Genomic DNA, 72,089 nt, shown 5'->3' with positions numbered 1-72,089 from the left:
CCCTTCCCAGCTGCCCTGCAACCAGGAAGAGGAGGCGGGACCCGAGAGCGCGCTGCAGGCGCTTAAATTCGACGAGCCCCACCCGCGTCGCGGGTGCCCCGGGCGAAGCCCGGGCAAAGGGCGGGCCCTCTACGGCCCTCCAAGGCCAGACAAGGCTGGGCTGGGCCACGTTATTAACAACTGCTGGACTGTATAAATACGCCACTTACAAGGTACAGTCGGGTCCTTGTGGGAGGCTTTGGAACGTTTGTCTATACTTTATCCTACCCAGCCCTAATATCAAGAATTATAACTAGACGTATAGCATAAAGAGGCCGTCAAGTGAAACATGAGGAGAGGCTCCAAATTGTCCAAAATAAGCAAAATGCCCACCCTAAGATCAAATACCAGACAGAAAGGTGATAACTCACAGTCGCAGCCACTACCAACTTTAACAGCGATTGACAAAATGCTGCAACAAACAATTGGGGTAGTGGCCACAGCCATTGAGAACACGGAAAGGCGACTTTCGCTCCCACCCACTGTAGCTGTTCACAACACAGAGGAGGGTCAGTTGATTTCTTTAATAGATATCCCAGACGCTAGTCTTTCCCTAACCTCCTCGTATGTTGATCTTCCCTGTGCCCAACCAACTCCAAACATTCCGAAAAATAAGCGCAGAGCAACAGATTCTATAAATATAGAGCAGTCACCCACAGTAACAACGCAATTGAGCAATGTAGGGAAGCCTGCTCAAAAGTCTAGGAAAAAGAGTGCTAGCAAACCTTATAACAAAAATAAGGGTAAAGAGAATTCTAAGGCCAATCATAACCTGACAACTCCGATGGCTAGCTCCACACTTGGCATCCCCTGCTGGGTGGCTAATATGGTGGCAGACCTCAAGGCAGAATTAGAAGAGTCCATTCGGACTCCGCTTAAACCTCTAATGGCCAAACTGGACAGGGTAACATCCGTCATAAACAACAAGGTGGCAGGACCAACCAGACAGGCGCCCCAAATATCATCTATAGCCTCAGATAATGCTAATAAAATGGGAGTGGGGGCTAAAGAGAACATAAGCAAGGGTATATCATCCATTTCCTCAAATATTGGCAAATCAACAAATAATACAGTCCCACAAAATGATATGCCGGCTAAAACAAATCCATGCCCAACGACTAACGCAAAGAGTATAGCGCCACAGGAAGATAAAAATCAGGGGAAAAGTACTACATCAGTAGCCAAAGTAAGTCAGAGGCAAGATAACGTTGGTAATATCACCCAACCCAAAACTAACAACTCTTTGGGTACTCCCAGAGAAACAACGGGAGGGCGGTTCCACGCTATCAATTTACCACCAGAAGCACTACCGTACGTAGTGGTCCTAACAGGCGTTCCCCCCCTAAAGGAGGGTAAAAGAGAACAGGAAGGGGACTTAAGGAATAAATGCATTCAATGGCTGAGGTCCAATAAACCTTTGCCCCTACATATGTCTGGGGAAATTCTATCTGTTAGAAGGGGCCAGTGGATTGGAAAGGGCGCAAAAACAATAGCAGGGGATGTAATTGCAATTAATTTTAGAGATACTTCGGCAGTTACCCATATATGCAATTCCCCCTCGATGTCATTACAAACCAACATATTTCCCCTACCTCTATCATATTTCTATCCCTTGCATGGTAATCATGGAATCCCATACATGCACACAAACAGGGCACGAGTAAATATGGCCCCACCCCCCATGCAGCATCATAGGGTAGAAAACTGGCAGGCAAACTGGCAGGCACCTCGGCACGCACCATCGTTCTACGACCCAATAGCTCAAATGCATGCACATTGGAATAGGTTCTCTACTCTGGAAGATGTCGATTGACTCCAACAAAAAAGGGAACTTAACTCAAGCATAGGGAATGACAGTCCCATGGAAAGCAGGCAAAAATCAGCCTAACTGCCCTCAACCATTACAACAGATCTAGATAGTGTACCTATCGTATATATGGGTGAACATCCATTAGGGAAGAGTAATGACTATATAAATCCCGGTCAGATGACCGTGCATGGGGAAGATTCTGCACCAAATGAAACGGGCACCACAGTGATATTGGGAGAGATTCCAGTCAGCAAATCCATGATAGACAGCAACCAAAAAGAGGAGGCTGAGCAAGGCATAAAAATCCTATCATGGAACGTAGCGGGGATAGCATCCAAATATAACGTGAAGGAGTGGAGAGAGTTCATAACCAATTTCCACATCATCTATCTACAGGAAACCTGGACTGTTGACCACAGTCAATTTCCACTAGATGGGTTTAAAAGTTTCGGAGTCCCTGCAACAAATGCATCATCTGGGAGAGCTATGGGTGGATTGCTCATATATGTGGACCTTCACATCCAGGGGCACTGGTCAGATCTAAAATGTGCCTCTAGAAACATACAAGCAATTGGCTTTTCACATAAAGGTCTAAAAATCACCCTGATAAACTGGTATAACTCGGTGGGCTCACAGAATAAAAATAAAGCTCTGAAAGAATTGGATGAATACTTTAAAAATCTATCTTCATCTAATCCTGCTAAGGGTGTACCATATACGATTCTAGCAGGGGACTTTAACTGTCACCTTTGTGAAAAACTAAGACCCATAAACAAGGATTGGTCAAGGTGCACGGAGGAAAAGGGGCCTCATTTTGCCCACACTGTTGAAGGAAAGGAGATGGAAAACTTCACCAAGAGGTATGATCTAGTGCCCACAATGGACCTGATTAAGATAGATAACAAGAAGGAACCCAATCCAACATTTAAAGGAAGAGGTTGTCACTCCTATATAGACTTCATTTTGGTGTCCCCAACTCTCAAAAAATGGATTACAAATTGTGACATCATTTGGAGTCCCTTCAGCGACCATAATCCACTGAAGTTGAACACTACATGTATGAATCTCAGTCTAAGAGTGGGTGGACCGGAAGCCCTGGAACAGGTAACCGCACAGGGGAGAAGGCTCAAATGGGCAAAGATAGATGGGGATAAATTCTATCGTGATCTAGTGAGGAAGGGACAAGCACATTTAAAGATTTGTCTTGATGAAAATGTGACAGGCCCAACTGTAGTAAGTGCATTCGAAGAAATTGCCAAACTTATAAACAATCTATTGAAAACCTCACCACGAACAGGACCTAAACAGCCGCTAATGCCACGCTGGTTTGACCATGACTGCACCAAGGCACTAAAAGAGCTAAAAAAAAGCCTTACGGAACAACCAAAAGACAAAGCCAAGATCGCAGGGAAGAGAGCTATTTATAAAAAAGCCCTGAAAACTCGTAAAAACTCTCTACAATATCGAGCATGGGAGGATTTAAGGGAAGCGGCAGAGCGTAGAGATATATCGGCTTTCTGGAAAATTATTAATGAACCTTGCTTTAAAGACCCAAGAGGGCCGGACATAATAAATACCATACTTCCAGAACAATGGCGGAATCATTTCTGTGGTCTTTACAACCACATGGGGGCCACACTACAAGAAAAAGGGTCAAAACCACCAACAGCTACATGTTTATCGTTCACACTAAAAGAAATAAAATCAGCCATTCAAGGGCTTTCCAAGAATAAAGCCCCTGGTCCCGATGGCATTCCCCCTGACCTCTACCTGAGCAACTTAGAGTTGTGGGCTCCCGTCCTTACCAGGGTATTGAACGAGGCAGTTGTGGCAGGACTGCCCCGCTCATGGTCCTCTGCAACCATTGTCCCCATCTATAAAAAAGGCAGTCGGGATGACCCCCAATGTTATCGTCCCATTTCATTGATAGACGTTATGGCAAAAATCATGGGACGCGCCATTTTAAATCGTCTGCAAGTTTGGGCAGAGGATCATCACATTTTAACTGATGTACAGTATGGATTCAGGGAAGGGAGATCCACAACAGACCAATGCTTAAATCTATATTTACTTACCGCTAAATATACCATTGCAGCCAACGGAACCATATATTTGGGTTTTATGGATCTCTCAGCTGCCTTCGATCGTGTAAATAGACAGAAATTATGGGCCCTGATGATCTTGATGGGGGTGGAATATGAAATGGTAGACATTTTAAAGGCTCTGCACTGGGAGACCACGGCTACAGTCCGTTACAGTAACGAAGGGATGAAGACTGAACCGTTCCCTTGTACAAGTGGAGTGCGGCAGGGCTGCATTTTAGCGCCGTTTTTATTTTCTTTATACATAAACAACCTGGACAAAAGCCTCATGGAACTAGAAGTGGATTGCCCCAAGATCGGCCAGCGCTCAGTACCAGTCCTCCTTTATGCGGACGACGCTGTGTTGCTAGCCCGAACGCCACTGGGACTCCAAAAACTTATTAATGGGTTCGTAAATTTTATGAATTCTTTGGACCTTTCAGCCAATCTGGATAAATCTTTCATTATGACCACAGGCCGGAATCCAAAAAATAACTTCTCGTACAGTATAGGTAGTCATAAGATGGGAGTAGTTAAGACATTTTCCTACCTTGGCGTCCTCTTCGATGAGAAACTAGAATTTAAAAATCTGGCCGAAAAGCATGCATCCAAATTGGTGGCCTCTACGGGTGCTATAATGGCATATGGAAGGAGGCTTGGTAGGTGGTCACCGGAGCAGATACTAAATTTATACAAAGCTGTATCCTGCGCAAAAGTGTTATATGGAGCAGAAGTGTGGGGCTGCAAAATTAATCACATACAACAAATACAATCGAAGGAAAATAAATTCTTCAAAAGACTACTTAAACTCCCTCAGAGTACCCCGGCACATATAACCCATCTGGAACTGGGAGAACCCTACATCGAGGATAAAATCAAGATTCGACCTCTTATGGCCTGGATCAGGATATGGACAAACCCAGAGGCCAGCTTTAGTAGACAGATAATCATGGACTGTCTAAACCAGGACAAATGGGAACAAATCACGTGGTTAAAATACGTTAGGGATACCCTGGTCCACATTGGCTGTAAAAACATGTTCACTGACCCAGAGCAGCTGACCACACAGAATAAAACATTGCTTAAAAATTCATTTGAAGCATGGTCAACTGATAGGAGGGCGCTCACTGAAAACAAAAAACCCTCGGTAGCGGCTTATGGGCCAGTGGTATCCACAAATTTTAAAATGGAACCATACTTGGCTGTACTGTATAATGCGCAGGAAAGATTTTACATGACCAGGTTTCGTTTGAATTTATTACATCATTTATTGGCAAGTCCTGCTGGTTACACATCTACGGTAGAGGCAAAGGGCACCTGCGGCTGCGACTCTAGGTCTCCGCAGGACACCCTTCACTTTGTTTTATTATGCCCTCGCTTTTCAGAACCTAGAAAGAAGTTTTTAGTAAGGATTTTGAAAAACCGAAAATTTAAGCACGCCAAAGATGCCATTTTATTTTTGCAAAAGGCACATGATCCTCATACTTTGTTAAGTGTTATTAGCTTTATTAATCTGCTATAAAATTGAGGAACATGAGGGAAATAACTGTAGACCCCACTTGAACGCAGACTGAAACCCCCATTACCTGAAAATGACAAACTGTACTTTTTTTAATTATATTTATGAAATTTTTAATAATTTTCATATTAACTGTTTTTATATAAATTGTATGTATGTATTTGTTATGCACTTTAATGGTATCTTTTTAAGTACCGAATAAAGGAATTTGACTAGTTATTATTAATTTAATATATATAATTATTTTTAAATGTGTATGTAATTTTTTATATTACATTTATAATATATAATTGTTAACTTTTTAAAATAATTCTATGTTTTAATTAATTATATATGTTATTTAATTAATTTTAAAAATATTTTTAAAAAATGATATTTTAAACAGCGATATTTTAAACTATATTTTGGTTACGATATTTTTGTACGGACCTTAGTGGAGATAGGATGTTGATATTCTGTCCATCTATATTCTGTACTCTATATTCTTGTTGGTCGATATTCGGTACAATGATCACCAACCCATTTCCAATTATCGGTAGCCTCACCCAAATTGACAAAGGCAAGTAAACAGATCAACTATGTGTGGGTGGGAAGGGGGAACCCAGCAACTATCGCAGGTCAGCAAGATATCAAGATCTAACACCCATCAACAAATACACCAAGTCCAATCCTAAGGGTCAATACATTGCAAAAAAACTTTAATCTTCAACAAAGAGGTTGAAAACCAAACCTCTCCTCATAGAACAAGTATCTCATGCTATAGGGAAGGACACCAACATGAGAACCAGTACTGTACAGGGGGTGGGGCCTATTTTGAGATCTGAATATCAGCCTGGAGATGACAGAGGACTGATGCTGTTGCTCAGTTGATTAGAAATCCGAACTGAATAATCCGAACTGAATGTTTCACATGGGTGGATGTGCAGCAGACAGTTTTCCCCAGTCACAACTCTATGACCCAATTTAGACAATAAAAACTGTGCAAGGAGAGGAGCATATGTAATAACTTGTGGGGGTGGGGGATTGTCACCCTAGAAGGGAGGCATTCATTTTCCCACAGCTTCACACTTCTACAGCTATTTAGGAATCATGAGAACATTCAAAAAAGCTTTAGACGTTGCTAAACTAAATAAAAATGTGAACTTTAATTCATACGAAAATGCCATTATGATGTACAGCTAGAACCAATGGGCATCCTTTCCAAAGTCTAATATTTCAGAGATTTCCTCCAGAAGCGGTGGCAACCATACTTCAATACCAATGGTCAAACTGGAGACTGAAAATAGTGAAAAGGTTAGTAATGAACTCTAAAAAGGACCGGCGGGTACATAACGAGGCGTCTACCAGTAGGATGAGTAAATCGTTAAATAAGCCAAACTTCCTGGGTGATTCACCGCCACTTGATTTCAAATCGGCAGGGGTGGATGGCTCGGCACCTGCATTGGGACTTGGACCCACCCGATCCCTATGATTGGGACTTGAATCGAGTACCTGCATCAACAGTGGGAAAATAACAGAAATCCCCATTGTATGTGTCAAAGGGTGTGGATCCCGACAGGGGGATTCCATATTTAAACGAAGAGACAAGACCAGTAAAGCAGAACTTACCATGAAATGATGCTTTTCATGCAATATTACAATAAAAGGCGTGGTATGTCCCTTTTATGGTTGATCGTCAATGAATTACCTATGCACTAGCCAATACTGGGTCTCGCCCTACATTAAAGTCAGAGTCAAACTTTCATGAGTTAAATGAAAACTAGTAAGATTCTTATCAAGCCCACATTCTGCCCATGAATGGAACTATTACATTTTGATGACAATGAAATGGAGGCCAGGCGTGGTAGATCTGGAACTGAAACAGGAGACTACAAATGGTACCACCAAGGTACAACATTATTGTGGGAGCTTGATTGTATTTGAAGGTTGTCCCCATTGAGTGACTGTGCCAACAATACTCTGTGGAATCAAGACTGCCTTCCTAATAAACACGCCGAGACAATAAATAATGTTATCCATGATGGGACTGCACACATCATTCAGAGCTCCAATAACTGGATAGGAACATATTTTTAGAACAATCAAGCTCCTGTTTCTTCAGAGGAGAACCTTCATCCCACTGTTCCTACAATAAGCAGGCACTCATCTTACTCCAAGAGGTTGATGAGTGAAGATCCAATTTAAATGTAAATGTAAATGTGTGTGTCTTGTAAAGCGCACTGCTACCCAGAGGCGTCCTGGCGCTATAGACCGCTGGGGAACCCATCCTGGCTTTCCCTGTGAGATGTTCCCTCCTGGGTATCTCCAAGGTGAAACCAGGCATCCCCGGCATTTGTGGGGGGGCTGTTGTGGAGATGAGGCAAGCTAATGCCCAGAGTTGCCGAGTGTGATCCCTGGTTAGAGTAGGCACCGAGGCGAGAATTATCGAGTCCGCTGACCCTGGCTCACGACCGTGCCGCGTCGGGAATTAAACCCTGGTCCCGGGCCGTCCTCTGCTTCCGGGTCTGCCGCCTTTAACCAGTGAGCCACACCACTCCACAATGTACAAGTGATATTTTAAGGTTCTTTCTGAAAATGGATCTATTTATGACAATACCATCACCATCGAGTAAGGCGTCTATTGAAGCTTCAATAGTGTTTCATATTAGGGAGAATCAGAAGCAATTTTTCGTCCCAGTTCAAATAAATGATGATCAAGATATGTTTGATGCTAAACTGATGATGATTAAAGAAACATTTTGTATGTGAGTGTTCTATTCTTGCACTTATGTAACGATAGGAGGCTCCTTTTCTTGTCCTAAACAGTAATTGACTTGGAGTCTCTGGAATTCTCTTGTAGGTTGGTGCACTTTACTAGTTATGATGAGTGGCAAATCTATTTATCATAATGTTTGAGTTTGTAAAGAGTCTGTCCATGATGTAGATTTATAGCTCATGAAGCTTTACTTCAATTACCTGTGAAAGGGGACCTGGACAATCTCAATTCATGGACTTGTTGATGTGAGAATCCCATGGACTTCCCAGACTGGAAGTAAGCGCTTAGATTTGAATAGATATTTCCTTAAGTACTGTGGAAGAGCAACTGAAGAGAAAGCACACCATTCCTGACACTATCGGACAGTTTTCGCTGTTATTGCACCTCAGGGTGGGCACCGGAGTAAAAAGCATTGGCAAAGCCAATGCGGCTCAGCAATCCGAGAGCTATAGGCATTGTCAATGGTAATGGTATATTAGTACAGTATGTTTCCACTATATATTTCTTGTTCCATTAAGTGAAAGATTAATAAAAGGTATATAAAGGAGATGTATGTTGGTAAATAGAATATAGTCACTGTTTTCATGCGATAATTACCTTAATTTGATGGATGTGGCGATTGGAAATCAAGCGCACAGGCATGACAAAATAATAGGCCAAGGAGAGATGGAAATCTAAACCTGCACTTCTCTGTATTTCATAGATTTATGGGAGTGCATGTCTGAAGCCTAAAACAGATGTAAAGTTTTTTTTTGTAAGCGAGTATTTTGAAAGTATATAAGAATTAAAAGTAATGTTGCACTGGCGAATCATTGCATTTATTTTTCCCCCTGGTTTGCTGGTGTAACATTTTTAATTGTGATTGCACCCAAAATACACACAAACCAGGCTTCTCCCAGTGCAATGGAAAGTGTTTATTTAGGTATGTATTTACAAAGAAAATTATGCGATTAAAAACTTTCGCTTAAGCGTATGTTTTGAAATTAAATCAGATGCACTCAGAATTAAAAGTAATTTTGCACCAGCAAATCAAAATAAAGAAACGCTGTAGGAAAGTGCCCTTTTCGACATGGTCACGCCCACCATATTATCACCATTGCACGAGGAGCATCCTGGAGGCATAGGACGAAAAGAAGGATGAGAGTCATTCTGGTGGCCCGGCAGGGGTGTCTGTATAGAGGAAGTTGTGAAGAATTGTCATGCACGTGCCAATAGTGCGAAGACAAAAATTGCAAGACAACCTCCGATGGAGTGTACTAACTTCACTGAGAGACCATGGGAAAGATTAGCTATCGATTTTCTTGCTCCTATTGCAAGACTAGGGCAAATAAATAAGTATGTTTTGGTACTTGTTGTTTACAATAGGAAATGGTTCATAGTGAGAATGATGGCACAGTTCAACACTGGAAGTCTGAGTTTCTGGAAGAGGTTTTTGTAGAAGAATTACCAAAGATGGAGTTTCTGACAATGGAGTGGAGTTTACTTCCAAAGAAATGATGAACTTACCAGAATAGGAATTGTTCATGAGAAAGTAGCCCAGTTTATACCCAAGTCAACGGGTTGGTAGAGAGAGTGATTCACCCCTTAATGGAAAACACTCTGCTCTTGTTAGCTAATAGACTTCCTTGGCAAAGAGAACTAAGAAAAATGAAATGGGCACAGAGGACAACTCTTCATTCCATAACAGTATTGTCGCCATTTGCATCCTCGAAAGGAATGTCCTCTGTAGTTGTGTGGCAGGAAGAGTGTTTAGGTTGATCAGTAGGAGTTATAGAAGAGAGTCAGTGGAGTGCAGATGTAAGCTAAAGAGTACTACAACAAAAATAGGAATCTGAAGAAACTCTGGGTGGAGCGGAGAATGAGTGGTCATAAGAAATGGAGGAATAGTTCCCGAGGGTGATAGAAAATATTCCTGTTCATATAAAGTCAAAAAGGTTACACGCGTCGTAGTTGTCAAGTTATAGAACTACTTAGAGTTTGGGTAATGTCTGCATAATCAACAAACTACAAGTAGTTGATGTGTGAATGTGTTCAGGTATGGTGTGAGTAAGTAGAGTTAAATTCCATTGTTTAAGGGTTGTTGGAAGTAAAATTTTCAAAAATTTATATATTATGGTTTATGATGTTTTGGGTAAATGTGTTTTCTGCATTTATAGTTTAGATGCATTTGTACTTATGTTGTGTTTTGATTTGATTTTTTGTTTGTGGTTATTAATGGGGGAGATGGTGTAGAGTTGTGAAGGTGATGATACTAGGGAATAGAACTGTAGAAACATAACAGTGACCATCTTGGAATGTGGGGAGATTGTTGGTTGGAAAACTGGTGGAGGAGGTACAAAGAATGCTGAACTGGACATTTAATAGTTATTTAGAAACGTATTTTACGAAGAAACGGAGTTCAGCTTATTTTTACAGGGCCCCCTTCCTAAAAACCAACGATAGGGTTAGTGACATTGTTTAATTCAAGGACAATATAGACATATATGTATCCACAGTCCCTTGCACCTCACATCCCAAACATATTTCCTTTCACTTTGATCCTGTCCACAATCCCAAGATGCCCCTTCCTCACCTAACTCATGTTAAAGACGCCAAGCACTAAAGGCGCCATCCTTCGCAAAGTGGGTGTTGATTATCCGTCATTTTAGGTACATTGTCAGATATGTTCCTTAGGCTCTCACAAACGAAATCTATGTGTAAATTCAGAATAATATGGTCTGTAATAAACTGTGTCAAATGCAAACAGATAGTCTCATTTCTGTTTGTACAACAATGATTAAATTAAATGAAACAAAAAGCCACGCTCAATTCCATTCCAGGGATAATTCTTCAACCTACCACTTTACAAACCTACCAACATTAGCCAGCTTGAATTTCTTTCCAACGTTTACGTTTCTTGACTTCAGGCACCCGTTAAGAAAGATGAACTTGAGAAGGGGGAATCCATCAGGCCTTTCAGAAGAAATCCCCTGGATGGCTATTCCTTACTATCCACCGCCCCAAAACATGCCACTTAAATGGAATTGCTGAGACTATCTCTGTTGCTGGGTCTCTCATGCTGAGTGACTCGCAGGTAGGCGAGAGCCTGCATGGTATAGAGATAGGCAAAAGGATTTCTAGCGCCTTGAAGCGGTCTACTGGTAGTAGGATGGGTGGTATGGTTTCATGAGTACTCCGATTAAGAATGATGTATAATTCAACAACAAGAAAACAGATTCATAGTTACATTTCTTCACCAAAATCCCAATGCTAAGCCTTTTTTCATCTTTTAAAACACAGGCCTTAATGCAAGCTAAGCCATGGTCAGGTTCTAAAGGCCTCATGTACAATATTTTGAAGCACGGCAGCGCTGCACGCCTTCCTGCTGCGCTGCCGAGCATCAAAAGAAAAGGTCAGGAAGGAGCCATATCTACAAGATACAGCGCATTCTGCCATTTCCCCCTGAGCTGGCGCACAATCCTGAGAGGCTTTTTCCTCTTTCTATTTGTGATGCTGAATGAAGCCCACATAGAAAAAGGGAAAACAAGGAGAAGTAAAGGTATTTCTCTTCGTTACACCTTCCTTACGCCTCGGGGGAGAAGTAGGAATCTGACGCATTTCCAGGTTTACGAAACCTTCATCTGGGACGGCATCAGGTTCCATGGATGTTTTCTGGGAACGAATGTATGACGTTACAACGCATACATTCACAATGCATACCATACCAACGCAAGATCCATTACAACGCAAGATCCATTACAACGCATGGCATTACAATGCATGCCATTACAACGCAGATGATATTACAAGGCATGCCATTACAACGTAAGTATAGGTAAGTATATAATTTTATTAATATTAATTTCATTTTAATTTAATTACAATTTTTTAAAATAATTTATTTAAATTAATTTGTATTTTTATTTAATAAAATTTAATTTACTATTCTAAAACCAGGGGGGTGTAGAAGTAGGGTAAGTGCTGGATAGTGTAGGGGTTAAAATTACTATTCTAACTCCAGGGGGGTGTAATAGTAGGGTAACTGTTGGACCGTGTAGGGGTAAAAATTACTATTATAACTCCAGGGGGGGGGGGGGGGGGGTAATAGTAGGGTAAGTGCTGGATAGTGTAGGGGAAAAAATACTATTCTAACTCCAGGGGGGTGTAATAGTAGGGTAAGTGCTGGATAGTGTAGGGTTAAAATTACTATTCTAACTCCAGGGGGGTGTAAAAGTAGGGTAAGTGCTGGATAGCGTAGGGTTAAAATTACTATTCTAACTCCAGGGGGGTGTAAAAGTAGGGTAAGTGTTGGATAGAGTAGGGGTTAAAATTACTATTCTAACTCCAGGGGGTTTAATTAAAATACATTTAATTTTAATTATTTAATTTAAATAAAATTACATTAAAATATTCAAATGTATTATAATAAATTAAATTATAATTATTTTACGAAAATTAATTTAAAAATAAATTAATATTATTTTAATTAAATACTTAACCATACTAACGTTGTAATGGCATGCGTTGTAATAGCATCTGCGTTGTAATGGCATGCGTTGTAATGGATCTTTCATTGTAAAAGTTGCGTTTTGATGGTAGTGCGTTGTAAAAGTTGCGTCGTGATGGTTGTTTCCCATGGGAACACCCACACAGCCACCCATGGAATGCCCCTTTCAGCAGAGGGATGCGTCACAGGAGGACATTATTTCTATGCCATGAAAAGCCACACAGGTTGAATTTATGTGGCCATGTAAATATGGGCAGGCACACTGTGCCGCCGGCACGTCAATACGTGATGCACCGGCGGCGCAACAGGTTTGCAAAAAGACCCTATTTTGGTAAAATAATGTGACTGAATATGTACTGAGATGCAGGCAGAGGTCTGATAAAAAATGTAGATCAACTGGTATTTTTCCAGATTTCCCATGGCAAAGTATTGATTGTATCTGTGTAATTTAACTTGTAAATCACGCATCAATTAATAGGAAAAGACATAGCCCCCCAAAAAACAGCGTACAATAGTCCAGCTACAGGGTCTTGCATGGTAGTGTGCAAACCTGCAGGAATATTTCATAGAAATTCAATGAAGGTGAGGTTAAAAGTGCCCCATCTTTTAAATGTATCTCAATGTGCAATTAGATAATGAGAACTACAAAGGGCAACCAGGATGAAAGTATATTGAGAGGCAAGGCAGCATATCTCCGTCGCCTCAAAAAATATGAATTAAAATATATTCTGCCATAAAAACAGTATATGGATGTGCGCACACTCGTGGGCTCCCATCACAGCGCTGTCCGACTCCCTAGGATATTTAGATTCCAAGATATTAATACCTGCTAATAGGAGTGTGAGGAATAGGAATACTAGGTAATGATGCACATATGAAATTACATTATGAAGAAAAAAAATAAGATACTAAGAAGTTTAAACCGCTTCCAAAAAAGCGAATTACTAGTCATGGTGACAGAAGACACTTGGAGAGCCCTGGTAAGAGGCACTTAGAGAAAATCATCCTCTTTTTTACAAACCGAGTGCCATGGCTGAGGTCAATATTCATGTTTTAATAGCCTTAGCATCCAATGTGAGAGCCCCCGAGCTGGAAGAGACTATTGGTATCAATAATTCAGGGTAAGATACTCCACTGCACGAGTGGAATTAATGAATTCTCCCCACCCACTCTTCAAAGGTTTGAATAGCCTTCTGACAGCTCAATCATGAGTGGACCCTGCTTCCATTTAATTTGAGGCTTCCATATATGATTGGGGGAGTTGGAATTTGAGATTTGAGGTTTAAATACAACATATTAATTAATTAATTGATTGAATCGTGGGGAGAAATACTACAACACAAATAAACTTTTTAGCCTGAGGAAGGTGGAGAGTATCATATGCCACCGAACCGCGTCGCTTTTGCTTTAATTATTTTCATAGCTTTATCTGCACTGGATTGTTTTTAGATTTGTTCTTTATGCTATTTAGATTCAATAGGGAAATTCATTTGTTAGTATATTGTGTATTTTTTGTGTTCATTAATTTTATTATTGTGCGGTTTTCCCTTGCATATTGTTTTTTTATTATTGGATAAAACTATATGTGTACCCATGTATGCTATAAGATTCTAAATGTATTTATGTGGGTCTGCAGTCAAAAAAACCCGACTTTTTTTTAGAAAAAAATAAAAAAAAGTAATGATATGATACTAATAAAATAGTTGATCTTTTATCGTTTTTCTTTTACACTTGTCCTTTTGAATTACATGAAGTGACTGAAGTGGATGTGAATGCTGAACGACTGATAGATGTGATTGTTGAGCTGTATGCACGTAAAGAGAACACTAGGGGATTTCTTGTTTTAAGCCTTTGTACCTAGCGTCCTTTCCCCTTGGTGCTTTTGGATTCTCTCTTCTATTTGTGGTGTGACACTTCAAACAGATATACTAAGTGTCTGTAGTTGTTCAGTCCATAGGAGTTCATTTGGAAGACCCACCTGGATGTAGTTTAAAATGAAAATAAAAAAGTTACTAGGACAAGTAAAAGTGGGGCCCACACTGATGCAACTGATAGAGATGCTTAATTCCCAAGTGATGTGGAAGTAAGGTTGATTATTCCAATGCAAGATACATACAGTAAGCACTGATGAGGTCTACCCAGAGGTGATAAAGTGTAAATCTACAGAATTTATTTTGTGAGGTTCACCAAGACGCAATTTCATAGCAAGTTATACAGTTTCTATGACACCTGTGGGGTGTACTCAAAGGTGAATCACAAGGCACATGGGAAGGTAAACAGATCTTAGGAATATATGTTTGAGGTGCATACAGAAACCACTTCTCAGGAATGTGCAGTTACCAGGATTAATAATGAAAAAGTAGTTTACCAATCCAGTTTCTTTAACTGGCTATTGAAGTTATGAAATGAGCATAGAACCAGAAAGTAATGGTTGGCTGTACTTAAGTAGTTCCATTTTAGACAATGTATATTACTTTTAAGTCATGTAAACACAGTACTAGATCATGAAGTGGTTTCTTCATGTTTTCATCGCTAACCTTAGGGAGGGTGTAAGATGTGGGCTGTTCCAAACAGGTGGCAGCTGTTCGTTTGGCATCTTATGGGTAGGCCTATAAGGAGTATTTGCAAGTTAAGGCATCTGTGCCAGGGCCCTCCAAGCCCTACCAGGCCCACTCAGGGTAGCAGTCACAGGGAGTGAAAAATGTATCTCAGACAAGCAGGTTATGGAATGTCACATGGAATGGAAAAACCTCTGCCCTGGGTCATGTGACCAAATCAAAAGTGCTTTTCTGTCTAATTCAGATGACCCCAATGGCACCAGCTGGTAGCTTGAGCCACCACTGCCCAGTCAGAGACCAGGAAACTGCTTTGTGGGGCCAAAAGTGACAGGTTACCAGCGTGAGAGGGGACTTAATATGGGTAGCAACTAGTACACGATGGAAAAGAGAAAGATGTAGGAAAATAATCTTGCAGGTCCGCAGTTATTCAGAAGGGAAAATTAAATCCAAATACACAAGAGAATAAGTGTAGCAACAAATATTGTCAACCCACCAGACAAACCCGGGTCTCTCCTTGAAGAACTGGAAGCAGGCGAGGGAAACAAAACACATTGGGGAGCAGGGTGAGGGAGTAGGCGAGTACATACACAGGATTTTAAACCTAAACAACAGTGAGACCCAGAACTAATTTGGTGCTTTTTCAACTTTAGAGCCAGGCAAAGGCTGTCACACAAGTAAACAGCTGCATGAAGTCACATGGTGCCACTGGAAAGGCACAGCCACACTGCCCAAGTCCACAAACCATGTAGCTTTAATTTTGTAGCTTCAAACCCCACATTTAATCCTACAACAGGCCTGCAGTAACCACGGGTAACCCCACCTTACCATATGCACCAGAATGGGTGAGGTTTCACATCTTGTAGCGTATATTCATTCATTGAGCGTGGGTCACACGACCTGGAGAAGCCTCACTCATTGGGTTTGAGATTTACTTCTTGAAGCAGTCGATCTTTATTGGCAAGCCTCACTCGGGGACCAGGACTTGGCCTCATCCGTATCAGTGCATCCAAACCGAATCAGAAATGCACAGGACCACGCGAGACCAGAAGCCACTAGCCCAGTTCATAGCCCAAAAGTGGACAGTGAAGCAGCAACAGAGAGGATGCAAAAGATACAGGTGGGAAGCAGAGCCGTACCATGAAAAAACAAAAAAAGACCGCCAACACACCATGACGGCTGAAGTAGGCAGGATGTAGTACAGATGGTGCGGTGGCAGGGGACAGAGGAGGAGAGGCTCGTGCACCCGCGACCTAGGGCACAGGAAGAAACAATCCTTGCAGAGGCCAACGTGTGAAGCAAGAAAAAGAACCAAGATACGCAGGGGGTACAGGGAGGTGGGGCTCCCATGCAAAAAAAAAAAAAACACTGAAAAAAATATGACCACCAATACAACAATTAACTCGTCAGGGTAAAAGAAAGCATGACAGAAAAAGGTGAGAAGAGGGAAATGGACTACGGCAAGAGCATTGCGGTGGTGAAACTGAACCCTGGAGTGCACCAGTGAAGATGTAGAAGCGGGTAGGAGGCGCTTGCCAGGGCCAATACATGTGTGCACTCTGCTGCACTGGGCTTATCCCTGATCTAGAAAATAGAACAACATTTTTTACATTTCTTTATAATTGATTTGTGGGATCCAAGATGGCGGAGTGAGGATCTGCACCTAGCAGCTCGCCCATGGGCTCCTCTCCCTGCCTGCCTTTACGGAGTTATGTGGTGTGACTACAATGGCGCAGCTTGCTTTACCAAGACCTCACTGAAAATCAATTAAACCTTGCATTAGAAGGGGTCGGACACTTTCCCTTGGGAAGAAATTGCTTCAAAGTCGCCATCCAGAAAAACTCACTTATTAGACGCGGTATACGCGATACATGCTATTGATGCTGCCGACGCTCATGATCTCTGCTACTGCTACAGCTGAATTTCTCCAGCAGACGATTCACGGTCTGCTTAGAGAATCTAGGATTGACTGGTTTGGTCTGACTTACCGAATCCCGCACACCTGGTGGTCGAGGAGGCCGTGGAGTTCGAGAAGGATGTCGCCGAAAAATCCTACCCGAACCACCCGGAACAGCCAGCAGCCAGCGGGAGCTGCAGGAGCCGTAGACTCTCTCCCTTCTTTGGTCACACAAGCTTCAGCATCGCGGAACAAGATACAAGATACCGCCGTAAGCTTGCACTTACGGCGGTAGCAAGCGCACCTCTAGCTCTGACGGCTACAGCCATCCTGCACACGCTTCACAGGAGAACACTTCTGCCAATCGTAAGGAAGGAAGGGGGAAGAAAAAGGAGAAAGCAAAAAAAAAAACCCGTCTTTCCTGGTAATTCCACAATGAATATGGAACACTCAGGAACTACAACTGCTTTAAACACACAGAGAGGCCAGCAAGATCAGAGACAGAAGAACGGGGGCACGAATGGTGATGTCGAAGAACAGGTACAAAGACCTTCTGATTTCCCTCCTAATGTACTTTTAAAAAAAACTGGCCAGTGTGCTACCAAGACAACAGCCAAAACTAACTCTATGGCTGCTAGTAGGGGGTGTCTGGGGGTTGCCCACCAAACATAAACCAAATGACAAAGATAGGGGAAACAAATACTGTAACTACAACTGGGGAGGATGATGGCAATACCTCTATGACCTCACGAAGCCTGCGACCTCACCAGGGTCTATTAATAGCCTTGAACAATTAGCGGCAAAGGGATTATCCGCCCCAAAAGAAGTTGAAGCATCAGACAAACTCTGTTCTACTCTGGGCTCAGATAGACAGATCCTATCTACTGATAATATAGGCTTATCCCCCCTATCAAACTTGAAGGAACTAACTTAGAAGCAGAGGCAGTAGTTGATGGGCTAATGATGGAATATACGGTCTTGACTGAACAAGGTTCCTTCGAAGACCTTGAAGCCGAGACAGAGGATGAATTGGATGAACAGGGGGAGAAGGGGGGAAAGGATGAATGTACCAGTCATACAACAAAAATACGAGCTAAAAGATGGCGCAAACAGAAGAGCAAATCTAGGACAAAGAAAGGCAAAAAAATTAGCACCCTACTGAATAGATCTATCGCAAATAATAGCCAAACATTGCCAAAGGCCCTACAGGACAAAAGTCCGTTAAGAAGATGGATTGAAGCGAAAGGTCTGGTTAAAAATATGACTCAGAGACCATCAGGGGCGTGCCTCACCGAGCCAATTTCTAATAAGGAAATCTTAGACAACACTGCCAGCTCTACCAACCCAGAAAGCTGCCCCTTAATTATCTTACCCAGTCTATCACCTAACACTTCTACTGATAGACCACCGGACCAAGCATCACTATCTTCAGTGGAGCCACTTATGATAGAAGCTGATAAGTCGCAACCTTGCTCACCTTCCACTGCCACAACATCAGCGACAACCACTATCACCCCCCCTCCCCTCGGAGGCCCTTCTTCTGAACCTCCACTCTCTTACATTAGAATGGAGACAAATAAACAAACCAATGCATCCAAAGAAAAACTAAATCAAAGACAAGAGACAGATGACTCTTCTCCATTAAATGCAATATTGCAACTACTGGGCAACCAACGAGCAGAAGCACAGGAGCATTATTTACAAGTAAGGCAGGACAATTGCAAAGTACAACTATCCTTACAAGAACTTACTACTAAATTTGGGGGGATTTCACAAGACATTGAGGAACTTCAACAACGGGTGGTTACGCTGGAGGAAGCAAGCACAAAAACAGCATCGGCAGCCGATAAACAGGAGACTCAACTTGAGATACTCCAGCAAAAGGTTGAAGACTTGGAGAATCGGCAGAGACGCTCAAATCTAAAACTTTTTGGTATTCCGGAGGGAACAGAAGGATCTAATCCAAGGGCCTATTTAGTGGGTCTGTGTCAGAAAGCTTTTCCCGATCTAGCCGATTGGGATTGGGACTCACAAATACAACGAGCTCACCGTCTTCCATTGATACAAAGAAACAGAGAGAATCAATTTCCACGTCCCTTCCTAATCTTTCTTGGAAATGTTTTACTTCGACAAGCTATATGGCAGAGAGCACGTCCCAACACCCCTGTAACTATTGGAGATATCTCAATATTTGCTCGCTCGGACCTTAGTAAAGAGACAATGGACAGACGATGGATGCTAGGCAAACTAATAGACCCGATTAAAACTAATGGAGGTCAAGCGTTTCTTCAAGAACCAGCACGTCTTAAAGTAATCAAAGATGGACGTACACACTTTTTTACAGATATAAAGGAAGCAGAAGCTTTTCTAGCTGATATTGGCGCAAAAAAGAACAAGTGCAAGACTAAGACTTAACACAACTCAGAAACTGGCTCTTCTGGAGGAACATCTCTAATCAGAATTCTTTATATATCAAAAACATTTGCTATAGCGGGACTTACTTAATCTTGCTTTAGTCTAACACTACATGTAGCAATCTGCACCAACTATTCTTAGCTCACTTAATTGCAATCACTTATAAATTGCTTTGATGATAAGTAAGGTGAGGGTGGGGGGGCCCTTTCCACAGGCTGCCCTTCCAGCAGCAGCAGATGGAGAGGGCGGGCTCTTCCCCGGCCGGGGTAAGAGCTAGGGGGGAGGGGTGGGGGAGGGGAGGATTCTCCGCACATTGGGAGGGGTTAAAGGGGGGGGGAGGGAAAATAAAAAAAAACGTTTTACAGGCTGAGGAGATAAACTCTCAAAATGACTTCAGAATATTTTTGATTATCAATGACAATAGAAGCTGGCAATATATGAGGATAAGTGTCAATAGACAACATTTTGGACAATCTGAGCCAAGTTTAAAATTTAAGGCCTATGCTTTTGCGTTTCTCACCTTACCTTCTAGATGTATGAAATAAAATGCTTAGCCTGGAACGTAGCAGGGCTTAATAGCAAAAACAAAAGATGTTTGATAAAAGAAGAATTGAAAATGCATAACCCCCATGTCACCCTTTTAACTGAGACACATATCGCAGGGAAAGATAAACTACTCAACCAGCTGGGATACGACATTATATCTTGTTCTGCCTTTGGACAATCTATAAGAGGCGTTGCTATTTTAAAGGATAGGCGATTTAGGGCTGAAACTTTACAAATTTCTTGTGGCAAGGACGGTAGATGGGCAATAGCACAGATTAGCTTTGAGAATACTAAGTATGTTCTATGTGTGGTTTATGGATGCAACACTGACGATCCCACCCTTTTCGACCTACTGAATATCAAACTTCTGGATTGGGAGGGAGAACTCATTATCATGGGGGATTTCAATTGCATTATGGATTACAAAATAGATACAACAAGAGCTAGCAGCCACCAAAGGACGCATAAAACTAGGTCATCTATCCTGGACCTATGCCGTATACATAACATTAAAGATGCCTGGCGCCATTTGTATGCAAACAAACCAGGTTATACTTACTTTTCCGCACCCCACAAGCTTTGCTCAAGGTTAGACATGGCACTAATACGCAACAACCTATTGAAAAATAGCTCCATGGTTTTATGTCCTAGAATTTCATCCGACCATAATGCCATAATACTGATTTTTAAAACTACCAACACCAGAGCTACCCCTCGGCCATTCTCTTTTCCCAGACATCTGATTTCAGATACGTGCTATATGACGCAACTTAAGTCACATCTATCCGAATTTATAGATATAAATATAAAATCAGCCTCACCCGCTATAGTATGGGATGCTTGCAAGGCAAGTATTTGGGGCTTTACCCAGACTTACGGGATCGGACAAAATCTAGAACTTAAAAAAAATAAGGACATACTGCTGTCAAAAATAATTATTCAAGAAGAACTGCTATCATCTGCGCTTAGATCTAATCTATCAACAAGCACAGAAATTGGCCTTAAACTCGGCTCGCTTAAAAATGAAACCAAGACCAAATTTATACTCAAAAGTACAAACAGTTTACATAAACTTAAGATAAAACAGTATGAGGGGGGGGATAAAATTGGGAAAATACTAGCTTATAAAACCGCTGAAGACAGGGCAAAATCCATAATTACTAAGATAAGGGGGGCAGGCAATAAAATCTATACCCAACCACAAGACATCTTAGAACAATTTGCCGACTTTTATAGAAACCTATATACTCCAGAAATGGTGCCTAATTTAGATAACATACAGAAATATCTTGAAGATCATGCCAAAGATACACAACATAGACAAGAGATAGATTTACTATCCGCTGACATAACAATGTCTGAACTACACCAAGCTATTGCCTCATTACCAGGAGGAAAAGCAGCAGGGGAAGACACTATACCCTTAGAAATATACAAATTATGCCTAAACGAACTTGAACAACTACTATTAAAAGTTATGCAGTCTGTAGGCTTAGACGGAAAGACACCTAAAGAGGGTCATATCGCCCCATTTCTCTAATAAATACAGACGCAAAAATATTTGCAAAAATGTTAGCATTAAGACTTGCTCCTATCATGCCTCAGATCATCAACCCACAACAACATGGCTTTATAACTGGGAGAGATACCACCACACACGTTAATATGGCCATTACTGCATTTGACGTAGCAGAGACCGTATCCACCCATCTCGGTATGATTCTATTAGACGCTGAAAAAGCTTTTGACCGAGTGGGGTGGGACTTTCTCTGGTGCGTTCTGTCCAAAATTGGGTTCGGGGGTCAATTTTTGAGGTGCATACAGGCACTGTATGACAACCCAACCGCATACACCAGCTATGGGGGGTTGATATCCTCAGATTTTTTGATCCAGCGAGGAACCCGCCAGGGCTGCTCTCTATCTCCTCTTTTATTTGCTCTTTCACTAGAACCTTTTTTGTTTGCCCTTCAATCACAAACTCAGATTACACCATTTAGATCAGGACTACAAGAGATAGTGGAGGCACTAAAGGGAATAGTATCAGAGGCTGAGAAATATGGGAAAGTGGCGGAATATAAACTCAATCTACAAAAAACACAAATAATAGCCAATTATATTCCAACTGTGATTGTACCTGAGATTTGCCATACTGCCACATATCTTGGGGTTAAAATAACGGCTAAATTACAAGAAATCAATAATATAAACTATAATGAACTAACTAAATCTACTAGCCTACTGCTAAAAAATGGCACAGACTACCTTTAAACTTGATCGGCAGAATTAATCTGATTAAGATGAAGGTATTGCCAAAATATGTGTATCTTTTTAGATCTATACCACTCGCGCTAAATAACCAATTATTTAAGAAACTTGATGGCATATTGAGTAGCTTTATATGGGGATACAAGAAAGCAAGAAGATCATTGAAATATATGAAAAATAATACGAATTAAGGAGGGCTCAACTTTCCAGACTTCAAATTATACTTTTGGTCCGCTTTTTTTTTATTCGCCTTCGCTCTTTACTTAATGAAGAAGGGATTTTGTTTTTTCACTGTTTTATGTTAAAATCTGATTCGAATATGTTTCTGTTTAGAACTAATGACCCTAATTACTACAAAAGGGTCAAATTTAAGACCGCTAGAGACATAATAAAGATATGGGGCAATATACTTTCATTTTTGCAATACTAGTTTTTTTCACTCGAAACTTCCACTATGGGGCAACCCCGGACTTCCAAGCGTATTTAACGATAACACTGCACGCGGCTAGCTTAGACTTGGTGTAGTTGTTTTGGGAGACCTATATGGTACACAAGGATTTCTGGAATTAACACTCTGAAAATACTATACGAAATGCCTGAAAATATGAGATACAAATATATACAAATACATGATTATTTGATTAATAAAAAACAAATCATGGAGGCTACTGAATCTGACATATGGACTAGTCTATATTCATTAAAAATAAATCTGTAATAAGTGAAGCATATAGATCTCTTAACAACTATAAATCAAACGACTGCATCACACTGGCCGGCAAATAGGGAAGAATACTGGGCACAACCATAACATCTAAACAGATAGAGAGTTCACTGACAAATATCAACCAACGAGTGCGATCATCTAGCTTAAGACTTCAACAGTTTAGAACAACCTGTATGCTATATTATACTCCGGAAAGAATCTCTAAATGGTCATCTAACAACATTCACAGCGACCGCACAAAATGCCCTAAATGTCTTACAGAAGCAGCTGACTTGGTTCATATGCTATTCTCGTGCCCCAATCTTAGGACCTTTTAGTGTGAAATTGAAAATGTTCTAAAAATGAAACAGATCCAGATACCCATGTTAACGGCCACTTCGGTTCTATTAGACACTTTTTTTTTTATGTGTTCTTTTATAGCGCTCGAATTACCCTGGGGCATCTCGGCGCTTGCATTGGGAACCCGTCCTGGCTTTTCCCTGTGAGATAACCCGTACTGAGCATCCCCAAGGTGAAAGCCATGCATCCCGCCGCGGGGGGCCGTTGTGGAGATTAAGCAAGCTTAATGCCCAGAGTTGCAGAGTGTGAACCCATGATTAGAGTGGGCACCGAAGCGAGAATTATCGAGTCTGTGGACATTTGGGCTCAAGACCCTGCCGCGTCTGGAATTGAACCCTGGTCCTGGGTCTGACCTCTGCTTCAGGGTATGCCTCCTCTAACCAGTGAGCAAAACTTCTCCACCCTTACCTCCTCCACTTACCCTGTCTCCTTTCCACAGGCCGCTCTGGTCACAATACTTATATCTTGCGCTAAGCTAACTTTGGCTAGAGCTTGGACCAGCCCAGAAACACCTAAGGTTTGGGACTGGTGGGCATAGGTAACCGAGATACATTCTATGGAATTAGCTCTAGCAAATATTAGAGGTATTCGTTCTTTGAGAAAATATGAAAAAAACTGGGGAACGTTTATAGAGCGATAATGATATATTGTGATCTCTCTCCGGACCCATCGGAAATATTACCATGAACTGATGTTGGATAAAACTCTGTATCACTGTTAAAAAGAAACTGCTATAACTTTCTTTATTCTTTCAGTTGGTGCAGTCTCCCTTCTTCTTTCCTTCTTTTTTTTTTTTTCCTTTTTATAAATAACTTTAGACCTACTCGCTTTATTATATGCTTTACATGATTCATATATGTTAAACTTATGTATTTATGTTTCATGTACATTTTGTCTCGTCAGCCTGTTTACAATAAAAAAAAATAAAAAAAAGATAATTGATTTGTGACCACCCTGAAGAAGGCACTTGACGAGCAGACAACGGCGCACAACTCATATCAAACACTCATGAATAATACCACAGAAAAGGCATTTTCTTTGTTTGAAAGATATTATTAACAGTTTAAAATCACACAAAAAAGGCACTTTGATCTGCTTCAAAGTTAGGATTAGCTCTCTGTGTGTGCCCTCAGGCCTCAGATATACTGTACATTACAAGCTAAAAACTACAGGTCCGGTTGGCAGCCCTTTTCCAATAAAACGCGTATTACCAAACAAAACGTAGGCAAAAAATAGATTTATCCACAAATACAGAACTACAACACTGTTTTTGAAGCTTAAACATTCAATAGGTGAGATACAGCATCGGTTTATGAACAGGAAGGACATCTGCCTAGGGAGCTCACGTAGGCAAAGGTTCCCTGGTCAGAAAAGGCAGCAGGGGTAAGAGGTCTTGAAATAATTAATGACTTTGACTTAATTCCCTGTAAATACTGTACAAAAGTGAGTAAACTGATTGGACAAGTAGTGCCTGTGACTCATCCAACTAGCAAATTACATATTTTTTCAGATTTTTTAAAATCATGGTTAAAGAACATTGTTTTCATCAAAAGATATTAAAGCTGATCTAAGAAAAAACCCTAATATCACACAACCCCATTTCTCTTTTAAAGCCCTCCCTGCTGGTGTTTCTATTTTGTCTCCTTACAAAAAAACACATATTTCACAGTTGCAAGATCTAGGGATTAACTTCGAGATATGGGCCCAAAAGAGTTGGGTTTTCAAAGCAGCAATATTACCTAGAGAACAAATTGGAAACAAAAAAAAACTTACATAGTATAGTGTTCAGTTGGCAAAGTTTAAATCTGAAAATTCGAATTTTTTTAATATAAATGATCATAAATGCTGTCGGTGCCTTTGCTTGACACAATTGGTCAAAGGTATCACCTTAAATTCGATGAAAAAGTCTCTGGTAAGGCAATATTATTTAAACTGCTGTAATACATTTGTACAAAACATGATATTTCTAATAAGGTGCTGATATTTCCACGTAACCATTATTATACAAACTGCATGGCTGAATATGTGTGCCGCTATATTATACAAATTTCTTGAGAAATCAATGAACACCGAGACGTGGAAGCAAACACAATTACAAGCCATTTCTTTACAGTTCTTTTCTTGTCCCTTAAAAATCTGTAAGGCTTGCAACATTCATGGTGAAAGTATTGCACTGGGCCAGTGCATTTAACAAATAACTGTGGGTCAACAATGTCAAAGGCGGAGCGGGCAGCAAACTTGACACCTATGGTGGAAAAAGAGCACCTCTGGCTGATTGGCAAAAGGACATAAAACAAAACAAAGCCACCCCAAACAAATGAGTCGAAGAGAAAGCAAACATGGATTTGAAGTGTTGTTGTCTTTTTCCTCTGATGTTAATGATACTGCAGACTTCAGCAAACACAAGCAGATGCATAGATACAGGATACACTGTTTACCATCATAAAAAACATAATGCTTTGCATCTCATGTAAAAACTGCACAATAGGAACCGGAAAGCAAGGCTTAAAAAATATTCCAGAAAAACAAATGCAGAAACAGTAGAAATCTGGTGGAAAGCAGAAATACTTGAATCTGCTGCATGACAACTGCAACGCTGATGAGTAAATGACTTATTAAAATATCGAATGAATACTACACCATAATGCCAAATTTAGGGCCACATACTGCCTGGAAAAATCTATATTGATTACATAGTAATTCCTCAAAATGAATTCTCTGATCCCTTCCATCTACCTAACAGCTTCTGGAAATTTGTGGCCAAGATTAATATGAATTGAATCTTCTCCTTAGACTGGTTCCAGCATAAAACATGTATCTAGCAGGAGCACTGTACTTATAGGGACAATATTGACAAATCACAGGGTACCAGAGCCTCAACGACAGAGTTTTGATTTGCTGGATCATAAGGCCAGAGAGAAAGAAGCGGCAAAAAAAGGTGTACAGGTCACCACAGGCTTTGTTAACAGTGAAAGATCTCTGTGGTGCGCGTCAAGGAGTAAAGAAAGGCTTTTAGAGAATGACAGGTATATAGAAATGTATACATTATAAAACAAATGTTGACATAGTGATTTATAGTTAATGAGAGTCAAAATATAATACACCTGGATGTGCTTTGTAACAATAGCAACATTTTCCACAGTTTTACCTGCCCAAATGTAATGAAAACAGCCTTTTACACCCGTCTAAAATGTTTGTGTTCAAAATACCAAGACCACAGTAGTGGGGGGAGCATTTGGCTAAAAGAATTAATGAAGGACAACCCAAAACACGAGGAATGTTTTCCAATTTCAAATACTTCATAATGAAGTTCAAAGATGTTATTGGCTGTACTCCTCTGCTTTGAATCTATTTGGTACGGCCTAACCTTAAGCATCAGAAGAGTAGCACAGGACAATAACTGAGAAGCCGCATTTGTAGAATCGCCTGTGGAACCTACACAGTGGCTTGAACTGAATGCAGGGAAGCTGAAAAGTGAAGTGTTTTCGCCCTATGGTAAGACACTTACCATAGAGTTTAGTCTTTGGATAGACTACCCAGAAATACAAGTAATACTGTTTTTCACATAAGTAAATACACTTTCAAAGTTCAGCCAGGAAACAGCTGAATGTTCAAGGCACAAATAGGTAAAGTGATTAATTCTAATTCACACAGTGAGGCAAATTGGGAAACAAACTCAAACCTCTGGACTAGAAATATGTGGTTCAGCAACTTGCAGCAAGATGCTGAATACATTGCTGTAAAACCAGCATCAAGGTAAGAGGTGTTCCAAGTCCAGTAGATATTCCCTGGATCCATTTAACAAAACATAATATTTAGCACAAACGTAAGGAACATTAGCTAAATATGAGGTGTGTCAAATCAAAGTGAATATAGCAACAAAATGACTTTCGCGTTTTTTTTTAAACAAATAAATGGCATGTGTACTGGGCTGATTAGATTTGGCATGTGTCGAAAGAGTGAGAAATTCAGACGAGAACTGGGCCTGGGCAGCTCACACTAGGGTCCGACAAAATAAATCATAAAATTAGAGTGCAACAAATGTTTGCTTAAGTTGCCATTAAGATTTGGCACATTATATTCCAATTCAAAGCTATGTGCATGGATTCCCCAAAATGTCCTTCAACTCACAAACCATACATTTCATTATACTCTGTAATGATGACTCAACCCATAATATCATAGCTATATTTGCATCTCAGTATTTAAATTCTTCAATGTTTAAAGTGAGATTTTTCAAGTATGTATTTTCATGCTCACATTTTGGTTTTAATGCTGTATTGTGATCTGAAATTCTATTGGGTTGTGAGTCCCAAATATCAGTAAACAATTCTGTATTTGAATTTAAAATAGTCATATTTAATTAGAAATCTAGGAGACAAATTCAAAATCTTAAATTAATTAATCCCGTTAGAGAGTGAGCTAAATCCAAAGAAGTATGAAGGATTTAAATAGGGCTCTTCCCTCTCAACTCACTGTCAAATGTAGAATAATTTAGGGAAACAAAAGATGAATGGCAAAATTTTGGAAAAAAAGATTTCAGGAAAGCACAGGGGAACTCAAGAGCAGTATGGGAGATTATTTTTCAACAGTTGCTTTGAAATTATGTAGAAAGAAAAATATGTGATCGTTGGAAAAACAAACTTTAAAATGTTCACAAGACAAGAAAAATGTGAAGTAGGTGTGGGTAGCACTGGAGAAACAATGAAAAGCCCAACAATTTCATAACATATTTGAAGTTGTCTGAACTGCCAATGCTAAAACAATTTTTACAAATATTCAATAGTTTTTCAGGTCTGCAGATCACGACAGCAAAGAGCTCAAGTAGACACAAGAATGCTTACACACCTGCACCAGCCCTTGAAATTAGACGATTCTCACCACACCTTTCTCATCCTTGAAATTGTTTGGGAGTATAGTCACAGCAATGGTGCTAAATCTATTTTTGCCCATTTCTGCATGGCCCAATCCATTTATTTCCTCATATTTAATATACAACTGGACATTGCATCAGTAGTGTCCCTCTTCACCCAAGATACCCGAAAAAGAAATACTTTATAGATAATTGTCCTTGTTTCTTTTTCAAGGTTTCTTTTGGTCTTTAAAATTAAGCTAAAATTCTTTAGACTTCGTGTGCATTGGAGTCGATGACTTCTACCCAGAGTTTAACTTGGAAAAAGGCCGCCTTTCCTCTTGTCTGTCGAAAACAACTCTTCTGTCACTCTTTCAAATGTCTTCTTTGTTTCTTCCTTATAAAAATAAACCTTTGAGGAGAAATACAAAATTACCAACTTCCCATCAACGTTGCTAATACCCTTGAATGGTTGCCATGTTTTTGTTTACGCTAAAAATATAAATACATAAATGTACATATCTATGCATATATATATCTATATACCTAGGTGTGCCCAGTTAAAAATCACATACTCTCAGTACTACAAATGATCCACCCTCCCCTTCCCCACTAACAAACGCACAAACTCAACATCCACTATCACTATCTCCGCTTGTGGGAGGACCAGATTGCTCCCCAAGATCTGGATTTGCACTTATTTTGAACCATATTTTTATAACTGTAAAAATGTAAAAGTCTCTGGGTGTGTCATGGCCTCTGTCTTAAGGCAAGAAGTAAATATGGAGGTCAATGCTAATACTGTCCTCGAGCCCGGTGTTGGAAGCGAAAGGCAGCCATTCAACTTAAAGGCAGAATACTTTTGGAGATCAGATTGTATTTGAACAAGAGTCAACAATAAGTAACATTCAGTTAGCTTTGGTGCTGTCTGTACACCCCTCCACTCTCAAATGGTCACACCGCAAAGGCCCTCGAGGTGGCATGCGCGCTCTCTCTCTCTTCATGTCTCGCTCTGGGGTAGCTGGAGCAGATACACGACAATGCAAGAGACTCATTCGGAAGGTTGTTGAAGTCTCATGGTAGTCATGAAGCAGGACCACATTGTTGGACACTTTGAACACCACAATCCAATCTTCCTTCTAGATGTTATACAACAGACATGTCCAGAGGCTTTGTACTAAGAGTTTTAAGGAAGATAAACACAATGATTTCATTCTGGATGTTTTTTAAGGTGTCAAGCATAGAGACACCCAAAGCTCGCTCTCAGCAAACCCATGAGCAGATAAAAAGTTGTGTCTCCGAGAAGTGCTGTGGGAGTTAGTCTCAGTCTGTGAACAAACATTCTGCGAGTTCTCAAGCAAGTCTAACTCTGGAAGTCTGGAGCAGTCACACAGCAAAACAGCATACACACCTAAATGTTTTTCCTAGAAATCCTTCTGCAGATGGAGATAACTATTCCAGCTCAAACACACTTAAAAGTCTCATTCAGGGAGTTCTAGCACAGACCTGGTCAATGGTCTCATTCAGGGAGTTCTAGCACAGACCCGGTCAATGGTCTCATTCAGGGAGTTCTAGCACAGACCCGGTCTCATTCAGGGAGTTCTAGCATGGACCCGGTCAATGGTCTCACGCAGGGAGTTCTAGCACAGACCCGGTCAAGGGTCTCATTCCATGATTAAAGTATTTTTGCTCTACAAAAGTATCAAGCTGGGAGTCCTAGAGTAGACACATGAAATGATCCGGTTTAGAAAGTCCCAGAACACCCGCAACGAATGGTCTCATTTAGGGAATTCTACAGCAGACACACTTTTACGTCTTATTCTGGGCGTCTTTCCCAAAAATGTCCTAAGACCACATGCTGAAGCACATAGCCCAAAGGTCTCTTGTTCAATACGGGTTTGTGCTTTTCCCTGAAGTGCTGGAACAGTCAGTCGGAAAGGAACATAAGGCAATGCATCCCATATGCTACTTACTACACCCAATCAAGGACACATGAAAGCATCCTTCAGGTTTGAGACAATGCTGAAAAGAAGGCCAAAAGCATGTGCAGACAGCACAGCCAATATGTCCTATCTGCCTGCCCCAAAACAGGCCTGCAGCATAATAAAGGGTATTGACATATGAAGCAGGCTACAAACATGTAACGTACAGCTCAAGCAAAAATGATCTCCCAATTTCCTTGTGAACTGGCCAACCGCTAAGTGTGAAAAAGAAAGGCACTGTGGTGCACTGAGAAGATAAACCTATAGTAAACTTGAATTCATGTGTGTATTTTGCTGCGTGTATAGCACATAAACACTTAGGTAAATATTAGACCGTAGACTGGTGGCCCTGAAAAATGAGTAGAGTTGAATCTAAGTAGTGTTTTGAAAGGGTGTCTCACCCTTTTTCATCATCCCAGTGGGTGGGGGGCAGTGAAAATGCAGCTGTAATAAAGGCTCATAAGTGATAGGAATGGTGGTGCTGGAAATTGGGATATTTAGTGAATTTTGTCTACTTGCCAGCTTCTTATGGTGCCTAAGATAAAAAAGAACCCGTTCAGGTGGCAGACGATTCTCCCTACAAGCAGCTAAATTCTGGAACCAGCTCCCTGGCTCCTTACGGCTGGAAGCCTACCATCTGAAGTTCAGAAAACTGCTAAAAACATTTTTGTTTTCATGAGCCGGTGAGGATTGACTGGGTTTGTCTGAAGTGCTGGGATGCTCACGGGTAGCCATGCGCTATACAAATGTGTAGTCATTCAGTCATTCATTCATACTCAGGATGTAATAGGCCAAGAGCTCTCGGTTTTCTGGTTCTTATAGGCATTTACTGGGTCACTGACAGCCTACATATTAAACAAGCATTAGCAATACCAAGCAGTCTGATGTTGGATGCCAACCTTTTGGTTTAGTCAACACTTGTTCAGTTTTGGCATAACTTAAATAAAACATAATTTTAAAGGACCTGCTGGGCTGTCACCAATATAAAAAATGTGTGGCTTCACAAAGCACACTGGCAACAGCAGCCCTGGTAGACAAGGGAGCTCCTTTGTGTGGATGTGGTCTTTGTGAAAGATGACAATGCCGTCACTCACAGTTAGCCAATGGATGAAGTGGTCTCACCCACTGCCTGATGCGGTAGCGGGTGGAAGAAAAATGTGAATGACAACAAATCTGAGTTCTTGTTGGTGGGAAATAATTCTTTTACTTGGGACTCCCAGCTGTGGCCCTCATCTTTGGGCAGCCCTCCTAGCCCAGTGCTGGTTGTACAAAACTTAGGAATGTGGCTCGACAAACTTAAAATGAGCCACCAAATCAATATGGTTGCTGCCACCTGTTTTAGCATTCTAAAATGGCTCTGAAAGACTGTATTGCCTCTCATTGCTGCACAGTCAATGGTAATCCAGGCCTTGGTGATTTCCAGACTGGACTATGCCGATGTGTTGCATCTAGGGACATTGGTTTTCTTGTACACTCCCGCTTGCTTGTTGCAATTGAGTGATACCAATTTGGATGTAATTCCCAGAATTAAGAATTCACGCTGAGCGGTCAGGCCTTTTTCTTTCTTGGTCCAAAACTTTGGAATACCCTCCCTCCAAGATTAAGGGTGTGCCAGTCACTCTCTGTGTTTCATAAATCTTTTAAAACATGGCTTTTTCAGTCTTCAGAACCCCTTTAAATACGATTATCCTCAAAGGCTGGTAGGTTTGCAATCTTTCAGTAGATGAGCCTAGCGCTGGGAAACCTTTTTAGGTAGCCATGCGCTTTACATATCTATATATAATTTTGGCAAAATCAAAGGGTCTTGGCCAACGCCAGACTTAATAAATAGGCTATATCCACTGTGAAGATATACCTGAATGGCCCATATTTAGCAAAATGTGACTTGAGGGATTAGGAGCAAAATCATTTGAGAAGCACTTTCTGCAGACCTTTTGTTCCGAGTGTCAGGGATTTCTCATCGAGCCTCAGAAAGACAAAATATTACTGTATCGTGAACTGCGGCACTACTTCTGAGGTTAAGTAGGAAACAGAGAAGAAATACAACAGCAGCACCAGCTACACGTTGTGTAGGAGCAACAACTGACCTCAGGAATCGCCACTCACCGCAGTGGGTGTCCAACAGTAGGAGCATGGCGACTAACGTAATGGGGCACATGACTCTTTCTTAGGAGCTTGGCACCCAAGACGAAACAGACGAGACAGTGGAAATAATGGACCAGACAGCCTTCGAGCCCGCCCCCACCTGCACGGCAACAATAAAGACAGAACATTAACATCCACTCAAACGAGGGGAAACCGGTCAGTCGCACAGTGGACATGATGGACCGGGGGAACCTTGTATTTACTATTGGGGCAGCCTAAACTCATTAACAAAGTTAACGTTGTAGCTCCTTAAATTATGCTAAATTACAAATTTGAACACACCTTTCGGACACCAAAACCATAAACCCAAGGTTCGTTGAATAAGACACCACCACCACCCAACCTAGAGACAGATCAAGAACATGGGACTCCAAAATATCTTCACAAAATGATCCAGACTGGTCAGCGATAACCTCGAAACCGCATGGAAGGTAAGCTAGACGGATAAGAATTGTATGAGAACAAACTAATTGCAGACTGTGTGCTATTATGCAATGCTAATAACATAACACATATTCCAGGGAGAATTTACTTTGTGTGATGAGCAATGCACGTCCGCGGATAGGCCCAGGATGCAGTGAAGTAAGGTCCCATTCTCCGTCTGCCACCATGACTTCGCGTTAAGGAGCCCATGATGGCCAACAAAGGTCCACCTAATTAATGTCAGCAAGACACAGTTAAATAAAGGAGTTATCTAGACAGCATTTTTTTCATTCAGTCTGCATCAGGAGAAACATCAGACCCAGGAAGACCCCTCCCTTGTAAGATATCAAGTGAAAATTTCCCATTCCATCATGGCTGCCACACAGACAGTGCTTGAAAATTTGGTCTACAAAGTTGTTGGATAAAATAGGTGAAAAACATACAGCCCAGGACTAAGAAAGGCACCGATTGGCCACAACATCGAACGAATCACAAAATTGTCTCATTAGTTAGTCGGAATACACACACTGATGAGTGGAGATTTTGTTTATCATCAAATAATGACCAATCACTTGCCAAAACAAACTCCACAAACTGGCAAATCAAAGAGACATTCCACAGCCAAGGAAGAGGTGGTATGACCCGATGACAACAGGCATTTGACCACCTATTAACCTCTGGAGACCGCAGAAATTGGACAATCCTGCCTGATGAATCTGAAGAGATAACACACTCACAACAGCACTCATGAATCTAAGGCACAAGTAATCCTCTCATTTCTGGAACCACTCTGCAGTGTCTGCACTTGCTTCTAGTTAGGTAGGCGCACAGGGAGCACAGTAATTCACACTTGTGTGGAGAACCCTGGACCAAATGAAGTCTTTTCTGCAGGTCAGATTACAGATGTGGCAACAAATAGCAAGGGGCAACCCTTTCCATAATAGCCTGCAATGTTCATAGACTGTGGTTCAGGGGCAACCTCTAACGGCCGAGAGGCAAATGCAGGCTCAAATGAAAGGCCACTTGTTTAAACAGGCTTAAAGCAAAATGGGTATCTCCTTCCAGACAACTGACCACAGGGGCTGCACTGGGACCACCAGATCCTTTTCAAGGCCACCAAATAAGTCACTATATAGTAAAGCATTTTTGTCTCGTTCTCATGTGGTGCAGTCTATTTTTTGCAACGCAAACGAATGAGTAGTCCGTAATCAATAAGCGAGGTGTGGCTATATGCGTTGCAGTATTGTTCAACAAAACTGTACACTGCATGAGCAGACGATGGCCCTAGGAGCTTGCGGTACTGACTGGCAGGAATCGCATTCAAGATGGCTACTAAAACACATCCTCACTTCCACTACAAAACATAACGTCAAACAAGTTCTTTTCCGGGGTCTCATGCACCTGAACAGGCTGCTCATCCTCAAGGGAAGGGAAACCTGGAGGGCACAGATGTGTTCCCTCTTCTGTCTCAAGTGCCTGCCAGAGCACTGCTTGCAGAACCACTGATCGACCGACAGGCAAGCCAGCCTCACCACCACCACCATCTGTGGTTAGATAGGAAAGAGCAACAGGCAGCACAATAAAGCCCTGCTTTATATACAATATTCTAAAATCCTAAAGGCGCTTAGAACAGTTAAAAAAAAAAAGGTGTACGATGACATGCTAGGGCTTATTGGCATATACCGACTCCAAGAGTTGGTTCAGTGCGGCAGCCCTCGCGTCCCACTCTTGGGTCATGGTGTACCACCTCACAGGATACAGACAGCACTCTACCTACCATTCAAGGCCTTGATTTCACTTAGGAAATCTGAAGCAAAACAAGAAAAATACTGTTATGTGAACCCCTCCCCCCGCCAGCCTTCTAGTATTGCCCTCCCCGTACCCAGCCTTCCCCTCCCTCCCCCAAATAGAGGGTTCTTAGAACCCATTGGTTCATCATTCGTTGTGAAAATACCTTCCCTTCTGCATACTGCAGAAAAGAATCTGTCTACCAACCCGCCCCTCCCCAGTCCGACTCTCCACATTTACAAATCTGATTTAAAAAATATAAGCTAAAAAGATTTAGTTCCATATCTCATCTTTCAAGTGTTAAGAGTTGAGATGCTGAGCCTTCTTTACTGTGCCCCGGTCGTCTGAGGGTGTAGAGGGTGCTCCATCAGTTATTCGTTGTGGACATCCTCCTCCCCCTCATTACCAGCACTGGAGTCCCCCAACAGCACCCCAAGTTCAATCTTCTCAAGTCAATTTGCGGAAATATGCTGGTGATGGGAACTCTAAGTAGGCTGGGAAACAGGAAGTCTGTTATAGCAGGAGGGCGCAGAGAAGAGAAAACGGGGTAATACCCACTCCGCGGCCAACTCTTCAAGCAAGGCCCCACCTGTACCCAACCCAGGCGGGGTCACTAGCTGCTGGTCCTCTGCTGCTTTAGTATTGCGTATACGTCGTCTACTTGGCTTAGTCTCTCGAAAAAAGGAAGAAGGTCCAGAAGCTCCGTGTCGGACATGTCGTCGAACCAGGAGGCCACAGGCACCTATGGAACAGAGAAAGAGGCCATTAGAAGTCAGAGAATAGTTCATTTAGACAACACAAAACGTGGGCACTCAAAGCACGGAAATGGACCCCTGAGAAACGGAAGAATTGAGTGCCTCCATGTTTCCCAACATCTCCACCAGCGGTGCGGCAAAAAATTGTGACAGAGAGACTTTGTTTATAGAAGAGTGATCAGTATTGTGTGTGGTTTGTAGCAGGTGTGTTATTAGTGCTGGTGTTAGCTGTATGAGGATAGGAATTTTGCAGCTACTCTGTAATGTCCTCGTCCAGCAGGCTAAGAAAGCATTTTGATGGGTCTGCCTGCGTAGGTGGTGGAGACGATGTTTGGGAGTGAGTTGGTGTGCTGTGTTGTTTTTGTGGTGTAAACTTGTAGTGCAGTAGACATGGAGAAGCAACGTTGTGATGTGTGGCACATTGCTTAAAGTGTTGGCTTTTGTTTAGGGTGTAAGGTGTATGAGATAGGGGTGGTGGTGCAGCATGTGGGTCATGTTGCAAGGTTCTAAATTGCTCAATGGATGAGAGGCGGATAGAGGAGAGGTGCTGTGTTGCTCTATGTGTGAGGTGTGGTTGAAGAGAAAAAGCTTGGCATTTTAGTTTGTTCATTTGTGTAGTCTGAAAGGTGGGTGTATGATTGTATTTTGTGACCAAGTATTATGAGGTGTTGCACTTGAGAGATTTTGTTGTGCTGTTGTGCGTGTGATACATTTTGTTTCTGAGGAGTAGTGACAAGAGGTGCTGATGTATTTGTTTTCTGAGATGGATTTGTTTTTTCAGTATTTTTTGTGACAGGAAGTGGTAAGGTACAGGAGGTGATCTATATGTGAGTAGAGTATATTGTGTATAAGAGGGGATGAAGTAGAATTGACTGTTTGTCTTAGACTTTATTGTTGTAAGAGTTAATATGTGTGGTGATATGGAGTGTTGTGTTGTGTTATTGTAGTAGAAATAAGAGGAGGGTGTTGGTTAGACAAATGATGGAAGGCTGATAGGTTTATTAGTGATAAAAGGGGGTCTGTTGGGAGTAATTAAAGTGGGGAGTGTGTGTCTGGATGTGTTGTAGTTAAGTATGGTATGGATTTTGGTTGTGTAAGTGATGAGGGGATATGTTAGTATAGGATAAAGTTGTGTACTGTTTGTAGGTGATGGTGCAAATGTGTGGTAGCTGGGATAGAAGGGTATATAGATGTGGTTTGTGTTATTTTGTAGTGTGTGTGGTACATTGATTTGTGCATAGGGTTGGTTTGTAATAAATGTGTGGAGTACATTTGACCTGGGTGTGTTACTCTGGTCATGGGTGGGGTGTGTGCTGATGTATGGGAAAATGGGCAGCATTTCTGGCCCTAGTCCCAACCAGTCTCAAACAGGCAACTGCCCTTAGCCTCAAAGCCTAGGCAGAGACGCCCTAAACCCTGGCTTTTTATAGCCTAAGTAATCAGGTGACCCCTTCAGCCAATGGAAACCCTAGGCCTAACCAATCACATTAGCCCCAAACTCTAGAACCAACAGGAGACCAAGACCTTACAGCCAATTATAGCCCTAGTCCAAGCACTCCCATCAGGCACAAACCCTAATCCCTATGCCGAATAGAAAGCCTAACCCTAGCCCTAGTCCCAGCAACCAATCACACAGGAAATCCTAATCCCCATTTTCTATAGAAAGACTACCCCTAGTCCCACACCTAGCCCAGCAACCAATCACACAGGAAACCCTAATCCCTACTTCCAATAGAAAGACTAACCCTAGTCCCACACCTAGTCCAGCATCCAGTCACACGGGAAACCCAAATCTCTACTTCCAATAGAAAGCCTAACCCAAGCCTTAGTTCCAACCCTACATGAATTGAATCACTGACCCAGGAAGCAATCAGAACCCTCAAATACCCAACCAACAAGAACAATAACCCTAATCCAATAGAAAGAGCAGAGACAACCACCAATCAGTACACACATGTACCAACCAATAGCAGACTATACAAGCCCCCAGTGACCTCAGACAAGGTTTGCTTGCCAGGGAGTTGGAAGCTGCTCCTCTATTCAGAATCTCATTCGAGACAGACGGGCTCAATCCACACTTTGGACTCCTGCATGTAAGGGCCTCGCAAACTTTGCCCTCACACACTGTTTGTATAAAAACTTTACTCACTAGCCAAAAAACAAGTGCACAATCCCTACCAAACACAGCTTAAACAGCTCACAGCAGATCACTGCTGCCTCAGAGCACCCACTGTTCACTCCCTAATGTGGAAAATCTCTGTTGCTAGGGGAGGTGAAGGGGGGGTGAAGGTTTCAATCACTTTCTAACACAAAATAGGAGCTGGATTGCTTAACGTATAGGTCTGAGCACAGAGCAAGGGAGAAATTAGGAGGGGAAAACAGATAGTCGCTGGAATGAGATGGAAAAAACTACATATTTTGGTCAGCAAATCCCACAATTGAACAGGTTAAATGAAAACAGTCACAGGCAAGTAAAAACCATAAGTTTCAACACGAAACAGGTGAGAAATTATGCAATCAAGGGCAGGTTAAAACTATAATTTTTAAACTGGAACAACCACAAGCAAAACAGTAAAAACAAAATGCAATCACAGGTAAGGAAAAATCGTTTTTCCATTTTAGGAAAGGTACAGCACAAGTCAACTTCCTTTCCACCTCCTGGTCTTAGGTTCACTGCAATCTGGGGCACAGGGAAACTGCAGCTCACACAAAATGGAGGTGAATGTTTTGGAGGTTCACCCAGCAACCCTTAAGGGGCCTGGGCAGGTGTGAGAGGAGGGCTCAGGGTTGAATGGGAGCCAATCCGCAAGCTTAAATTTGCTAGGTAGTGGGGCTGCTCCTGTAATCAGAATCTCCTAGGAGACAGACCGGCTCAATCCACACTTTGCAGGTTCGGGCCTTACAAACTTTGTCCTCTAACAATACTGTTTGTACAAAAACTTTACTCACTAGCCAAAAAAACAAGTCCACCACCCCTACAAAACACAGCTTAAACAGCTCACAGCAGATTACTGCTGTCTCAGGCACCCTCTGTTCACTCAGAGTATTATTCCCCTTATTCTTGCATATAAATGTCAGTAGCACACTACAAAAAAAAAAAGCAAAAGCTTTTAATGAAAAAAAAACACAATTTTATCAATGATTGAGAGTAAAAAAGACAAAGTGAGCAAAAGTTGGATTTGTTACTTTAGAGTGAGTCATTTAATGCATTGCATTGCATTACCGCCCCATCAGTTTGAAGAAGGGTGGGAGTAGGAATAACGTCAAAAGAAAGAGTACTGCAAAATGTGGACCATCACACCAAAAGTCTAAACAGAACAAGCATTTGCATTGCAATCGGTCTTGCATTTGTTAATGCTAGAGCTGTTGGCATTGAAAATAATGTTTTTTACTTTTGTTTTTTTATTTGCAGTAGTTATTTTATTTGCATAGCACTACTGCCAATAGTATAAAAAAACAAAAGTAAAAAACATTGCGATTTTCAACTGCAACAGCTCTAATTTTAACAAATTTGAGACCCATTGCATTGTTAAATGCAATTGGACTCATGTGTTTGAGTGGGAGTTATTGGCATTATAAATGATAATTTTTTTTACAGGGTGCAGTACCATATGCTGGTCAAAAGAGGTCCCATGGGGCCACTTCTGGCCACATACGGTACTGCACCCTGCAAAAGATATGGTAAATCCACCCAACCCATAATGCACCGACAGTACCACAAGTACATTCAAATAGCTATGCCCATATATAGAATTTGTAGCATTGAAATGTGACAAAAGAATTATTACATTCATTACAGATTAGGTTGTACTCTGTGTGGAGCTGATGAAGGGACATTTTTAGACAGTCTCATTTAAATTAGATGTTCTAGTGAGTGAAGTAACCACTGCCAGTCTAGCTTAAGACCAAGGGGCACATGCATCAATATTGCATTTTGCGATGTCTTAGTTGCGAAAAATAAGGAATCACAATTAAGGAATTGCAAACTGCAATGCATCAAGAAATCGCTATAAAAATAGCGATTTCTTAAAATTCCTTAATTGCGATTCTCTAATTGAGAATCGCAATTAAGGAATACCTCCCCCTCCATTCCAATGGGCCTATAGTCCCATAGGAATGAATGGAAAGACATTCTTAATTTGCAATTCACCATTAGAAATTCGCAAATTAGGAATGCAATTTCAAGGGTGCAGGGGTGTCCAAAGGACACCCTGTTGCACCCCTGAAATCTGCTTAGAAGTAAATTTTGCACACTCACATGCCCCAAGGGCATGCGTGTGTGTAAAATGGAACTTTGAAAAATGCAACTTAGTGCATTTTTCAAAGTTTTTTAGCAAATTACCATGAAGGTCAACTTCATGGTAATTTGTTCCCCTTATTTGTGAATTCGCAAATTTTTAGAGTTTGATGCATTGCATTTAAGGAATCTCCATTTGAGATTCCTTAAATGCAATGGCAATTTAAGAAATCGCAATCTTGCGATTTCTTAACTTTCGAAAATTACAAAAATTTTAATGCATCCCAAAAATGGGAATTGCATTCGCGAACGGCCGAATTTTGCGATTCGCACCATTTGCGAATGCAATTTCCTTTGATGCATGTGCCCCCAAGTGTGTTCCCTGCCTGAAGCCTTTTAAGAAAATAGTGCCTTGAGGCTATAATTAAAACTGAGGGAGTAACACCACATGTACCAGTGGGTGTCTTCATTAGAGGTTGCTAGAAGAGATCAGGCGGTACTAAGGAGGGACTATTAGCCTATTGACCAATGAAAAGCCACCATTTACAAAGGACAGGGACAGGAGGCAATTAAACAGATGGGCGGAAAGTGGGCGGAGCTTTATGCACATACCCTGAATATAGCATGTCTTGAAGAGACAGTGCAATCACGGCCTAGGTGAGACCCAACAATGGGTAGTAGAAGTAAGAAAAGGTGACACTGTGCAGAACAATATATGAAACTAGAAAAAGTAGGACTGCCTGCAAAAAATGGAACGATTATCTGGAAAGGAGTGCCCTGCGACAAGTCATCCATTACGGACCAGCTGCAAAATATTCACGACTAATGCAACTGCTGATTTATTACTGAAGGTGGTGCATTTTCTATATATCAATCTTTATTCTAAGAGCACAGTTCCTAATGGTTTTCTTTTCAACAGCATTCAAACACCTACCACTTTCTGCGGGAAGGAGAGAGGTGGAACTTCTGTCCCATGATGGAGCTATACAGATCCTTCTGCCCTATGATGTTGAGAAGCAGATCCTCCTGATCTATGATGGTGACAGGGAGATCCTCCTGACCTATGCTGGCGAGAGGCAGATCCTCCTGACCTATGCTGGCGTGAGGCAGATTCTCCTGACCTATGATGTTGAGAAGCTGTTCCTTCTGACCTAAGATGGTGAGGGGCAGATCCTCCTGACCCATGATGGGGGAAACATCTTTTACAACGCAGTGTTTACACCGCGCTACCTTTACGACGCAGCCATTACAACACAAGTCGTTACTACGACTTGCGCTGGAGGGCGCTCTTGCTTAAGGAATAGTTTGATTTTCTATTCCAACATCTTCCCTACTGTTACGTGGGCTGGAGTTGGAATAGAAAATTAAATTAATCCACAATCCAGCGCCCTCCAACGTAAGTCGTTGTAATGGCTGCGTCGTAAAGTACCGTGATCAAAATGATCGCGTTGTACTGACGTACATCCCATGATGGGGAGAGGCAGATCCTCCTGACCCATGATGGTGAGAGGCAGTTCCTCCTGACCTATGATGTTCTTTTGAATGCCGTGGATACAACTTGCGGTATCGAGCTCTCGACCGGACTTGTATTTTGCCGATTGATTGGGCACACACGTGGGTGCTATTTATACGCCACACGTGGAATATATCAATTTCTGGACACTTTTGATGCTTTTTGAAAATTACCTTTTTTAAAAGCTGGATTAATTGCGACAGCCATCAACATTTGTGATTGGCCAGTCTTGTATAAAGCAATATATCGCTCAAGCCTATCTCAAGTCCTGATGATGACCGTATAGTAACCCAGCGGTTGAAACGCCGTCGACGCTTTTTGTGGGCAACATTTTTTTAAAAGGACACATTATTTTGTCTTTGTTGTTCTTCTGCACATGTAATGTCTGTTTGATAGCCACTTGTTTGGTTTGTGAAATTGTTTGTTTTCTGTTGACCAACATTTTGTCTTGAGCGTAATGATTCTCTTTTTGAACTTTTAACACATATAATAAATTATAACTGTCTTTTGAATTGTTTACGAATACGCAGGCTTCTTCCTTTTGCTTTTCTGTTTTCATTGTTTGTATGAAGTTGGAATATCTCTTTAATTTCTAGCTGAACCTCTGTTAGGTGTTTTAATCGACTGTCCCTGGTTCAGGGTTGTTGGACAGCCCCTGTAGTCTGTTAATGATGTTGAGAGGCAGATCCTTCTGACCAATGATGGTGAGAGGCAGATCCTCCAGACCCAGGATGGTGAGAGGCAGATCCTCATGACCCATGATGGTGCGAGAGGCAGATCCTCCTGACCTATGATGGTGAGAGGCAGATCCTCCTGACCTATGATGGTGAGAGGCAGATCCTCCTGACCTATGATGGCGAGAGGCAGATCCTCCAGAACTATGATGAGGACAGGCAGGTGACTTCCGATAAGATGTGACTATTGGGTGAGTTGGAGGAGACCAGGTTTTGCTATCCATAGGAGATACATTTACATAGAATGATGGCAAATGGGAATCCTTTAACCCCTTCAGCGCTGATGACAAGGCCAGCTCGTCATGGGTGTTACCTGCCCTGCGCTTATGACGAGCTGGCCTTGTCATGAACAATGGGGATACTCAATGGGCAGCACACAGCGGGAAAACCCCTAGCAGCCAAGGTGTTAAATAATCTGGGATCATAATTCAAAAAATCTGGGATGGCCTAGGAATCTAAAGGGCCCCTTGCTTCACAGCGTTAGGAGTGTAAACATCAGGCATTAATTCAGTGTCACAAGACATAGTAAGACTTTCCCCACCCCCAGGCAGAAATAAACACATTTATGATAATTTCTGCCCTGAGTTTCCAGCACCTAAAAGGAAATCTGGGGGAAGTTGTATCTGAACTGCTTCCACACACTGACCCTTGGGCCACTTACTCCCCAATGTATTCCAGATGTTGTCTCCAAGCCAGCAATTCCAGATCGAGTCTTCTCTGTGGATTTACCATTTGCCAAGAGAGTTCTCGATTAGATACAGCAATGGCCGATGCCATTAGTACATCCTGGTCATTGCAGGAGGCTGTTTTTCTGGATACGGGAGGATGCCAATCACTCACTGCAACACGGTCCTTGTCTCACCAATTAACACTCTGTGGGTTCCCCTAGCAAATCAACTCCAAGTAGGTGTTTTACATTTTTCTGTTGCTAGAATACAACATTAAACTACTCTATGCTTCCATTACTCACAATAACTAAATAGTCATGTATTTTGGTGACTTTTTGGTGACTTTTTAGAGAAAAACTCCTGACCTTTAAAAACACTTTCAGTGGAGTGCATGTCAGTGGCCTCTGGTCAACTTCATTTAAAATGTTATTTCATGTTGTTGGTTTGCTCAAATCAATGTTTTTTACTTCACTTTTCAAAATGGTGCTGCAGTTGTTTCGGGTCACCAGTGCTGTGAGCGATTATTACCCAACATCGAATTTGACAGCCCAACAAAACGCTTCTGTTCCACACACATTCTAGTCACCATTTCTTTATATTGAGCAAGTGTGCAGCCCTCCCTTCACCATGCAGCAATGAATATACATCGAACAGATCTTGAGGCTGAGAAAAAGAAGGACCCATAGTGATGCCCATTATAGCTGCACAGAGTGGGAGTGGAGGAAGTTATTGGCAGGTGTTTGTCATTTTACAAGTTTTCCTATGCGTCCTCACAACAAAAACTGAAAACAAGTCATCAGTGATGGTTAGCAGACACAATAATGACTGGGGCAGTGAAGACCAATACAGAGAACAGACTGTACCACACTCATACCCACCCAGGAGTCTTGTATAGGATTCACTGGCAATGTCCTTCACTGGGTCTCCTCCCATCTTTCCATCCAACACTGCTTTGTTCACATGGGCACCTCCAGGTCCCAAAATATCTCCCATCACCTGTGGAGCCCCTCCCAGGGTTCCACACCGCCCCCAATCATCTTCAATCTCTACATGAAGCTGCCTGGTTCTCTTCTCACAGATAACATTGAGGTTCACCGCTATGCTGATGATACACAACTCTACCTGAATGTCTCCTCTACTTCTGGCATCCAACACCCACAAACACTACCAGCACACCATCTAGACTTGGATGTCCACACTGATCCGACGCTCAACCAATTCAATTATCTTCCAAGAAAAACAAACAGCACAAACCTGGCTTAATGACTTGAAACCTGATGGCTTTGATCCCAACTTGTAGTGAATGCAAAGTCACTTGGATTCACTCTGGACACCAACTACATCCTCAAAGAAGACTTTGCCAAAATCACAAAGATGGCGTGGTACCAGCTTTCTCTTCAAAAGGAAATAAAACAGACTTCCAGAAAGCAAATTCAGAACTGCTGCTCATGGTCTGGTACTCTCGCCTCTGGACGGTGGTGATGCCCTACTTAACACTGACACCCTTCAAGAGCATCCTATATGCGGCAGCTCTTCTCCTCCAAGGCCTGAAGAAATATGACCATATCATCCCATTTCTTGATGAAACTTCTTAAGTTTTTGCAGCCCATACCAGCTTTAAAACCAGCTGAATCATATACATAGCCACGACAACCAGCACCCCTGCTCATTTTGCAGACAAGCTCACCACGTCTTTTAGTTCTCAGCATACCCACAGCAAGGACACTATCAGACTGCACACTATGAAGTGTAAAAAAAAAAAAAAAAAAAAAAAAAAAAAGTAAAAAACACAAGGCTGCAGGCCTTTTTCTACATATGCACCAAGAATCTGAAACATCCCCCTATCACCTCCTTCAAAGGGGAACACAAGCAACCCCAGACCAGTTACAGCCGTGTTGGGTGTCATCTGGGAGGTTGTGGTTTCCCTCCTGCAGTGCATGCATTTTGCTAGACCGATGCTCCGATACGTACAGCATTATCAGGGTGGAAGATATAGGAGGCAGGCGAGTTGTCGATGATGATCAGCTTATTTAAATCTCGCCCCAGCCGGCTCAGGTCCTTAACATAGTTCCCTCGGTGGAAGACGCAGGATTCCCGGAAGAGCCGAGAGCGGAAAGCACCCCACTTGTCCAGCAGGTCGGCCACTGGGTCGGCATACTACACAAACAAAATAGAGAAATAATTGAAAGAGGTCTCCAGATTTTGCCTTTTCATGAGTTAGACATGAAAACAATATGCATCGCAATACTACTTCAAGCAGGTTCTGTCATTTACAACCACACGCATTTCGATTCATGTCTCGCGGAATACAAATATCTGGAAATAGACGGTTTATGAGTACATATGTATACTGAAAACTAATGCACCTGAGGCTACAACAGCCTTTGTTATACCCTAACATGACTGAAGGAGGTTTTGTCTCAAAGATCTTATTCCCTCACAGGCTCTTATTCCCTCACGTCATCTCCAAATTACTGACCTTAATGTGCAACTCTTTCCCCACCCCCTTACTGGCACAGATAAATCCAACCTTCTCTTAACTCGGACCAACTCCTCTAGCTCCTACAGAATCGAATCATTGCAGCACTCGGGGCCCGATGTAGGTAAATCTACATTTACCACTTCATAAATACCGAATCATACCGAATCGGTATTTATGAAGTGGTAAAATAGAGGGGGGGGAGATGTAGGTATTTCAGATTCGGTAAATACCGAATCTGTAAGATTCGGTATATACCGATTCTGTAAATACCGATTCGGTATCCCCCATTGCTTCCTATGGGCCTTGAAGCCCATAGGAATCAATGGGCATTACCGAATCCTTAATTACCGATTCGGTAATTACCGATTTGTGCAAGGGTGCAGGGGGTGTCACTTTGACACCCTCCAGCACCCCAAAAAAAGGCATGTGAGCCATGTGGCACACAGACATGCCTTTAGGGCATGTCTGTCTGTCACATGGCTGGGTGTGCATGCACACATGTGCATGCACACCTGGATTCGGTATTTTAACACCCAATTGGATTGGGTGTTAAAATACCGAATCTGAAGGGCCTGTGGGACTGAAAGTAGTCCCACCTACATCCCAAATTTAAAAAAAAAAAAAAAAAAAAAACGGTAAAATTACCGATTCGGTATTTTTGCGATTCGGTAATTTTACCGAATCGGTTAAATACCGAATCGGACAAAAAAAGGTCCCCTACATCTCAGTAGGCCAAATACCGGTCGGAAACGGCCGAAATCGGCCGTTTCCGACCGGTATTTGGTACCTACATCGGGCCCTATATGTTTTTGATTGGCTCACAAATTCTTAAGTGGTATGGACTGGGCAAAACCTGCCTTAGACTTTACACATAATATAAGCAGCACATGGGTGCGAACTGTTTTTTGCACACTGAAGAAAGCATTCACGGAGTGGTCAGCACACCAACTAAGTAACACTGGGTCAAGGAAACAGCAACTCACATTTATACAAATACCACAGAACCTGAACTAAAAAAAAATTCTCTTTCGGCCAGTTCACAACGGTTACATTTTTACAATTTTACTATGCTTTTAGGTATTGATTATTTAACAAGACTTTGATACAGGAGCTCGGGAGACAAGGTATCATCTTATTTTGTTCTGCTTCCAAAGGAGAACCAAAACTGGCTTTGTTTCAGAAGCGGTCAGAGAACAGGAAGAGGACACGCGCCTCCAAACTTCAGACTGTGCTGCATTTACCTCCTGCTCCTCCGGCACTGAAAAAACACAGAACATACAGGAGTCACAACCCCATAGTCCGATGACAAAGTGTTGTCTTGTGATGGACTCGGATTGTTTCGTGGACAGTGCAAACACTGAAGCTTCCGGAGACACTCATACGCAAGTAAGTCGAAAAACAAAAACGGACTTAAAAGTACTAAGATATCTTGGAACAAAGGATCCTTGTCTAGGGTAACACAAATAGAAATGGAAATTGAAGAGAAAGAAAGAACAGACAGAAACAATGCTCTGAACTTCCTTTAATAAAGTCCCACTTCATGTGCCTTGATGGAAGGGAGTGCTTTTGACAGCATTTAAAGAGGGTACATAGTTCAGTGGCTGCAAGCACCACCTTCTGCACATCCAGAGACTCAGAGTAAAAGGAGAGTTTAAGTTATTTTGATGTCTCTGGTTACACCCTGTAAATTCAGAGGTCTTTGTTTGTAGGGTTGATACAGTAGGAGATAACACAAGGGATGACCTGTATGCGTGAAATAATTGTAACAAAGGAGGGAGGAGAGAAAAGTGGATACAGTCTCCCCAGTTATGTTTCATAAACAAAGTGGAATTTAATTGGATGGTGGTGTTGATCCCTACTGTGGTGGGGAACACTCAGTGTTGTTAAAATACCCCTCACACACCAACAGGCCCCTTGGTGTCGTGCTTCATCATCGGGGTCATCGCACCCCTCTCCGGGATGCGGCGTACTGCACGACTACGTGGGAGCACTATTATTGGACTATGTGTGGGTGTTTGTGGGGAATTGAATGTACGTGAGTGGTGGGTTAAGTGATGATTCAAAAATTAGAACATTAGAAGAAAATTACAATGTTTGTGTCTATAGGCCGACTAGGAGGAAAAAATTAAAGAAAGAAAAACAAGTTATAGACTCAATTGCACCAAAGCATGTGGTGAATAGAAAGGTATGTGACAATAAATACACTATGTCACTATAAATACACCCCAAAGCCTGATACCATGAGTCAAACAATGAAAGTGCTCAGGAACTAGGCTTACAAAAATGTAAAGGAATAGGACAGAAACAACAAAATATGAACCTGTGCCGATGTGTAACCTCAAAGGGCTATGGAGGGAAGTCCTAAATCTCATAGTTTGGAATATGAAGGTGCCTGCAATGAGTAAAAAAACATGACGCTTTAATAGAATGCAATTGCACAGTCATGAAAGCCCTGCCGTGAAATGAACACACCAAGCCTTTTGAAATGATGCAAGTAGGCTGGGATATTACCTCTGTGGGCCCGACCCACAGTCACAAGATGGCTAGATGGATGCGTGTCCAAGGATGGATAAGACAAAACGTCTGTAAAACAACCAAGCCGTGAATGTATGTACATATATGAACGCAAATGAGGAGGCGTACATGGCCTCGGGATACCCAGCAGAAACACAATGGTGTGACCATGGCTGCTTTTAAGATATGTGGGGCCAAAATAAAGGAGACAATCATATATCGACTCACCGACTGGGCATAAGTCGGAGGATGCACGTGCTAATGCCACAAGTGTTAAACGGCAAGCAATGGTAAAGACCTATATCTGCAAAGGGGGATGTAAAAAGTCTGATTTAGCGTCCATCTATGTAGAACTAAAGACGAACGTATATGCCACACAGCGGGGGGAGAATTATTATAATATATATTTTTTTCCACTTGTCAGGGTGTCATTTCTGGTTCAGATACATCAATCGTCACCTTCCACAACACCCTTTTTATGAATTTCTGTAGGTGATGACTAGCAGGTGAGAGGATCACGTGAGCTGGGCAGCCAGACGCCATCTCACATGGAGAAGACGCTGGACCAATGCCGGGTAAAAAGCTGCAAAAAAACAGCACGTATAGTTGACGTGATGACATAAGGGTAAATTCTAACAGAAACAGTGCCTACAACGGCAGCCATGATGTAATGTGTAAATGAGTGTACGAAGAGAAGCAAAATGTAAAATGGCATAACCTGTACCATTGGGGTTAAGCAAATTGTGGCAAAAATGATAAAGACTTTGAGAAGGCATTACAATGAATACAGAAAAGGGGCCGCAAGAGCATATTTAAATATGCACAAAGAGAAAAGCCCCAGAGAACGGACAGTAGTGCAACCATATAACTGTTAAGCCAGGCACTGGAATAGTAGAATTCTATGAAGAAAGGATAAGGAAAAACCTGGGATGTTGAAGAAATATAGCCTACATTGGAACAGGTTACTAATCTGAGAGAATACCTAGTACAATCAATGGAGGGGCATGACTCTGAAACTGCATGGGGAAAAAGAAAAAGAATATGCATGTTTATGAATAGATGAAAGAAATTAACCTGTATTATAACCTTTTGCTTGTTCCCCAGTGATTTCCTGGTTCAATCCATGTGGAACGTTTCTAAAGTTAAAATGAAGTATACTTCTCTCCGTTTGTGAACTACATCAACGTTGCAGCCTGGTTTGTTGTCAATTTTCTCTACGATGAGCCAGTCAATATCTTCAGGTTTATGTCCCAACTCTAGGTAGTATTTTACAAAGAGGGAGGGGGAGAATATTTAAGTATGATTTGCAGAGCGATGCTCAATAAGACTTGTTGCTGGAGAGCGAGATGATTCACCTACAAACACAAGCTTGCATGGGCGAACTAAAAGGTAGATAGGTAGATGATATTTTTTGTTTTGCGACTCGTGAATGTCTTTAGTGTTACAGTATATTTGCTGTTTTCAAAAGCTTTAGTCACTATTGCAGTATCACATGCTTTGCATTGAGGCATTTACGGTTGCCCGCAATAGGCCTTTGTCCGTCAGTGTTTTTTTGCATGAAGGGTGCGTTAGTTTTTAAGCAAGAGTGGACCACGTGGTCCTTGCGATCTAGTTAAGCCTATGGGCAAACATAGGGTGAGGTATAGTCTGATTTTGTCATTTACCTGTATTTAAAGTGTGCGTATTCACACATATGATCTGGCGTATCTGGTCATTGAGAGTAGAATGTCTCGTGACACACAAGTTTGGGTTCCCCCCTTATGTTTTTGATTATTAAGGCCGTTTGTAGGCCTTGTGTACTAATCTCTTAGAGTATCCCCCTACGATATATTTTGTTTTCATCATGGTGGATTAAAAGTCATAGTTTCTACGATTAGTGCAATTCCACCGCAGGCGGAGGAATTGTCCCAGAGGGATACCTTCTGTTTGTGTTCTGGGATGATAGCTGCTGAAATGCAACAAAGTGTTCCTGGCGGATGGTCTTGCATACAGATCTACTTCCAACTAGTGTTTGCGATGTCGGATTTGAATATCCAGGGATTCAACCATCTGATGACCAATGTGGGCAGTAAATTTCACAACGATTGATTCAATTAAGGAATTCAGTCAAAGTTTCTGGTTCACTGCACCAAATGAAGATGATGTCATTGATCAATGGGTGACTGATTCAAATAAAGGAGGCACCTCATTGGGGATGAATCTCTGTTCGGATTTAGCCAGATTGATGTTCGCTACAGTGGGGGTACAGGATGAATCTATGAAGCTCCTTTGATTTGTCTGTAAAGGCGACCATGACATTCAAAAGTGTTTTCTTCTAGCACCACACTTAAGATGTCTAGGATGAAGGTGGGGGAGCAAACTATATGGTATTCCTCAATATACCAATCTACTGCTTCTAAAGCTTCTTTTTGTGGGATACTGCTGTATAGAGATTCTAGGTCAAGGGTGACAAGAATATCTCTATAAGCATTAAAGGAGAGACCTTCACGGTCTTGGTCATGTCTCTGGTATCTTTGACGCTAGTTACAATTTTTGGAACAGTTGGACGCAAGACTAAATTTACGTATTTTGACATAGGCTCAGTGATTGAGCCTATGGTAGTGACAATTAGTCCGTACGGGGGGTGAGAGGGGTCTGTACTGTTCGAGTGCATTTTGGGTACTTCATAGATGCTAGCCATGCGGGGGGCTAATGTTAAGATAATCATACTCCTTTTGACAGATGGCACCCTTATCTAGAGTCTTTTTAATGAGGGAGTGGATATATTTTTTTTCACTTTACCAGTAGGATCACTCGGGACTGGTAAATAATGTTCCTGGTTGTTTAGAAGAGCACCCTGAAAAGTGAGCACGGTTTGCGTTGTTCTCACTAACTCTCCAATGCCCAAGCGAAGCCTTACTATTAGAAAGAACCTTCCAGATACAACAAATGCATGAGATGTATCACTTTCAAGGGGCTCTCAGGAACCTGTGTCACCATGCCCCAAACACAAAAATCCAACACACCAAATGAGCAAGAACATGCAACTAACAGCTCGCTGCCCCAGTCGGCTACTGAGGGATTCCCACCAGCGCCTAATAACCAGCCAACCAAGCATCTTATTCAAGGTTCTTTGAGAAGGTAAACAAATTATCAACTACAACAGATTACGTTAAGCAGACAACTCAGCACCCTCCTGCCCACAACTCACACCTCATACAACCATACCCCACAGAACGTGTTAGATAAACTATATCATACTCACAAATGGCCGCAAAGCTATAGAAGTGCACAAGTCCAATAACTCTTACACTTCTGGCATGCAATAAACAACTGTACTGTATTTGAACTGCAGCAAGTTTAATAGGTACCTTCAAGGCACTAGCACAGGCGAATCTACTGCTTAGTTGGAGCTCACTGGCAGCAGAGCAAGCAGGAATGATCTTTAAATAGGGCACATATAGAACACGGCGCACTCAGCGATTGGATACTGCACTCCATTTGCAGCATGGGAATTGCAGTTTTGTGTTGACATTTCAACAATAATGCCAATATAAAAACTACTAATATACTGGTAAAGAAAGTTAGTATAGTATCTAAACATTTTTTTTTTTTTAAACATGATTTTTAAGCCGGTGGCCATATCTCCAGTCACACATTGTTTTCAATCAATTAACCAGAGGATTTCTATAGCACTACTTGCCACCCATGAGGGAATCCAGGCGCAGCTGTCGCTGCTATGTGCCTCTCAGGATGTACTTCATGCTAGAGAGCAGCTACTCTCTGCTGAGTCAGACAGCACACTGGAAATCTCCACAACAACGGTGTCAGAAGGCAGTGTCCCCAGAGTGTCCCTCTGTCTCACCTTTGCCAGGCTGGCCGTGAACAGCACGCACTCGAACAGCTCGCCCATCCGCAGCAAGAACTGGTCCACGTGCGGCCGCTTCAACACGTACACCTGGAGCAAAGACAAAGACAATCTTAAGGGGTCATAGTGTGCAGGAGAACAACACTTCTGTGACTGGTTTCTACCGTGGACATTCGATGACCCAGGAGAAAGATGACCATTTCACCAATATAGTAATTGTACTCCGGTGTTAGTAAAGTAGGACTGTATATGTGCACTGGTGCATTCCTGCAGATCCATATCATGTGCTTAGGTACATGCTGTTGCTTTACAAGTGAACAGAGGTTTTTCAGATGGGCATGTAGGCATGCACTTGTAACTGTGTAAATGAGTAGAGATGGGAGTGTAGGACATGTAATGATAGTTCGATACGGAAGGGCATAGATAGTGCAAGAGCAACGTGCTCGTATTGGCTTGAGAATACTGTGTGCGCGCACATTTGTGCATTTCATGTAGGTTTGCTGGAATGAAAGGTACACAGTGTTTATGGGAGTGTGTTAGAATGTACAAGTAGATATGGGTGAAGGACAGAGGGGAGAAAGGAGAGAGGAGAGGGGATGGGGGAGAGGGGAGAGTTGCAATGTTACCTTCCACGCTGTACCTGCCGTGTAACATAACGTGCATTTGTAAAGCACACGTTCACCACAAAGGGTATCTTGGCGCTGCATAACAGACATGTATTGTTACCCAACTTAATGGTACTCATTTTTTCGACCTCAGAAGGATGAAAGGCTAAATGGACCCGTGACGATAATGGCAATCACAGGCCCATACAGTGGGAGCAGTAGTTCAGTAAGGCACCAGACCCGGTGTATGTGAAGGAAGCTTGCACTTCTCCTACTGAAACAGCTCTTTGTGATGAAAGCCAGGCCTTCACCCATACGGAACCGATTTTGTGTGAAAAGGAAAAAGCACTGCTAGTGCTGGATTGGTGCAAGAGGATGAGTTTCTGTTCCTTACACTGATCTTGATTGTACTGTGCATGTTCTGTGTGATAGTGAAGCTTGCTCAGGTGATTCCTGCGGTGTACTTGTGCTACTTAGGACAGAAGCGTTGACAAATGTTGCCTGTGCTGTACATCACTGCTGTTTGTTCTGTGTGAGTTTGCACTGAAACTGTATCTCTTTAGAATGCAAAGGGACCTTGACTCGGTGCTGTATCTGCCGTTTCTATAAAGGAACCTCTACAGTCATTTCCTAAAGGGATTTTGTGATGAGTATGACGGAAACTTGCGGTGCAATCTGGTTTCCCATACTATATTGTGTTTTGTGTGTGAGGAGTGTTTGCATTATTACTGTCCTGGAAAGGGGTGGGGGAGGTGGGGGGGCTTCAAGACTTATTTTGTATGTGGATGAAGCTTGCGCTGCCTGAAGTTGACTTTCATTATCTGAAGAGGATTCTGGTCACCAGTAGAACTCAGGAGGCAGTGTTAGTATACAGGGTGAAGCCTTAAGACCGACTGAGCCACTTCTCGATGGGTGGTGGCACGAATGGGTCATTGCGGACCGTGGCAGGCGCTGGTTGTAGATCTGAAGCTTGGCACCAGCTCCAGCACCAAATAATCGAGAATAGGTCAGCTTAAGAGACCACGGCCTATCCTGGATTACTTGAAGCCAGCTCTGGCCACATAACTGGACGCCTCTTCATATTCAAGAAGTTTGGCACCTCCTTGGGAAACTTGACACGGTTTCATCTCGGGAAAAGTTGGTGAGGTCTTCTTTAAAGGGCTCCTCTTCAGCTCCCGAAGCTTGACACCTTTCTCCTCACTTGGCACTGCCGCCTCATCTTCATATTCAGAGCCTGGCATGGTACCCACACACCAGCAGCCACCAGTAGGAATACTCTATATGACTCAAAAGGGACAAACAAACCAGTCTCCATCTCAGAGACAGAATTATTTCCTTCAGAAAAGTTAAATATTCTACAATATAGAAAACCAATCAAGAATACAAAAGACCCGGTCAAGATTATACAAGACTCATTCACTCTGAAGAGCAATCAGGCCCCTACTTATACCAAGACAACAAACTAAGAAAAGGTGACAAACACTCCACTGTCAGAAAGAATAGGTCTAGAAAAAAAAAAGACACTTCATCCCTCACTGTAGATATCACAAATGAGGACAACCACTTTAACACTTTAGACCAGAATTGCATCAGATGATGAAGGAGAAATCTGAGAAGACGAGAGGGTGTAAGCCCGCTGCTGCAATTCACACACTCTATGGACTCCACTTGCATACAAATGCTGGCAGGCCTCGAACCTTTAATCGAATATATAATACATGATGTTGGAAAGTTTCTTAACTGCAATATTATATGTGTAACTGGCGTATTTCGTGGTTGTGAATGGTTTCTGTATACTCCAGTCATGGAGAGGTAGGACTCGGAATGGTCTGAGAATATTTACAAATATCCCGAGGGCATCAATGACCTGGGACTCTGGCATTAGATCTAAATGATATGAACACAACTGGATTGCTCTCGGCTTCCAGGCTACTCTCATTCTTTGTCATATCGTCCTATCTGGTAAAAAACTATTATATCCTTAAAACTAGTCCTTTCTGCACAGGGCAGCTGGATGGACTACATGCCATTTGAGAAGAGATGCCAAGCTGCAAAACTGCTGTTACAGGCAAGTAACTTAATTTAGGCAGTGTCTATCTTTTATGGATTCCCAGACAATTCACTGAGTAACACATAATATCCACCAAGGAACGGAAATACAGGCAAACGTTGGATAACTTTAAAAGGCCTTTGGGCTGCTTGGCCTACCCGAGTATCTCATTAAATGATAGACTTTCATCTGAACAGTGGAACTACCTCAAATGCTGGATTTTCCATTTAAATGCAGATATAAATCCTTTTTGCAAGAGATTGATTTAGGGACTAACGTTGTGACAGATTACAGAATGCCCTTGTATGAAAACTACACCCAATTTTAACCCTTTCCCAACCTTAGAAACAGGTTCTTTAAGTCTGAATAGGTATTATTTTGTTCAATGTGGGTACAGTCTTGAAGCAGAAATGGGTTAAACAGATTTAAGAGGTCCCCAAGTGCGAATGGTCTGAAGTAAATGAAAAAATAGACAGCAAAATGCAGCAGAAAGGAGCAACAATGATAAAGAATGGAAAAAACCTAAAGAAGAACTAGAACTTCAGGTCTTGAAACTTACTTCACGGAGTTTAGTCGACATTAAACTTCCCCTCCTAATTTCTATCAATCATTTTCCGCAGCAGCACTTTTGCATCAAATCTCGTTTCCAGGCTACATGTCCTGAGCTCTATCCATCTCCATATGAGAGGCCCGGTGTTTGAGCCAATATGTATCAGCCTGATAAAAACCAACTCCGCTGGGTGGAATTTATTGCATCCGATAAGTAACTGCCGTTTACGAGTTTGTCGACAATAATGGTGACTAAGAGTCCCAGTTTGGTGCTTTTTCCACTAAACTCCACGTACTAGCAATTATGGGTATCACACCCTACCAAAAACATGTTGAAAGGTTCAACCTGCCTAAATGTGTTGGGGAAAAATTGCTCCCAATTGAGATATATGTGGTAACTGGAGTTACTGCACGTTGCAATTGACCGAGCCACTTGCGGTGAGAGCCTCAATCTTAAAGTAGAAGCTGCCACTGCCAGTTGATCATCATGAGATCTGTCGCCAGGACGAGTCGTGGTGCAGAGAAGTTGTAAGAGGTCTACCGCTCTTTCTGAATGGCACTATTACTGGTCAAGCACATTTATGAGAATGAATGACAGAGCATCTTCTTATTGCTGGGAGTTATTTCGGAGGGTTATGTCCCAGTTATTTCCTATGGATGATTGGTCTCTTGCCAAATGCTTAACAGGGGCACCTGAAGCTATACAAATGAGAAGAGCTCAGTCTGCTCATGGGTGAAATGTTCTTAAAAGAGGAGGTGTTAGTGTGCAAACACTGTGGTCTTCTGTTGTCATTCTCTGATGTAGCATCTTCAGGTGTGTTTGACCCCTTCGCTGCTGATGACGAGCTCAGCTCGTCATCAGCCACGGGTGGCGTGTCCTGATGACGAGCTGAGCTCGTCATGTAACACGGTAAAGTGAAAAAAGCCGCACAGCCGCACAGCGCAAAAATCGCCGCAGCAGTGATGAAGGAAGATACCACCTTTTTCTGGGATTTTTAGCAAATTTATAGCGCCAAGACACCCACGGGTATACGCCGCGCTTTATAAATTTTTAAAATAAATAAAATAAATGCAGTTAAGCATCCTTTGCAATTCATTTTCTTGAAATTGGTCACTCGAAGGCACAATGATGCCAAGAGCAAAAAAAGTGATAGATTCACAGACTTTAATATTAACTACTCATCCCTAGTTTGGTGGTCTTGCCCAAAATGAAGGAGTCCAGTTCAATCTTCTAAGCTATGTATAAAAACAATGGAATGGAATGCTACCAAGAGGAATGATCAGTGGTTAAGACAAATTGAAACATTTCCTTTCAATGCATTTTGTGCTGTCATTATAATGACATGTATCTGGACCCCTCTGACACATGAACCTCCGCTCTAGGCAGGCTAAGGCCCCTCATGCTAACTGCCTGCTGGCACGGTCTTCTTGAACAATTACCAGTGCCTCTCGGGTCTTGGCATCCAGTATCTCTTCCACTAGCGGCGAATCCATCTTATTTCTGTTATTTCTTTCACCAGCGCATAAGTCTGGACTATGTTCAGACCAAATGGGGTAAAGCGTAGACTTTCTTGCCTCAAGCCACCAGTCACTCACTCGGGTACAACAGATGCTCCCAAAATGGGGTTGAGCCATCGCCGGACAGTCGCTGAAGGTACTATGGTCAAGTCTGGTTTGAGGTGTCCCGTTCCAGTTCTGTGAGTTCCCTGATCACGAGCAGACCACCCTTACTCCTGGGGAACAACAACAAGATATCTAATGGACTACACAATTCTGAACCGAAGAAACTGGCCAAGAAGACAACACAACTGGCGGTTCCAAACTCTACCACGTTGCAACTCTGAGCTGCCTTTTTGGTCAAACTAAGGTTATTTCAGAGCAGTCACCACTATTAGTTCTGGAATGTAAATGTAGCCCATTTTTTTATTCGAAGGCAATAGTGCCATTTAGACCTCAATTGGGAGCAGGGCATATGGTACAGTAACACCCAGAACGCGTTCGTCTCCGAAGCGGCTTCCCAAACATGCTTAATTACAATTGTACCGAAGGAGTCGTCCAACACTGATAGAATGAACCAACGCCGTCAAATGCTTCAGTAACATCAGCGTGATCTACAACACGAATACCATCTTGCGGATTAGTCGTTCTGGAGTCTTGGGTCTCAAGTAGGTGAGATTGTGGGAAGACTTGGTCAAAGGAACTAACCGCAATCTTCTTGGTCTAGCGGCGTGAAAGAGGCCACTTTGTTTTTGAGGGAATGGTATTAAAGAGGGGTGGTTTTGTGGCATGCGAATGGGCAGGCATCGGCGTCAGACCACTGCAACAAATAATGTCCAACAGCACATATTTTTAGGCCTGGGCAAAGCTTTTATTAAGCCTGCATAATTTTCACAATTTTTATGGCCATTTGTGGTAAAGGTTTACAGCGAATGCTCAGCAACAGAACGTGAGCCACTATTGTTCACAGCACTTTGGTTTAAATGAGTACCCGTACCAAACATTTGAGCAATAAAGCATTTTTGCTCTAAAATAAAGTGTGAAGTAACAGATTCACGTTTTGAGTAATTATGCATATATTTGCATAATTATGCATACACAAATTATGTGAATTTTCAACACCCTTATTTTTTTCCCTTTTTTGAAGGTGGACCAGATAACGCATGAGCCGACAGAGCAGGGCAGTCAATTCACTCAAAAATGTTAACCTAACCCACAGACTTTGCAGTTCATGACATTCACTGTAATAACACATGGGATACTGTCTACAAAGCAGCCAACATGAAACAAAACCCAATACACAACATTGATAAGCTAAGAAATGGATGCATCTCTCCAAGAACCCAAAACCTTTCCATGAGACCCTGATACCTGACCAAAAAAAACAACAAAAATGCAAGGGTCTTGTAGGGTCGCTGCAGAAACAACAGGTAGCGAGCGCGGATGTGGCTTTGGCGTCACTCACCTGGTGAACGGTGCCGTCAATCTCCACGGGAATGATGAAATCTGCATTGCTCACCGGCTGCAAGAGGGAACACAAGGTGAGTTTCACACAGTGTGGGTCCATGAGAATAAAAGGCAGCAAGGTGGGCAAAACTGACGTGCGACACTGTTCGGTGATTGACACCGCCTGGTTTTATCCCACTGGAAAGACATAAGGTGACAGGAATACAGTAGTCAGAATGAGAGACCCCCCTGCCACCCCGGTCCCTTAATTGTGCACATCAGGAAGTGAGAGGTGGACACTAAGTTAGTGTCACTGAGTCTGTAGTGTTAGGGGAAAATTAAATTAGGAATCAGTCTTCTGTGCTTGCTCATCTTCATTTTATTTGCGAGAAAAAAATCTAACAACCATTGGCAATTCTAATTGGTCTAGCTCACGAATGAAAGATCCCTTCATGTCCTTGATGGGTCTAAGCATTCAATATCATCATGCATTCACTATGTCACTCGGGTTTGCACTCATTCATTCATCTACCTATCCTGTGACTCATAATTGCTCTTACCCTCTGACACCACAGCAATAAAACACACACACTCAACAACATATGCAAGATGAATTAAAAGAATAAAAGAAGAAAAAAAACATGCTGCTATCTAAACATGGCAGACATATCCTTATAATAATGAGTATCTGTCTTGCAGAGGTATTGTACATAGTTCTTTTTGTTGTAATTTAGATGAAGATAATTTAGATGAAGTGTCTACGTGGGATGTGGCGCACTGCAGATGAAATGAGTGGTAGGGCGATCAACTTGTTAGTACTGCCTAGAGCCATGTAGTATTCTCTTGAGAAAAATTAAATTAAAAAGAGGGGAGGTAAAAAATGGAAAAAACATTACAAAAAAAAAAGAAAATTTAAAATTAAAGAATTGGAGGGCTAGCACTGACACACTCATTTTCAGGTGGCTGTGCACATTTGATCATAAACTGCCAAATAATTCGCAGAGTAAAACAGCAAATGACTGATTAGTCCAGGCAGTACACCGTCATAGGTTGAAGCAGAGCATAAATGGTACTCAAGCAGACCAGTGGCACAAGAACGCTGACCCAAAGGCCTTCCATGCATCGATTTGGATATATGTTTATACATTTGGATGTATTTTTTATTTCATGATTTTGTTTTATTACAAGATCCTGACAGATAACTAAACAGGTCAGGCCTACTGAAGAGATAGCAAGTGTAGAGAGAGAATTTTAAACTCCTAGGGTTTGTATGAGGGGAAAACCAACATTAAAACCCTTCCCTACAAAGGTAATCTGTGAGATTTTGTGCAACAAAATACCTATCTGCAGACTTTAATAGAGAGTAATAACAATCAACTCTTAAATGCCTCTTGATTTCAACTAATGATTTTCACGATCAATATGTCAGGCCTACCGCCTTTATCATAACTTTTCACTATAAAAATAATCGAGCCCATACCCTTTATCATTTTTTGTCACCATAACCAACTCATACCTATTGTTTTAGTCAATGCTTTCCCACATGGAAGGTATACAGTAATAAAATACAAAAATGTAAAAAAATTAAGGTTGTCAAAACAATTTAAAAAAAACCCTACTGATAGCGGCGAATAAGGATTACCGTGGTGCAAATCTTCTATCCCTGTGGTTTATCCAGGTGGATCACCAAAACCCTTGCCTATTGCGGTAATCTGTGAGATTCCATGTAACAAAACACCTATTTGTAGGTAATAACCGCCTACTGACTGTAACAAATGCTTTTCACAATGAAAGCATCACATCTATTTCCATAATGAACATTTCATAATGAGCAGATCAGGCCGATAGCCATGATCAGTGGGTGGCCACCATCAATGTAGTCCTTCTGTACTGAGTATAAAGTTTGCCACAAACCAAAAAGCGCAATACAAGCACTCTTTTTAGTGAAAGCACACGCCTTCAAACCCAATAAAATCCTCTACTTGGGGACACCACCATGTGGGTGAATCTTAAGCACCTACTCTGAAAGCTTTTTTGTTGATCACATAAGGTTCGACAACTGCTGCGCTGTCAAGGGAGACCTAAAAATGCATATAGATGTGTGCAGCCCGGGGCGTCCCATAGAACTCTCCAACCTACAACAGCGCTCTGAAGTCTAAGGTTAATGATGGAAAAGGAAGGGGTCTGTGCTGCTGCCAGAGAAAAACAAACACCATACATTATCTACTTATCTAAGACACTTTAACATAGTGCATTTAGCAGCATTGCAGTCAGGGGCAGCTGGTGACATTTGAAAGTGGTGGGGTGTAAAATGATGGTCATACTGCACTGCAGCAAGCCTGAACAACTTAAGGGGGGTTCTGGTTTTTTTTCCCTCAAGAAAATGTTGAAAAAAAACACACTTTAATGACATGCTCGATAACTGACACGCTCCCTCATTCTCTCACAATAACTCTCAGAACTCACAGATGGATCTTTTACTGATAGCAGCTACCTTCATTCATTCATTAATACTGTTCTTAACCTCATGCTCGCTAGCGGAATTCCGCTTGCACGCTGAGATTTTTTAAATCGCATGTTACGTGACGAGTTGGGCTCGTCATCAGCGTGCGAGGAGGCTACGCCATGACGAGCCCAGCTCGTCATCAGCGTGGAAGGGGATTAATAACCAGGTAGACTCAATCACATTAATATGTTCATCCAGTTGCAACCCTGAAGCACAAACATGTTCGTGTAACAGCTGAAAGTTGTGAAAGTGAAACGCTGAGCAACAGCAGATATAGTAACACGCTTACACTCGGAGTAAGGTACTTAGCGCATGATTTAACAACAGTGCTCCATATCAGTGCCGCGGTGTGCTATAAGAGCTAACATCGACATTACAAAACAATGAATATATATTTCACGTCATACATCAACATCAAAACTTTGTTTTATTTTTGCGGCATAAGAAAAGTCTCTATTGAGCGCATGCTCATTTACTTTCGATCTTCAGCCTGCTTCAAAGGATATTGTCTTCTGTGCACATGTTTGCGCCGGATAATGGCTATGAGCCGAGTTGCTTCCCGTACAAAGTGTTAGTGCCGGGACAGATCCAGGTTTAATGCGGCTCGACTAAGATGGCAACAATATGAGGATCTATTGGTTAGTGCTGTAAGAGGGCTGCTTGGTAACCCAGCGTTCACATACAGAAAAGGGTACGGCATAGGAAGAACTACTGAACTCCGCGCACAGCGGCCTGAGCTCCTAATTCACAATACACTGACATCCCAAGTCAGGTCAAACAGACCCCATACTCCGGAAAATGCGTTTTGCGCTGTGGCTCTTTTACTACTGCTATTAGTTTTGTGTCTTCCCCCTATTAAAACAAATTATAATAGACATCTGGATACAATATGAATGTAGCAGATTATAAACAGCGTGACCCGGTGGCTGCTTTTGCTCCATTGTGGTCTCTAAAAACGAGCGTCCAGGCGCCCAATGCATAGGAACAGCTGCCTCTGTTGGCTTTCACTGCATCCTGTTATCTGCTAACGCTCTGTGTCCCCCTTAACTCCGTCTCTGACCCTTTTGTTGTTATCCCTTCAACTCCGCTCTTACCGCCTACACCCCAGACACTAAGTAAACATTATAAGTCTCCAAAAATGTAGTGGTTGATCCTACCTGAGCAGGTCCGGTCCGCGCCGCCTCGGGTCTGTTGGCGCCTACAGCCCCTCAGTCTCAGCAAATCCTGGAGCTGCCAGCAGCGCCAGGATTGGCTTAGGGCACAATTACTACTCGCCCGCCTGCCCATTAGGAAACCAAGGTTTGAGCCTTTGCTCAACCCTCGCTCTCCTAATGGGCTTGCACCAGCAGAGCAGACACTAGAGCGCATGAGTGGGCACGGCACGAAAATATGCCCTCCGTCCCCACTCATGCGCACTTGTGGTGCTGCCTGCTGCCCCTGGTGACAATCAAGTCACTCAACATGACGCCGGACCGCCCACGCCCTTCAGACTTTGAAGGGGGTGGGCGGCCCAGACTGACATGATTGTCAGTTCTCCCTCGGCATCTTTAAACTTAAGTAAGCGGATTCAGTTTACTTAAGTTCAAAGACGCCGAGGGAGCTGTGGGCGGGGGGCGGGGGAAGAGGGCAGTGCCATATGCATGCACCCGAAGGATCAAACTTCATCCCATTGATTTAAGCTTCATATGTTATGTGCAATAGTGAGCCTTCTCTTGGCAGCCAAACTTCTGCTGGCTAATGCAGCTGGATAAACAAAATTCCCGCTGCGTGGAGGGAAAGCAGCTTTTTTTTCTGTGAAAGCAAACAACTTCTGCCCAGTAAAAACAATCTTCGGTCCACCAGAAAGTGGGTGGAGCCAAAGCCATTCCATTAGTGCTTCAGAAAGCTCTTTTTTAGGTTGATCACATACGGTCTTTGACAGGTGCGCTGTTCAGCTAGACCTAAATAATGCCAAAGCATGAGGAAGTGTGGAGCACTGGTTGAGGTCGAACTGGAGTCTCCTTCCAGACAAACATAATGCAGTTTTCAAAATGCCCACTAGATGGTAGAAGTGAGCAGCGCATGAGGAACCTACCAGTTCTTGTTACAAAATGCAACATGCCATTTGGCGTCAACAGGGTGCCCTACCCTTTTTGGGACCGAAGCAGCAATATCAACATTTACTGCTTTGGGGGATACTGTGGCCCGAACATTTTAATTGACAACGATATCTAGTCTCAAAACAATAATTTGTTCCCGACCTATGTATTAGTTTGTATTTTGTTTAGTTAGGGTAGGTGGCAGTCTACCGTTAAGTATTAAAGTCACTGACCTATTGGGTCCAGTCAAAAGTTTCAACAATTTCAACCTGATCTCACACCATGGTAGCAATGGCACAGAGCAGACAGGATTAACTGAGAGTAAATGTGTAAGCATTTAAAAGCAACAAAACATAAAAATCTCTCTGCAGTTTGGAAAAATAGAGAAAAAATGTAAGTAAAATGACACAAAAACACACACATCCAACAAGGGGAACCAAAGATATGAATTTTTTTAATTGCCAATGGTAGTCAATGGTCAGTGGAGAACAGGACAAAGGAGCGATTTGAGGCTGACTGCGATGTAGCACTGGTCGAACTCACTAAGTGGATTAGTCCTGGTGAAAGTCTGGAAGTCAAAACGTTTGTATGTTTTAATATCTATGTTACACATTTAATTCGCCACACAAGTGACTGGCGCATTAAATGCTGCAGTCCACGGGTGACATTTACCTTTACATGCTATAGGTGCAGTTTCTATACCATATACTATGGCCTTCTAAACAGATATGCTAATTAAGGATTAGTACATTTCTACAAATTTTAGGGGTCACTGCACACATAATGTCACTAGACAGTGGGGTCACTGTGTGCAGAGTCTAAAAACCAGCAATAAAAACTCAGCAAAAAATGGGGACAACCACACACAAGGGGAATTTTTATTCAGAATAAGAATATTTTTGGGGGGGTTCCGGATGATTCACTCGTTTTTATTGCATAAATAAGATTTGCACATAATAAGTCTTCATCCCAGTGTTTAAGATAAGCCAGACTTTTGATTGTAGTCACTCCTAGTGCCAACTGTTTTTAACCCACTACTGTAATTCTGGAGCCCAAAATTACAGTAGATATTCCATCATTCTAGCTACATCCAACCTAAACTTTATTTGGTACCAGAGAAGGTGAACTAACTAGCGCATTAAGAAAAGAAACGGATTAGTAAGAGTAATATGCAAAGGAAAATGACGGCCAGCTAAGGCTTCCAGGAAATTTGTCCCTTGAAGTTCTTAGTAGGAATTGCCTTTATTTGTGCAAACTTTACTCACAAGTGCAAACCCCATATGCATCCGTAGGGCGAATACAGTTATCGAGTGACATATACGGCGCTATCGTCTCTAACCACTAAACAACGGCTAGCCAGTAAGATAACACTGTTTGGCTGTAGGCTGCAAATAGATAAACTAGGCAGAGTTAGCCCCTGGAGCAACCCATCCCAATGCCACAGTGAGTAAACTCACCTCTAGAAAACAATCTTGCCATTCTGACACCAGCAGCACCCCGATATACCCAGTTCCAAAGCAAATAATTTGCCACCTCCCCAGGGCTTGAAGAACTCCCGCCAAGTTCCACCCAACCAATCTAGCTTCAAGTTCCACCCAACCAATCTAGCTTCAACCTCAACAAATCCAATCACCCAAATCTAAATTGCTCAACTTATTCAAGGACAACACACTTACAGGAAGAGCTCATTCCAAACAGCAGACACTCAGAATGTCGCTTGCCAGGAAGAGGTTCAAGATTGAGGGAAGGTACAGGCACATGACTACTATGTTACCAGATCGTTCCTTCTCCCCTCACCCACCGCACCTTATTCAACCACCATGCAACCTAGCAGCTACAGCACAGTGCCGTCCCACAAACACCCACAACCACCTCTCAAATCAAACTTCAGGATTCTCTAACCCAGGCTAAACTCAATGTCTACCCAAGGCCACAGCCAGAGCACCTAGTAAATTATCTCAAACCAGGTCCTGCAGATTTTGCTCCTCCCCCATACGAAGCAGCACCTCGTAAAAGCGCCATCATGTCAAGAAGAGACAGACCCAGCAGCTAGAATGCCCATCTTTCAATGCAAGGTCTACAGAAACAAATGTATTTACCATATTTGATCTGCTCTCAGAAACACCAGGCCTCACCTACATCAAAGTAACCTGGTTCAGTGAAGATTCTGCACCCACATGCCATGAAGTGATACCACCAAAAAATTGCATCATCAACAAGATCAGACAGCAAGAATTGGTGGAGGCCTAGCAGTCATCCTAAAAAGAAAGTGCTAGAAATATTGAAAACGTCACAATGAATGACTGGGATTCCTTGCTCTTAAGAGGTCACTTCGCTAACTCCCACTAGCCTCTTATGTGGCATCCACTTCTCAGCAAGGCAAACTTTAAAGATGCCTTACTACATAAACAAGGAGCAAGATTTTTCTAAACCACCCAAACCTAGACCACCCCAGATCACCCTAGGAGACCTCAACATCGGGTGTGATGAGAACAATTTAACAATGATAGAAGCAATCACCTCCAACTTGGAAGCTTTCCACCGCAAGAAAATTGTATATGCTCCAAGTCACTCCACCGGGCACACATACATCACATTTGCCTTCCTGGAACACGCCTCAATGACCATCAACTCCCTGGTAATGTGGAGTGACCACGACATCATTACCTTCAGAATCATCATACCCATCCATAACACAACAAATTCAGGAGAAACCACCAAGAACAAATGCACATACAGACAATGGAGAAAACTCAGCTCTCAACTAGAAAAAGTCCCAATCAAAATAAATGTGACCTCAAGATCTACCTGCTTCTACAGCAGAATATCCAATGCACTGGACAACCAGAAAGTACCAACCAACACATGCAGGGCAGACCACATGATGACAAACACATGCATTAATGACATCAGAAGAATGAAACAACTCTGCATACAATAGAAGTGGAGAAAATCAGAGGTTGCAAAAAACAGAATCACATGGTCAGTATCACTGTGGCAGCACAGACGTAATCCAACCACAAAAAGACAGACATTCTTACTGTCGCAGACTGCCCATTTAAGGAGCGCCACAAGATTCATGTACCATTCCACAAACCAGTGTGCCAAAACACAGAACTACCATGATCACAAGCCTTCCATGACAAGCTATCCATGGAACTAACCCTGAAAAATGTAAATATATAAAACTACCTCAAAGATACAGTGGAACCACAACAAAGGACACTACCAATCTTCCACCTTTCAATGCCTTCAACACCATCTCAGTGAAAGAATTCCACAACATCATCAACGCAAGATGGCTATCGGGATCACCTTCAGACCCAGCACCACCAAAAATCTAATGTGCAAAATCTGCGAAAGGTAGGTAGCTTGAAATGGATTCAAGAAGTCCTTGGATTTTGGATCATGGCCACCACAGTTTAAAACCTCTTCCATTAGACCACTCCATTGGACTCATCCAAGCCAACAAGCTACTGGCCAGTAAGTAATGGTCCATTCCCAAGGAAAATATTTGAAAGAGCGTTTTGTACTCGACTTTACATTTTTTTGTGGAAAACTACCACAAGCTGTACCCGCGGCCAGGCAGAGGCAGAGTCTGTACTCAAATCCAGACTAGACAACCTAAACTTCAGCGTGGACAGAAATGGAGTGGCTGCTCTATTGCTTCTTAACTTAGCATCATTTAACACGGTCCAGCACCAGACACTACTACAATGGCTCCGCCATCTTGGAATACCTGAAAATGCTTTGAAATTGACACAGAAAACTTGGTGAAATTACCACCATTCACAACAGCCTCTTGCATCAAAAACTGGGGCGACACCTCAGGAGTCCAACCAATCTCCTCTCTTAACATCACCTGCTACAGCTATGCAGATGATATGCATATCCTTCCAATACCAGAAAGACCTCCACACGTCAAGACACGAGGACGGTCTTGGAGCCTTTAATGCATTGATGATGAGTAACCACCTCGAGGTATGCGCCGCAAAGACCGAGATCATGCCATAATGGCACAAATACCAACCTACTGCCACGTGGCGCAAGGAAAATCTCCCTTTGAGACAGATCTACCCCAATACCACAAGTCAACAAGATCAGAAACTGCTCTTCCAACACAGTGAAAATACTGTGATGGGACTTTCCGCACTCAGGATTCCATCAAGAGCTACAGTCTATCCTCGGGTGATCACTACGCTCAGTTATGACAACAGCCTATGCTTCGGTACCCCCAGTTTTCATCATCACTGGCTCTCTGTACTAGAAGATCAAGGTTGGATGCACCGTACATTGTCCAAAGAGATTTACTAGGAAATGGACCACTATACCTACAAAAATGAATGTAACCAATACAAAAAGTAGGACACTGCTCACCATGCATGGTCATATTGCATTAAAGCAAGAAATCCATAGAAGGCACCTCTTTCTGGGTACTAGCCGCCAAGCTCTGGGGCTCCCTGCAGGCCTAAATTTCAAAACATTGAGAGCGATCTAAAGCAGGACTGTTTCCAGTATAAGAACCATCGCTGACTATCCTAGGATGGAGCCTGGCACAAGGATCTATCCAAGTACAGTCCACGCCTATGGAACAAACCATTCAAAAACATTCTCGGTCTCTCTAAGCTCGGATGGGATGACCACTGCAAATTCATGCACACACCTACTGGCTTTTACAAACACCCTAACATTCAAAAGTAGCCCATTGTTGTTCAAGACAGGCTGCATAATAATTCACTTCTACTGTACGACTCTCTTATACTCGCGCAAGACAGAACTGCTGCAGGTCACGCCTACCAGCCAGTTTCCTTACCAGCCCAGAGCAACAAACAATGCATCACAAACTGGACAAGCATGCAAGGACTGCTGCACATCACTGGGCACAGGACAACTCTAGCTCACAAAACCACTGCTGGACCCAAGCAACGCAGCTGGGGCTGGAGGGAGCTTCACTGCGCATGAGGGTTTGGCCGGCCCGAGACAGCCCGCGAAACCCATGTGCAGTGAAGGGAGTGCCCAACACTGACTCCACCACCAGCACCGCCATCTCCTGGACCCACCCCAAGACTCCTCAGGGTCCTGGGGGCAGGTCCAGGGGATTAAAATAAAACTATAATAAAACAGGTTAAAACTGGTTGCGGGGTGGCGCTTCTCCACTCTAATGGAGTCACTGCAGCTGAAAACAGGAAAAGATGAGAATAAAGGAGAATGGGAGACATTGGACAGAGAAGGATGAGGAAGCAGGAATGAGGAGAGCGCGGAAAGAAACAAATAAGATAAAAGAATAGACAAAATAGAGGAAGGAAGGGGAAGGATTAAGGGTAAAGAGAAAGGAATGCCCTGTAGAGAGGGCTGGCAGGGTATGACACAGTTATGCTTAAATAGTGCCCTCTTCTGGGCTCGAGAAACTGACCTTAAACGAACTATGAACTAAAGTCTCGTCCAGGTCGATGACGACGCAGATCTTCCCAGAGTCCTGAGCCTTAACTTCCGGAAGAAGATATTTAGAAGCAGTCTGGGAAAAAGACAGAAATACATGAGGTTAATACATGGATGTGGCTTCTGGAGCATCCGGAGTGATCGAGGCGCTATAGAATGAATCCACACTAGAGGCGGCACGTGGCGGAGCACGCAGGGTGGTATAGGGGCTACACACCGTCCCAGGGGCAACAGGTACAGCCCAAGCGCCACAGACACCACACCAGTGTTAGACGACACAGCAGCCAGGATAGCCCAAGAACCATAAAACTGCACCAGCTAAAGACAACGCAGCAGCCAGAGCAACCAAGCACCACAGAAAGCACACCAGTGATAGACGCAGGAGCAGTCAATGCAGCCCAACCTCACCAGCAATAGAAACTGACGCAGCCAGATCAGCCCAAGTACCACAGAAAGCACACCAGCGATAGGCAACGCAGCAGCCAGGATAGCTCAAGAACCATAAAACCACACAAGCAATAATCACGGGAGCAGCCAGGGCAACCCAAGCACCACAGAAAGCACACCAGTGATAGACAACGCAGCAGCCAGGATAGCTCAAGAACCATAAAACCACACAAGCAATAATCACGGGAGCAGCCAGGGCAACCCAAGCACCACAGAAAGCACACCAGTGATAGACACCACAGGAGTCAGCGCAGCCCAAGAACCACAGAAAGCACACCAGCGATAGACACAGGAGCAGTCAATGCAGCCCCAGCACCACAGAAACCACACCAGTGATAGACACAGGAGCAGTCAATGCAGCCCCAGCACCACAGAAAGCCCACCAGTGATAGACACAGGAGCAGTCAATGCAGCCCCAGCACCACAGAAAGCACACCAGCGATAGACAACGCAGCAGCCAGGGCAACCAAGAACCAAAGAAAGCACACCAGCGATAGACACAGGAGCAGTCAATGCAGCCCCAGCACCACAGAAAGCACACCAGCGATAGACACAGGAGCAGTCAATGCAGCCCCAGCACCACAGAAAGCACACCAGCGATAGACAACGCAGCAGCCAGGGCAACCAAGAACCACAGAAAGCACACCAGCGATAGACACAGGAGCAGTCAATGCAGCCCCAGCACCACAGAAAGCACACCAGCGATAGACAACGCAGCAGCCAGGGCAACCAAGAACCACAGAAAGCACACCAGTGATAGACACATGAGCAGTCAATGCAGCCCCAGCACCACAGAAAGCACACCAGCGATAGACAACGCAGCAGCCAGGGCAACCAAGAACCACAGAAAGCACACCAGCGATAGACACAGGAGCAGTCAATGCAGCCCCAGCACCACAGAAAGCACACCAGTGATAGACACAGGAGCAGTCAATGCAGCCCCAGCACCACAGAAAGCACACCAGCGATAGACACAGGAGCAGTCAATGCAGCCCCAGCACCACAGAAAGCACACCAGCGATAGACACAGGAGCAGTCAATGCAGCCCCAGCACCACAGAAAGCACACCAGTGATAGACACAGGAGCAGTCAATGCAGCCCCAGCACCACAGAAAGCACACCAGCGATAGACACAGGAGCAGTCAATGCAGCCCCAGCACCACAGAAAGCACACCAGCGATAGACACAGGAGCAGTCAATGCAGCCCCAGCACCACAGAAAGCACACCAGCGATAGACAACGCAGCAGCCAGGGCAACCAAGAACCACAGAAAGCACACCAGCGATAGACAACGCAGCAGCCAGGGCAACCAAGAACCACAGAAAGCACACCAGCGATAGACACAGGAGCAGTCAATGCAGCCCCAGCACCACAGAAAGCACACCAGTGATAGACACAGGAGCAGTCAATGCAGCCCCAGCACCACAGAAAGCACACCAGCGATAGACACAGGAGCAATCAATGCAGCCCCAGCACCACAGAAAGCACACCAGCGATAGACACAGGAGCAGTCAATGCAGCCCCAGCACCACAGAAAGCACACCAGCGATAGACACAGGAGCAGTTAATGCAGCCCCAGCACCACAGAAAGCACACCAGTGATAGACACAGGAGCAGTCAATGCAGCCCCAGCACCACAGAAAGCACACCAGTGATAGACACAGGAGCAGTCAATGCAGCCCCAGCACCACAGAAAGCACACCAGCGATAGACAACGCAGCAGCCAGGGCAACCAAGAACCACAGAAAGCACACCAGCGATAGACACAGGAGCAGTCAATGCAGCCCCAGCACCACAGAAAGCACACCAGTGATAGACACAGGAGCAGTCAATGCAGCCCCAGCACCACAGAAAGCACACCAGCGATAGACAACGCAGCAGCCAGGGCAACCAAGAACCACAGAAAGCACACCAGCGATAGACACAGGAGCAGTCAATGCAGCCCCAGCACCACAGAAAGCACACCAGTGATAGACACAGGAGCAGTCAATGCAGCCCCAGCACCACAGAAAGCACACCAGCGATAGACACAGGAGCAGTCAATGCAGCCCCAGCACCACAGAAAGCACACCAGCGATAGACAACGCAGCAGCCAGGGCAACCAAGAACCACAGAAAGCACACCAGCGATAGACACAGGAGCAGTCAATGCAGCCCCAGCACCACAGAAAGCACACCAGTGATAGACACAGGAGCAGTCAATGCAGCCCCAGCACCACAGAAAGCAAACCAGCGATAGACACAGGAGCAGTCAATGCAGCCCCAGCACCACAGAAAGCACACCAGCGATAGACACAGGAGCAGTCAATGCAGCCCCAGCACCACAGAAAGCACACCAGCGATAGACACAGGAGCAGTCAATGCAGCCCCAGCACCACAGAAAGCACACCAGCGATAGACAACGCAGCAGCCAGGGCAACCAAGAACCACAGAAACCACACCAGCGATAGACACAGGAGCAGTCAATGCAGCCCCAGCACCACAGAAAGCACACCAGCGATAGACACAGGAGCAGTCAATGCAGCCCCAGCACCACAGAAAGCACACCAGCGATAGACACAGGAGCAGTCAATGCAGCCCCAGCACCACAGAAAGCACACCAGCGATAGACACAGGAGCAGTCAATGCAGCCCCAGCACCACAGAAAGCACACCAGCGATAGACAACGCAGCAGCCAGGGCAACCAAGAACCACAGAAACCACACCAGCGATAGACACAGGAGCAGTCAATGCAGCCCCAGCACCACAGAAAGCACACCAGCGATAGACACAGGAGCAGTCACAATGCAGCCCCAGCACCACAGAAAGCACACCAGCGATAGACACAGGAGCAGTCAATGCAGCCCCAGCACCACAGAAAGCACACCAGCGATAGACACAGGAGCAGTCAATGCAGCCCCAGCACCACAGAAAGCACACCAGCGATAGACACAGGAGCAGTCAATGCAGCCCCAGCACCACAGAAAGCACACCAGCGATAGACAACGCAGCAGCCAGGGCAACCAAGAACCACAGAAAGCACACCAGCGATAGACACAGGAGCAGTCAATGCAGCCCCAGCACCACAGAAAGCACACCAGTGATAGACACAGGAGCAGTCAATGCAGCCCCAGCACCACAGAAAGCACACCAGCGATAGACACAGGAGCAGTCAATGCAGCCCCAGCACCACAGAAAGCACACCAGCGATAGACAACGCAGCAGCCAGGGCAACCAAGAACCACAGAAAGCACACCAGCGATAGACACAGGAGCAGTCAATGCAGCCCCAGCACCACAGAAAGCACACCAGTGATAGACACAGGAGCAGTCAATGCAGCCCCAGCACCACAGAAAGCAAACCAGCGATAGACACAGGAGCAGTCAATGCAGCCCCAGCACCACAGAAAGCACACCAGCGATAGACACAGGAGCAGTCAATGCAGCCCCAGCACCACAGAAAGCACACCAGCGATAGACACAGGAGCAGTCAATGCAGCCCAACCTCACCAGCAATAGAAACTGACGCAGCCAGATCAGCCCAAGTACCACAGAAAGCACACCAGCGATAGGCAACGCAGCAGCCAGGATAGCTCAAGAACCATAAAACCACACAAGCAATAATCACGGGAGCAGCCAGGGCAACCCAAGCACCACAGAAAGCACACCAGTGATAGACAACGCAGCAGCCAGGATAGCTCAAGAACCATAAAACCACACAAGCAATAATCACGGGAGCAGCCAGGGCAACCCAAGCACCACAGAAAGCACACCAGTGATAGACACCACAGGAGTCAGCGCAGCCCAAGAACCACAGAAAGCACACCAGCGATAGACACAGGAGCAGTCAATGCAGCCCCAGCACCACAGAAACCACACCAGTGATAGACACAGGAGCAGTCAATGCAGCCCCAGCACCACAGAAAGCCCACCAGTGATAGACACAGGAGCAGTCAATGCAGCCCCAGCACCACAGAAAGCACACCAGCGATAGACAACGCAGCAGCCAGGGCAACCAAGAACCAAAGAAAGCACACCAGCGATAGACACAGGAGCAGTCAATGCAGCCCCAGCACCACAGAAAGCACACCAGCGATAGACACAGGAGCAGTCAATGCAGC

The 72,089-nt window shown here is 43.1% G+C and overlaps 1 protein-coding gene across 1 annotated transcript; it reads right to left on the bottom strand.

Annotated features, from left to right (window-relative positions):
- Positions 1–24,466: 24,466 nt before the first annotated feature.
- Positions 24,467–67,620, bottom strand: CTDSP1 (CTD small phosphatase 1; the record flags this gene model as incomplete). The annotated part of the gene is made up of 5 exons (XM_086950905.1): positions 24,467–35,366; positions 44,503–44,688; positions 51,372–51,464; positions 57,541–57,597; positions 67,519–67,620. Coding segments are annotated over 5 exons (567 nt in total), but the record flags the coding sequence as incomplete, so codon positions are not given.
- Positions 67,621–72,089: the final 4,469 nt, after the last annotated feature.

The sequence above is a fragment of the Lissotriton vulgaris genome, unplaced genomic scaffold (assembly GCF_964263255.1).
Source record: "Lissotriton vulgaris unplaced genomic scaffold, aLisVul1.2 SCAFFOLD_7091, whole genome shotgun sequence".
Classification (NCBI taxonomy): domain Eukaryota; kingdom Metazoa; phylum Chordata; class Amphibia; order Caudata; family Salamandridae; genus Lissotriton; species Lissotriton vulgaris.
This window is presented reverse-complemented; position numbering and strand designations above follow the sequence as displayed.